Source organism: Pagrus pagrus, assembly GCF_965226575.1.
Source record: "Pagrus pagrus genome assembly, chromosome: 13".
Taxonomy (NCBI): Eukaryota; Metazoa; Chordata; class Actinopteri; order Spariformes; family Sparidae; genus Pagrus; species Pagrus pagrus.
The window spans coordinates 19,604,888-19,665,835 of NC_140197.1; the positions used below are offsets into that span (position 1 = coordinate 19,604,888).

Sequence of the window (60,948 nt, forward strand, 5' to 3'; positions counted from 1 at the left end):
CTTTTCAGAGGCAGATATTGTACTGACTATTTATTTGACAGATTGAGTTGAATAATACCAAAATAATAATCAACCAATAAACAATGACGTCACATTAAAGATTCAGATAAAACTTTATTGATCCTAGAGGGGGAATTCACAAGCTACCCAGCAGATACACTTACAAAGTAGTTTAACCACCTTTACAGGCTTCAACATTAAAGTGATGCATCATGCACACATTAATAGATTTAATCCAGTAATATGACACATATATATTCTGCATAATGAGTACTTTTACCTTTGGTACTTCATATTTTGATGTTTAAACTTTTAAAGTTTTTTGCTTTAACATATCATTATGAAGTAAAGGTTGACAGCACAGTGTAATGAATATAGAATAACGAAACCATCTGCGCTTAAATATGGTGCCAGGTTGCCAGCTTGACACCATTTCTGTCTAATTTCGTATCTATATTATAGATTAAATTATTTTTTAAAACTCACATTTTGTTATTGGCATTGTTATCGTTGTTTGTGACTCAGAGGAAAACAGAAACTATCCAGTTGTCTTACCATAACCCTGACAACAATACCACTTGGAAATGTGAGGAGGTGGGAAAGTTGTCTGTTGCCACTTTAAGTAAAGATAGTAACCTTTAACCTTTGTACTTACTTAAACTGGCAACAGACAAGTTTTTGCTTTAACATATCATTATGAAGTAAATATTTATTGCACAATGTAATGGACATAACATAATGAAACCATCTGCATTTGGAAATGGTGCCGGGTTGGCAGCCTGGCACCATTTCTGTCTAAATTCATATCTATATTATAGAGTTAATGATTAAAGTATCGTAAGTACAAGATCTAAGTACATCTTCAGCCTCTGTGCACAAGTACTGGCAACACATCATGTGACTATTGCTTTAATTCATGTTTCAGAGTTTTAAAGCAACAATGCAACTTTCATTTGACTTACATTTGTGCTAATGGATTTTATTCATCTGAAGCATAAAAAACATAAACACTGTATATAAAATCCCATATAAATATATTTACAGGAGCACGTCTCTTAAACCTAGCATTCAAGTCCACTCTATATTATAAAGTGTATTTTTCTGTTTGTTGAAGTTACAAACATGTTTGCTGTATCACCTCTCCAGTGACGTCAGGATTCATGTGGCGAATGTGTCCGTTCCTCTTGACTGATGGAAAGCGTGAACTGTGGGACCGACCGCCCTCAGCAGGACGTCTCCCCCCATCAAACTCCTCTGCGCTGAGCAGGGGCACGGGCACCCACTTCGTCACGTTGAACAGAGCGTAGTCCACCTTGTAGCGCTTCTTGCCCACTTTCAGCATGTCCTGGAAGCGCTGACCCCAGTGGATGTCTGCTGGAGAATATGAGGTTCGCGTCTGGTGGAGCATACCTGTGGAGTCACCGGTGTAGGTGAAGGACACCACCAGCTCAAAGTTGTCCTCCAGCAGGTCTTCAGGGCCCAGGCTGTAGAGGGGACTGCCGGGCTCCAGTTTGTGAATAATGGTGGCCGGTGTGGCGAGGACGATGTCTCGATTCTGGATGTCCAGATCCTGGTACAGCATCACAATGGACCCTAGTGGCTGTTTCACATAGCGGACTACCTGAGCCCTGGCGACACCCTCCAGGATGTGATTGCCTCTTAAGTCCCCGAGTCGCCATGACAGACACAGGACCCCATCTCGCAGGTTGACCACTGCACACTTGCTAAAACCCACCGTCTGAGCTCTCTTACGAGCAGACGCCATTTTAGCAATAACAATACCAATCACGATAGTGTCGAGGAGGCAGCTGAATATATCTTGAACTGTCACCACAATAATGGCCACTATACAGTTCTCAGTCATCCCCCTGAAGCCATAACCAATAGTTGCCTGGGTCTCCATCGAGAACATGAAGGCTCCAGTAAAGCCTCGCACGTTCTCCACGCAGGGACTGTTATCTGGATTGTCAGTGTCTCCATTTACATGTGCAATGAGCCAATAACAGAGTCCGAAAAAGAGCCAAGAGAGGATGTAAGAGAGGAAGAAGACGAGGAACATCACCCTCCAGCGGATCTCCACAAGAGTGGTGAAGATGTCCATCAGGTAGGGGCTCCAGTCCCCAGGAGGCTTCTGGAAAACCACAGGGAACCTGCCATCCTTCTGCATGTAGCGTAGTCGCTTAGGCTCATCTTGCCTGCCCAGTGTGTGGATCGTAGTGTAGTGGGTGTCAATGACGACCTGCTCGCTCCTTTCTGAGCTCATCATGACCTTCAGTCTCCTGGGAAGACAGACATGAGATGGACATTTTCAAAACAAAGTCATGGGTTCATTACATGTGACTAAAATGTAAAAGGTTCTCAGACTTGTTTGTCAAGCTTAATCCTTCATGTTTGAGCAAGCAGCCCAGGTCACCCAAAGCCTCAGGCAGTGCCCGGCTGAGGGAGCGAAAAATCTACTACAGGAGCACGAGTTTCCTACCGGTTGATTATTTACCAGGACTTCCATTACAGTCCGGACACTGTCAAAATGACTTACGGTAAAAGATCTCAATAATCACTTCAAGGTCTTTTATTGAACCAAGTGTAATCACGCAGAGGATTTTTTCATTTGGCTTGCTTTCTTGGGATTATTGGTTCAATTACAGTTTCTGATCATTTTTGGTAAGAATCAAAAACAGTTATGGGAACTATACAGACATCTGTGAATTCATTTCATACTTCAACACACAAAATTGAAGTTGCTCAAGTGAGAAGACAAAACAAAGTACGCAGTAACCGTGTTCATAATCAAGTAAATTACAAACAGCTGCACTCTTGCTTGTTTTAAGTGAATGATTCAGATGGCCAGGCCTGGGAACATCCATGAAATGATCAAAACTGTTAAAAGAAACTAAATACAAAAATAAATGGTCATACATCACCCTACATTGTGCAAGTGGAGAATTGTACTGTGTAACGCATATCAATTTTACTCATCCTAACAGAGTTTATGTGTCATGTGTAAGAATTAGCCACCTGTCGAGTTCCTCCTCAAAACAAACAGGGGCCAGCATATCACAAGTGTAACCGCCAACTGTAGCTGCCGTTAGCTAGTTAGCTCTGTTAGCCGTGCATCTAGTGGTCCAGACAAGGAGCACAGAGCACCAGGGGAGCGTTGTTGTTTACACGGCTAGCATGCTTGGACCGGGCTGGGGCTAGTTGGTTAGCATGCTAACTTCAGAAGTAAGAATACAATGATTTTGATGTCGTCAACCCTCAGTGACAAATAATTCAATGTCATAAAGTATATTTGGACTTTGACATATCCCATGTTTACTTTTCATTTCTCATACAAGCTTTATTGGCATGTATCAGACACACCTTATATTTCTGTCCTTCAAACACCTAATGCTCAGAAGTCTTCAGTGTTGACCTTGTTCAGGAATTGATCTCAGCCACGAGCATCCGACCAGATTAACAAAGGCTTCGGGTCAGGGACTCTATTTCCCACTGGGAAGAACCTCTTTTTAATCAGTTTGGCTTATCTTTGTTGTTTTGAGTTGAAGTCTGTGGCTTCCAGATGTGACCCAAAACAAGCGCAAACAGGGAGCCGCCAGCAGGAATTTGGCAACAGCTCTACACTTACTTAATATGGAGAAATTATAATAATAATAAAAGATTATTTGGTACTTTGTGTCTTACTTTGTGGCCTCAGAAGCTGTCGCCCCAAAAATGTAAAAAATGAAAGAAAAAAACAGGCTTTATTGTCATGTAATTGTTCATTAAATCAAAATGTGTCTCGGGTAATTAAGCCAAACCTCGACCTCAGTGCCGTTATTCATCTTTTTATCCTCATGAGGGTAAATTATTACCCTCCGATCACCTCTACCAGCTCTCACCCTCCAAATGTTTCCTCGGATGTCAAACTTTAACCAAACCACCTCCTTTCAGTAACACATAAAATGCAACAACGTCTGGCCTTTTTTTTAATCTCTTTTTAATACTATCTGTAATCTGACAGTTGTCACTGATAAAAGGGACACTATCAAGTTAAGTGTGAGAACATAATGCTGAGTAGACCCACAAACTGATCAATAATTGAAGCCATGTCCTTCCTTGCAAGACTTATCTAGAGTTTTACTGCTTAATGAGACGCCTGGGATCACGTAGCTAATGTTAATCTCAGTCTGCGATGATAAGCCCTAATTTTACACCTCCGGTTGTTTTATCATGTTGCCAAACAATTGTCGGTAACTTTGAGATTTCTTGGTTACAGTGCAGTCGTTACAACACTGTTCCTGGCATTCAGATAAACAAACAATTATACTCAGACTGAAAGATTGTAAAATTATGCACCGTCATGCTCGAGACCTTTAGAAGAAAACCCACATCCTAGTTAGTTTTGTGTTTCATGAAAGGCTCAGATTTCTTTTTGCATCGGCGCAGCACTGTTGCATGGCATGTGGCGAGCAGGTTACCAAGTCAACATGCATTTGTAAGTAGGTGAATATTTGACTCATAAACAGCAGCGTGTCACAGTTTTCAGACAGCTGCAGCCTGATTTCCACACAGAGTCCATGGACAAGGACAAGAAGGTTACAGGACAATAATCAGGTAGGAAAAAGGTCAGCGGGGCCGACCTGCCCACCCTGCAGCAGGGTCACAGACGAGCGGGGGAAATTACCAAGATTAGAGTGTATGTTAAGGTTCAGTGCCTCCAAGATTATTCTGTCCATGTGTATCAGCTTAACCTGTATGTTTGTTAATCTCTACTTTCTTACATTAAGTATGTCCCTTATTTTATTTATGTTTAATCCATATTAGTTATAATCTGATCTTTGTGGGAGTCTCTACAATGACTAACCATCAGGGACAGAGGTAAATAAATAGATATATGCTGTGGCTGGATGGAGAAAACAGGTTTTGATCTGTTATTATCATGATTAAATTAATAGTTTGGACCCCAACGTGTGTTATTGTACTGCTCTCACGGGAGCTCGGCCTCCTCTTTATGTAAATCCAGCTCCGTGCATATTTACCTTTGTCTTTCTTTTGTTGAGTCCATCTGCATGACTATGTGACTACACTGAAAGCTGCTGTCACGGCAGTCTGTGCTACGTGAGACAGCAATAGGCCGGAGTCAGATTTCTAAATTAAATGTCATGAATCCTGAACAATCGCCTTGTGTTTCCGTGCACATCTCTACTTATATATATATTCCATGAACAATTTAGATATTTATTTCCTTATAGGTGCGTCTGTGCTGGCATTTCTTTTTTAAAATTTCAAACAATGCGGTTGATGTGCTACAATATGTTGATTTTACCCCATATTTAACATTAATTCAATGCAAAATACTGTAAAAACATAGAAAACTTGTGATGTTCATGTTTCTTCAATTCATGTCAATAGTTAGAAATCACTATTGCATTTGTTTGTCACTTAGTTAATTTATGATGTTTAAAGGGTTTTTTGTTAATGAGGTAATAATACAAACTCAGAATTATTTTTTTTTCCATAATTGAATGAACAAGTTGTTCTCAGAGGAAAATAAGGTCCCCAGAACACTGTTTGAAGCTAGAAAGGTGGCAGGGTCCGCCACATATAAACAAAGTAAAACAGTATAAACTGTGTTGTCCTTAAGGTCAGTTTATTCAATCATGAAAGAGGGTTTGTTTATTTAGTTTGTTTGGGCATAAAAAATCAGTCAATACATTTTAATAAAAAAGTCATTATTACAACTTGTCCCCTTCTCTGCGTATTCCTGTGCACCGTGTACCCATTTAGCTGCATTTGTAATTATTAACTAATTATTAATAACTTCAAACTACTCACAAGAAGTCTAGTTAAATCTTTAACGCTTTATTCTCACCGCTACATTTCTGCACGTTCATGTAGAAACACAAAGCCAAACTAAATTTCTCTCCAGCAAAGAAAGTTGAGAACTTTTAATGTGTCACAATTCCTATTTACGACATTAAATGAGTCTAGGATACCTACAGCACACATAGGACATTTCAATATTCACTTACTTGTGTGGTAGAAGTGAGAGAGAGTTTCTCAGGTGTCACATGAGCCCATCAGTTGTGCCGAGCATTAAACGATGTGTTGCCACAGTGGCAGTCACCTGTGAGTTTCGTTGGCTGCAGAGTGCTGGGGGCCGGCCCGGTCCTGAGGCAAAGTCCCACTTTGTTCTGATATCACAGCAATCACTTCCCTCTAAAATCGTATTGGTCAATCTGGAAGAATTTATGACCTATGGAATATTTCAAAGCTTCCTCCAGACAAAAACACCAAATGTTTTCCGTTCATCTGTTTGTTTCTGGATGGTGAGCTCGTCGTGATTGTGCAGCTTGAATAGCCACAAAATGACAACAGCAGAGGAATATTGGTGATTCATAGCAGGTCATTTCACAGCTGTGTAAATTTGAGTCATTTTCCTTCGGATTTCCGTGATTCATTAGACAGAAAGTTTAACCTTTGCTCCATCAGGTGGAGGATTTTCTTTGTCTCGCTCGTCCTCAATTTGGTTCTGATAAGACAAGAGAGATCACAGCTGAGCCGCCGGGACACACTGACTCTTAAACCACGTTTATTGCCGCCATAAGAGCATCCAAAGCTGTTGGAAATAGGTCGACAATGCCAAAACAACCTTGTTGTGTTTTTAAAAATAGAACCTGACCCGTCTGAAACCCTTCTGGTTCACGGCGTATTGGCTTTTTGAAGATGATGTGTGAAGACAGAGATAAGAGACATTCCTGTAAGAGATAACCCGGAGAGACAAGTTCATCTTTTCGTCATTTACAGGCAGCGAAGCCACAGATGGACAGAAAATAGTATTACTTCCTTTACATAATAATGTGAATGGACGGTACAGTAGATTGATTAACTTATTGATTTAAGTGTCCCGCTCCACGTGACGAAGAAAACATTCCAAGATGTCCACTTAACACAACAGACGTGAATATGCCTCAGCTGCCTTTTATCTTTTATTAGATACGAGCCAAATAAACCCGATGACACATATATCGTAGCTCATGAGTCAACAAAATGTAAATATGAGATAGATAATCATCAACTCTATAAAACAGAACAACTGTCAGGACACTGAAAGTAAAAACACCCGAGCTGTCAGCAGAAAAACAACATAATAAAACAGCAACACGTCTGTGTGTTCGAGTGTGACAGTGTGGGTGTGTGTTAAAGGTGCAAAGTGTTTTGTAGTATCATCTGTAACACTTTATGATACAATACAATGCCACTGTGCCTGCTAAATGTAGATACAGAGGGACAAAACAAGACAATGGGACAACAACAACAACAATTAGCCGTTTTAGAGGAAAGGAGAAATAAATTCTACTCTTAAAACACAAGCTTAATTCTCCGGCACCGAACCCTATAATTAATATTTATTTCTCCTTCTGTCCGAAGTGCCCAATTATTAGCCCCTCGTTTCCCTCAGCCATACTTTATTGGTCCTTGATTGAAATTACACCTTAAACAGGGGGCTGTGTTATAAAGCGTTACCATATCGTACTGATAAAACCACACACCTGTTTCCAGGTGAGGTGCCAAGAAGGGACGAAATTTTCCACTAATCCGAGTTGAGGGAGTTGTTATTCTGACAGATCATAGACAAAAAGGTGATAACCTCAGTGCTGACTGATAATGACCAGGCCAATCAGTTATGACACAAATACGGCAGATTTACGTAAGTTAAAGCACCTCTTTCTCAATTATCACATACCTGAGAAATATAAAGCAGATCATTTTAATCAAAGAGTATGAAGTGTTTACATATCGGAAAAGTAATAAGGGATTATTGAGTTGAGTTAGGTTCAACTTTGGTCACTTTTAATGACGTCCTTTATGTCCTTTTGGTGTTTGTGCAGGTTGGGAAGATATGAAGGCAATCTTTGTCAGTTGAGTTGAGCCTTGAGTTGTGGGTTTCAATGCTCGAGGAGCTTTCCCTCGTCAGGTCCTACTTTAAATTGTCAACCTTTGATAGGTTTGTTATGAATGTACCAGTGTTACAGTCATTTTTAAATCCCTTTTTCATAAGGCTCTTCATTTGGGAGTTCAGGGAGTTGAAAAAACATCTGTTTTAACACTTTGGAGTCCAGTTTGATTTGAACTGTCCTTATACCACATGCATGTTATTGTTTTTCTATACTACTATAAGTCTGACTTCTCATTTAGTCAATTAAAAAAATTATAAAGTTTCCAGGATCCCAAGATACAAAACACAAAATTACAGAGACTCCTGTAAAAATGTCTGAATATTTTGTGACAATCATTCAAAAATATATATAGAACAGATTAAAGTGGTAAAATAAGATTGTTTGACTATTTAAAAACACATAAATACATAAAGAATTTAATAACTAAACTATAATACCATCTATTTATATGTCACAAAAAATACGTTTTTAATGCTTTTTCATCAAAAGTCACTGGAAATATAAATAATTCAAAAACACGTATCATGGTCTGCATCATCAGCACTTGATAAATAAATAAAAACAGTTATGTAACTGTAAATAAAACATGCTCAGTTTTGAAATTCAAACTCAGAAATATCTCTTTTTTTCCATTACTGAATAAACAAGCTGTTCTCGGAGGAAAATAAAGTCACCAGAACACTGTTTGAAGCTTGAAAGGTGGCAGGGTCCGCCAAATATAAACAAAGTAAAACAGTCTTTCAAGGTCAGTTTGTTTACTCAGTTTATTCAGTCATGAAAACAAAGAGAGTTTGTTTATTTAGTTTGTTTAGGCATAAAAAAAACCTCTTCTAATTAAAATGTATTGCCCAAAACTACATACTGCACCTTTAATATATAAAAGTACATGTTGTGTCCGTGCAATTGAAGTTATATGAATATTCTCATAAGCGTTATGTAACATAATGAGCTTGAAAACCTGAAGTCGTGATCCAGCTGTCAAAACAAAATGTCTTTAAAGGCCATCCTGTGTGAAGACAAGCTTCCCCCTGACTGCATTGAAACCACTCGTCTCACGTCTTTGTCCTGCATCATGACTGGGCGACCCGACTCTTTCAGGTAAACTCGTGTCTCTGTTATTGTCTGCTTCAGCTCATGACAGCCACAGTGCCTTTTGTAATGCAGAGCAGCGTGGCCAGCTCTAATGACAAACAGCAGCTGGAGCCACCTGAGTCTGCTGGCAGGTAAACAGACAGTGGGAGTAATTCAGTGTTTACACAGGATCACTGAGGGACACGCTGAATACTTATGCAATTAATCACACAATGGTTATCCTGCACACTATTGTGGGTCAGTCATATTGTCTTGCCGTGTGCCTATGCGGTAAATATGTGGTTGAACGTCACAGACAGGCCTATTTAAGTGTCATGTCAGGCCGAAACCTGAAGAAAGGAGCAGAAACAGGGAAGCTAACAAACACATCTGTCAGTCACTCTGCAGTTATTAGTCATGCATGATGCTAATAGTCTCATTCCTGCAGTGAGGAAGTCAGAAATGATGAGATTTTTAACCAGCAGTCTGTGGAAATCTGTCCTCTTACTGAGTCTACTGACAGTAGGTAAGTGTAACTGAAAAAAGGAAGTATTTCTAAGAAATATTCAAAGCTCTGTCTCACATGTATCTCTGATTTCAGGATGTGGACATGCTGGTTCTGTCTGCACGAGTCGCAGATGTCTGGCTGAGATGTTGATCAAGAAAGAGTATTTATCTCAGCCACAGAATGGAAGCTGCCTCCTGCTGATCCGAGTGCCGTTCATGGAGTACCAAACTCTGTCAGTCGTAAGTATCGTCTAACCGAGGATTCATTCATTTTTTAAATACCAAATTAATATTGTTCCCTGTGTTGTTATCATTAACAGTGGTGCAAGAAGTATTCAGATTCTTTATTAAAGGAAAAAAGTAAAAATACTTCACTACAAGCAGAAGTCCTGCATTACTTAAGTTAGTTCTGCAGTAAAATGTTCCTCATCTGTGCTTTACTATTATATATATGATGTTTTTGGATGAATATTTATCCTTCTGTAGATAGTTACATTTAAACTACTTTTTATACTGTTGGGTAGTTTAATCTAGACTCTAAAAACTAAAATGCACTTCAAAATCTTTTTTTTTTGGTGAAACATTTTTACACTAAAAAATATTGAGTACATTTCAAAGTTGTGAAATGTTTTAAGTTTACTTGAATGACTTGAGTCAGCATGAGTACAAAAAAATTAAGTAGACTGGAAAAACTAAGTTTCATACCAGGGAAATATAAAATTAAGTCAATTCAATGATAACCTTGAGCTAAAACAGCAAATACAAGACATTATATAACATATAATATAATATATAATTATGTGCTACATTCACTAAATGTTTTATCTTAATTAATACTGTTACAGTTACTTTGTAGGAGCCCTCCTGCCCCAATCAAACATACACACAGAAGCTACCGTGACAATAATTAACAAGAAAAAGTGTCAGTGAACTCTTGTCATGGTGTCTTGTCACTTGGTTAGGGTGCTGTGAAAGTTCAAGCTGTCTCTAATTTCTCTGGTGGCTGTAGCAAAACCAAACAATCGCTTCAGTGATATTCATGAATCTTAAAATAGAATAGAAATGTGTGCGTGTACAGCAGTGCGTCGTATTCAATAGCTTTTTTCAGTGAGAATCAAATCAAATCAATTTTATTTATATATCACAATCACATTTCCTCATTGGGGCTTCAACTGGAACCATTGTAACGCTTCCAACTAATACAAGAGGGTTTTAAAACTGTCTATTCAGTCTAAGAAGAGGGAGATGTTTTTCAATCCATGAAGGAAAACTTGGTTCATCACTAATATCCAAATCGAGACAAAACAGCATTACAATGAAGTGCAGCGCTGAAGAGATGCCTGTAAATCTTCAGATGTCAGAAAACACGTTTGTTTGGCAAAGACCCCAACAAAAGTCTTGGATTGGATTTAAAAGTACTTTGCATCCTACCTCTTCTGGCAATATGTTCCACATTTAAATACAATTTTGCATTCTGTGAGAAGCTGGAAGCCGCTGCAGTGATACGAGTGTCGATATTCTGTCTAACTACATTTATCATCTTGTTTTAACAGGACACGAAGAATCTGCGCCTCATCAGTCGTCTGCAAGCCTCGCTCGTAAGCTCCGACATGTTTATAGACGGACAAAAAAGGAAACAAAGAGCGTCTGTTAATCTTATTCATTTTGATTTAAACCTACAGGAATGGACAGATGATGAGTTGGCGTGGGACCAATCAGTTTATGAATACGATCAAGTGGTCCTGCCGGTATCTAAAATCTGGACCCCAGAGCTTCATGTGACAAACGGGTCAGTCAGTTACACAAAAGAGCTTCCAACTGTTACCAACAACTCTCGACATCCATGTGACGCACCTGTCGTCTCTCTGCTGCAGGATCCTAACGACCATGAAGCACAGCTCCCACGATCTGCTGCTGTACAGTAACGGCACAGTGAGGCACACTGTGATCATAAATGCGGAGGTTAACTGTGAGGTCAACCTGTTCAACTATCCCTTCGCTGCTGACAGCTGTCCCGTCGCTATCCAAGCTTGGACCGCTGACGGTGAGCTCAGCGATTCACTAAACAAATATCATACAGCAAAATATCATCATTTTACACATCTGTTATCATTCTGAAGAAGATTTTGATTGATCTGCTTCAGTCATTAATGTTTAATCCAATTATTTAAAGGGTAGCTGCACCATTTTTTACACATTAAAGTGTGTTTACAGGTCTTGGGGAGTACTACTACATATGTGAAAACAGTAGTATGAAGCCTTTTGTGACTCCAGAGAGAGCTGCAAGTAATCTGATACATTGCCTCCAGTGATGTCGCTCTGTGGCTAAGGTGCATTGTGGGTAATGTAGTTGTCAGGTTTTGAAAAGCAGTCCACTAGTCGAGCATGGATGGACTCAAATTCTTAAAACAAATGATCAAATAGATACAGCAGAACCAGGGAAATTGCCTTTTATATTGCATTATGGGTAATGTAGGCTCTGGGTTTTTGGAAGAAGCATGCGTGGGATAAAAAAACGATGCTGCAGGATGTGGAGTGCTCCTCTAAAGACTTCTTCTGGATGTCTTTTAGGATGTGGTACAGAGCTGCTGTTGGGTGGTTTGAAAGTGGTTGATGGCACCCACGGAGACTGGAAAACCGAGGATGCGTTCTACGCGAGAATATTAAACAGAGATGACCGAAATTACATCATGGTAAGTTCAGGAACTTGTGAAATAGTAGTTTATACTTAATGATTCACTAAGTTCCTGCAAAAGTGGTGTTAAACTTTAAAGAGCAACAATTGACCTCTGTGATTGTGACATGTCTGATAGGGTCCTATAAACAATGAAAAAGCAGTTTCTATAAATCCATTAAATTCTGTGTCATACTCCTTCAGGTGGAGTTGCGTATCAAGTACCTCAACCCCTTCATAACGTTATTCCTGCCCAGTATTCTGATCATCTTGGCCGATGTGATCAGCTTCGCTCTGCCGCTGGGAGGCGGTGAACGCAACTGCTTTAAGGTCACTCTGGTGCTCAGCTTCACCATGTTCCTCATCATCCTCAACAATGAGCTTCCTGGAGACGGCCAGTGCAGCCCGATCATCCGTCAGTCAGACACAAACACACACATGCTACCTAATGAACAGCACGACAGTTTGAATCACTAACCGTCCGTCTGTCTGTGCTGCAGGAACCCACTTCTGTATTTCCCTGGTCTTCCTGGTGTTGAGCATGTTGGTGTCCTTGGCGCTGACAGGGTTGGCCACAGGAAGCATCAATTCCCTCTTCTGTACCAAACGGTCAGCTACCAAAAACACAGCCAACAAGGAGGAGAAAGCAGATGAAGGTGAGGAGAGCTGATGCTCACATGGTCTTGATTTTTTGATGAACAATTAACACTGTATGGCCTGCTCTGATTGCTGTTTTAACCCCAACAGAAGCCAAAGCGGACATTAGTGTTGTTCCGCTGGACGCCTCAGAGGAGCACAATCGAATGCTCAGAAAGGTCGTCAACTTCCTGGAAGCTCACGCTGCACAGCAGCTGAAAAGTGAGAGATATCAGAAGATCGCCAAAAGAATCGACAAGATATATTTCTGGTCGTATTTAATTTTTGGCAGCATATACTTTTTTGCCATGACTTATGTGATGGTGAACTATAAATGTTCAGTTAACCATTTTGATTTCTGGTACTAATATAACAGGTTAACTGTGTTTCTAAAGGAACAGTTCACCCAAAAATGAAAATTTTGTCATCTCACCAACATGCTGATGGAAAGTGGGGGGAAGTTTCTCAAGCTTCGCAAAAAAACAGCGTTGCAGCGTTCTCCTAAGCCACTAAAGTAGATGAGGACTTGTTTAAAAATGTTAAAAAAAAATGAACTGGCAAAACATACATAATATTTACACCCTTTTAAAAGCGTCAGCACTCGATGGCAATCATGACTGAATTTTCATTTTTGGGTGAACTTATTCTTCAAAGCTGCAATTTATTCACACACTATTGATAGTTTTAGTACATTTTTGAGTGTTTTAAACTAAAATTCTTACATATTGCATATTTAATATTTAATGCATGTGATTACTTCAATCAAGCTGCCCTCTTCTCAGTAAGATTACTAGTTTATGATACTTACATTCATTATATTTCAAATATTAGATGATTTTTAGCCTGCTTGCAGTTTGTTTCTCAGTATCTAATCAAATGTGTTTGCATATTTATAAACAAATAAAGGAACTTCATCTCTCACTCCTGATATTATTTTGAGTCACTGAGTCACATGATGGATAATAATGCATGTTATTTAAAGGCGCCTTTCAAAGCACTCAAGGTCACCACACATAGCAACAACGATACATCAAAAAAGAAAATCAGAAAACATTTTAGTGCAATTGTGAAAGGTAGGTAAATAAATAATTAAATATGGATGTGGGATTACATAGTGCAATAGTAGAAAATAGGCAAGGGTGTGGTTGTATAATATATATGATATATAAATTATTCTGAAGGAATTTTAATCCATGGAAGAAGGTGTGATAGTAAACTGTGTCCACATAAACATAAATATATCAAATGCAAAGAAGAGACAAATGAAAAGTGTGCCTTTGTTGCCACCTAGTGGTTGAATCATTGACTGCAGACAGACTGGTGACCCTCACTCATCAGGTTTCTGCACAGCTACTTTGGGTTGGATAACCAGCAGCTTGAGTTGAACCCTGTTTAAGTCTCCCATTAAAACAAAGCTGCTTTAGGGCGGCTAATGAGAGATGAACACAACAATCTTCAGGGAACGTCTAGTGGAAATGTGACACTTTTAATTTTATGAAAACAAAATAACACCAAGTTCAATACAGAACGTTTAGAAAACATGATCACAGGATGTTTCCAGTGAGAAATGATGGTTTATTGCCGTCTTGCTGAAAAACACAACAATCTCACAGAGAAGTTTTGCGTAAATGAACCATTTTTGTATAAAATGACACCCGAGTACGACGCATGTCAAAGCACTTACACTTTAGAAACTTGCACCTCTCCCTACAATATCCTGCAATTATATTAGCCTATAATAAAATAAAGTTTGATTAAAAAACAACATAAATAAAGTAGTTTACTTTATTATCCCCAGTCCAGGTTTTAATAGCAGGCCCAATGAGGCAACATAGCTATCATTATATATTATTCCTCTATTATACCATTTCCCAAACAGTATATAGTGAATTCATTGGTGCTGGCTGCAAATTCAAGCTACATGTGAAACACATTTAATCTTTATATCAAAACTGCCTGAATAGAGGGCACGTCTTGATCCAGATCCCCTCAGGAATCAAACATTTTAACATTACCTTCTTTAACTCTTGGTTTCAGATAAATTAAAGCCTAGAAGGGACTGCGAAGCTTGTGGTAAACTCTTTACTAGTAAGGCTTGATTGTGATTTACGTTTCAGAATTAACTTTCAGCAGTAACTCTACCTGCAGCCGGCACCGCCACAACAATTGCATGAAATGGATCCCCAACAGCAACTATATTGTATTTTATTTGAATTATTGGAAAGTTTTAATCCGTGAGTCGACAAATTCAGTAGAAACAAATCATACAAAATCAGTTTTTACCAAAAACCTGAGTGAAAGCACAAGAAATCCCCCAGAAAAGCACCTGTCCGGCGCTGCACTCCACCACAATACAGACGGTCGTCACTCGTCTTCTTCAACTTCAAGGTCTCTCTGTATTCTTCATCGCCTTAAGTGAAAAAAGAATGAAACGATAAATCGGTTTGAGTAATTGAGTCAAAATGATCTAATTCCAGCTTCTTATGTGAATATTTTTGTCTTTCTTTGCTCCTCTATGACAGTAAACTTAAAATCTTTGCGTTGTGGGTGAAACAAAACAACTAATCAACTAACTTGAATGAAAATAATCTTTACTTGCAGCTTTACTTTTCACATACCTGTTTCAAAATCTGCACACCGAGGTAGTTCCTTGCCATGTCTCTCAGGTTGGACTGTCCACCCACTTTGCATCTAAGGTAACCGTACAGGTTGGCCCATTGTAAGACCAAGCCCATGATTACTACAGCCTGTGGGGCAAAAATCACAAACAGGAATGCGCCAACAATTAGCAGCTAATGACTCAGCAATTACATTGACATTAACTTCCAAAACACGGAACTGACCAGCCATTTAATCTTGAGAGAGAAGATGGCACTAAACACAAAAATGACCCAGAATATCGGGCACACGACGAGTCCCAGCCAGAAGATCCGTGACTCTGCCCCAGATGTCATGTTCAGACTGTTTGTCTGTGAAGAAACGCAAACAAGATTTAATTTCACACTGTTCAATAAAACACAGAGATAGTCCTTGGAAATTCATGCCTGATGTGTCCTGATGTGCTGTATGATATCTCTAAGAGAGGACAATGCAGCTGTTCTATGTTACACTGCCTTCAATTCTCCAAAAAGGTCATGCAGCTACATTACACAGTAAAAGGGCTCAGCTATGGAACAATGGCACTTAAAATCGCTGCAAGGTGTGCTCAGTCAGTGAAATTTTAGATGCACCATCTTTTCTGGACGTGTTACTGTGATCTCCATTACTTTCTAGAGAGTTGGGGTCACATTTAATTGGAAAAACGAAACATGATGAGGCTGTCAAACTTAGAAAGGATGAATAACTTGAGAGGAGCCCTGGGCACATACCATTCTAGGATGCACCTGAGGAGCTTTTGCTTACCCTCTTTGACTCAAACACCCAGTGGCTCTTTCCATCTTCATCCACTTGATTCCACCACCGAAGGCCTACCAACAACCTGCCGGACACATTCTGAGGGGAAAAAATGTGAATGAAAGCCTGGTACTTTGATTTGATACTATTATAAACAAGGGACACATTGCACACCCGTCCGAATATTCACAAAACAATAAACAAAAACACATCACAGATTCAATCCAACAAGCGACATGGACATGCACAGACAAGAGATATTGAAAAAAATATAATAAAACAAACAAAAGTACCTCACGTTCTCTTCTAACAGCTTCTATAATTTGAGGATTTGATGCTTTTCTTCATCATAATTGATTAAAAAACTTTTTTGGACAAAACAAGCAGAAATAGGAACTTTCCACTTTTTATAAACTAAACAATTCAATGATTTACTGAGAAAATAACAAACAAGCTTTGATGTATAAAACTGAAGCATGGTTAAACATAACCTGATCTGCTCACCTTGACAGTCCAGAAGTCACATGACAGCAGGAGGATGATGGTGACCATGCAGGCAATGAAGCGACTGCTGAAGATATCACAGAATAAGTACACCAAGATGGCGCTTGATCGGAAGAAGAGGTGGAAGAATGAGGCCAGCGGATGTCTGAAACACAGATTGTTGTTTTAGTCTTTAGTTAAAAACAGAGCATTGGGTAAAAATATAGGAAAGCTTACACAGGAACAGTGGTGGAGGAAGAACTCAAGTCCTATCCGTCATTAGATTATTATTATTGCTGGTGCATCAATTTAAAAGCAGGATTTTTCTGTTGTAGTGTGAAGATGAAAATCTTCTTCTGATTAAAATGTGTTCCCCAAAACTACATAGTGCACCTTTAATTTACTGTTATTCAACTAGCCTAACAGATTAATCGATTTAATGGTTCAGCTTTTCTTGTTTTGAGAGGCTAATTTCTTAATTTGTTGCTTAAGGTGTTAGATTATTAGTGAATAGATAATAATACATAGTGTATGAAAAGGAAAACCTCAAGTAAAGTCCACATTGTACTTAAATAAACTACAGTACTTGAGTATATGTACTTAGATACACCCCACCACTGCTTTGGAGACTTTATTACAACCACAAACGCAGCACATCGTACCTTATATTTAATTTACTTCGCCTGATGTGATCGTCGTCTTCACCAAAAAGAGGAGCGTCCTCTGAGTCCTGAAAAACATGAAGCACATTAGCATGTTAAAGCTAAAGCAAATATCTGTTTCCACGACTTACTGTGAGTTTAAATCAATGTTAAAGTCTAAAAAACGACTCAGACGAGTTACACTATATTCAAAACCGAAAAACTATTTATAAATATGCACAAAATACAACATTTAGGGTCGTTTACCTGTCTCTGCATCCTGACACCTGGCGATGTACTTCCTGGTGACGTGGTTGTAAACAGAACCGTGTGCTGAGGACCCCGCGGAGGTGTGTCTTTGATTGTGCCTGAGTCAAAGGTAAGCCTAAAAATAGATAACAAACTATGTCGCATGTGCTTGTTATAATGTGGATAAATGCTTTTATATCAAGCTTGTAAGCTCTTCGACAGATTTGGGAAAGCATTTAGCTATTTAGTGCGTTTAATTAATTGACTCTTTGTTTGGGTTTTGCCTGACCAAGTCCACAGAATGACAATAAGGGCTACAAATAAGCTAACAATTTAATTGTAAGTTAAGCTACTGATTCTTTACCGGATGAATAAATTAGATTAAGTTAATTAATATGCTCTAAATGTCAAACAATAGTGGAAAAAAGCCCCTTCATAATTATCCAGAGGCAACACTGGAGAAAGTAAAACAGCTAAAGTGAGAGGCTGTAACGTTAGCCTAGCTAAAATGTGTTTGCTATTTTTACTAGAAAATATCGTAGCCAGTGTATTGATTATCAAGACGTTTTCTGTCTGGTGACCAATCAATCAATCAATCAATCAATCAATCAATCAATCAATCAATCAATCAAGTTATTGTTTGAGCTCTAATAATCAATGTTTTGGGTTTTTTTTGTCCACCCAAGCTAGCATCTGTAACGTAAATGCTAGCTAGATGTAGCTGCTCTCAGACTTATTCATTCTTTAGTTTTTTCAACTGCTACAACTGTGTCTACTACAAATAACAATAGTATTAATAATAATAAATGCTGACACAATGAATCATTCTCTTTACTCAGCGTATTGCCTTTATTTTGTGTGTACAGAGCATGAAAAAAATTAGCTTCACAATTGATTTTTTTTGCTTATGAAAATAACATTTTGAAATACATTTATATCACATATATAATGAGAGATGAGAGGATTTTTTATTGAATTTTTGTCATTATCTACTTCATAGAACCATCATCAAATATAAACTACAGTTTATACAAAACAGCTTTATAATGTTCAAACAGTTGACTGTACACATTGTATGCTCCTGCAAGCATTATGAGGTCAGAAAAACCTCAAACAGACTGGCGACTGAGTGCATGCGGTAAAAGATGCCAAAAGGAAGTCCAATATTCACAACAGCAGCCCACAAGTTGAACTGGTAGAATTCGGTTTCAGCGTCGTGGTCAAACTGGGGTCTGGCTCCGAACGCCGGCATGATCCAGAGCTGTCGACCAAAGAAATGAGAGAAGAGTTTGAGTATTTGGTGAGTTTGAAAAAAGTGAATTTGAGAGAGTGAGGGAGACTGGTACTCACTATGATGTTGCCCAGCAGCAGGAACGCACAGACTTCCTTAAGCACCCGTCTCTTCCACGTCAGTTTGGGTCTGTGCTCATCCGTGTGGCTGTGCAGGCTGTATGCTGTGAGCACTGGGACGGGCTTTTTGTCCATATCTGATCCCTCGAGGCCCAGCTCTTTGCCTGGCTGCAGCACATACGGATTTGCCATCACAGTCTCCACCGGGTGCACCTCGTGGAAGGGCTCCCGGTGTAACCCTTCGATGATGAAAAAGTTCTGCAGGCCGAGTTGGATCACCATCAGAATAGCTGCGGTCAGGTTGAGCCTGTTCAGGTGGCCTTTGGCTCCAGTTCCAACCATGGCTACGATGCTGAAATAGCTGATGATGAACTGCCCCAGTGAAGCTCCCACCAGCAGCCCCACGTCCAGGCTGCGTGTGGGGTTTTTATCTGATACGTGCTCCCTGTGGTCCACTTTGTAGACAACGCAGCCGGCCACAGTGGACGCAGACATCAGCGTCAGGATCACTATATTCATGACAAAGTGGATCATCACTGCGTTGTCTTTATGGTCATCATCGCTATCGTCTTTTTGCATCTCCATCTCATAGACGATGAAGGTTGCCAGACCTGCCACCACTAAGAGGACTCCTGCCACCGGGCCGAGGATTATATCCTTCAGGCTGAATTTGATGTGGTGGTGGCCGTGTTCTTCTAGTACTCTACCGACATTTTTCCACAAGACGTAGGCCATGGCCGAGGCGAAGAGACTGTACTCGATGTTGAAGGGGTACAAGTAGTAGTAGGCCTCTTTGAACATGCTACATGAAGTGTGGCTGCACTTGCACTTATCGTCTCCATAACCGGCTGTAAGACACGACAAGGAGCAGGTTGAGAAATCTCATATTGTGGAGTTTTATCAATCACTTTATCTATTTTGATTGCTCCAATTACCTTTATTGATGTACGCGCTTCGTCCATGGATTTTACTGACGTTGCTTGGATATTCAGGATATTCAGGGTATTCAGGATATTCAGAATGTTCAGGAACTTCTGTTTGGTGAACGGACTCCTCAGTGACGGCAGTCATCCACACAACTAGATTTGTGGCGAGGGTGAGCATCAGCCCACAGCTGAATAAAAAGACAAGAGGGCAGCAACAGGAATTGATGAGCAGAGACAAAAATAGTGTCAGAGAGCTGAACATAACTAACCTGATGTCAGATATTAGCGTCGTATTTATAATCGGTGAGAGCAACATGTCAAATCTGTACCAGCTAAGTAATAACAGTACTGCTCTTCATTTAATTTGGTTTTCAGTTAGTTAAAGAAAAGTTTTAAAAAATAAAATTAAAATAAAGGTTGAAAAAGGTGAGTGTCTCACTGGGTCAGGAGCAATCCTGAACATTTCGACTCTGAAGAGTACTTAAAGGACTGATGAAGACCCTTCAGAGACAAAACGTGCAGGCTTATCCATGAGTTGATGAGGGATTTATGTTTTTTTAATGCTTTATCTTTATTGATTTTCCATTACTGAGAAAGTAAGTCGACACAAAAGAAAAAACCCTCTTGAAAAGGTCTGGATTGCCCTTTCTCCTTAAAACCGATAAATCTCTGTTTAGTGGCTCCTTCTCTTATCTTGTAATTTGATATGTAAACACCATCTATTTCCCCCGACATTGTTCCTCTTGAGATCTTATCCTAACCTGTTCCATATTATATATTTCTGGCAAGTTAAAGGTGCAGTATGTAGTTTTGGTGAAGACATTTTAATCAGGAGAGAAAGCGATTTATTAGAATCTGTTCATCACCTACCGTGTAATGTTCCTCTGCAGCTGCACGCAGTCCTTGGAGTGGACCCAGAAAAAATACGTCTGCAGATTGATTGCACAATTTGATTAGTGTTTTTGCAACATAAAAACTCGAGTGTGATTTCTAATTTCTTTGTAATTTTAGCATTTTCTTTGCATTTTTACCTGCACAATTATGAAGACAACTTGGATCACAGGGAATGCGACTTTAACAGCAGAGTCACAGTGAAGGTATCCCACGTAGCTGGCTATCTTGAAAATGTCCATGATTATACTGAGGAGTCCAAACAGCACAAGTCCTCCTGAAGGAGCAAGAACATGTAGATGTTAAAGAGGAGGGAAAGTTATAAAATTATTCAAAATCGCTCTTTAAATAAAAAGGGAAATTAACATCTTTTTACCTCGGAGCCATACAGGTCCAGCATGGGCGTCCTTGTAAACAACAGCAGTTTCGTGTTTGGCCGTGTAGAAGACGTAATAAATCATCCAGGCGGTGGTGAGGATGAGGAGGATGATGAGGAATATCTGCAGGTCAGGGGTGCTGATGTTCACATTGTTGTAGGCAGTGCCGCTGGCCAAGGCGCAGCCCAGGATCAAAATGTTGACGCAGATGATCCCGGACAGCATCCATCCCCAGTTCCGACCTCGCTCCCTCACGACCTCTCCAGAAGAGTCGTCAGATTCGCATGAGCCCTCCGCTCCACCCGCCGCATTGATGTTGTTGGACAGGTGGGCTTGTTCCGTCTCCAATTCTTTGGCTGTCATGCTGCATGGTTGACAGGGACCACCGTCGGTCAAACAGTTACATAGATGACCAATGTTCAAACACATCTTCTCTCTCTGTTCACTACTGCATCTGGTTACAGGTTTACCAGCTACGCCCTCTCACAGGCTGCCTTTAAAGACAGATCCCGCCCAGGTGAAACCTTTCCACAGGAACAAAATCAGCATAATTGTCACCCTGTCAGTGCTACACAAAGGAGCGCCTTCGAATTAACACGTGGGATTTCATTTCCTAGTTTTGGCATGTAAATATGCTGTACTGAGTGAAAAACTAAAAAGTTGTTTACATGGATTAGCTGTATCCCTCCATATCAGATAAAATCAAGATTAACATCAGGAGAGGGGAAACAAATATGTGTTGTCGAAGAACTAAATCATTGAATAACAGGAGAGACGCTGGCTGAAAAGTTCAGAGAAGGTTTCAGGAGCCTACCTGATGCTGTGTGATCCTGAGAGGCAGCCTGAGCCGCCATGGCTTTTATATGCTGTCAGAAACGCGGTGGTTTACTGTGAGTCATAAATGTCAATAATCTGTTATGAACAACACCATATTATGACCAAACACAGCGTGTTTTGCACAAAATAATCACGTAAAGGTTAAAAGATGTTTCCAGGAAAAACTTTTTTCTCACGAATCACAAAATACAAGAAACCGGTTCTTTTTGTGATCAGCAGCAATTTTTTTGATATTACACAATACATTTTCAACCCCCTGCCAAAATTTTAACAGCATGTGCAAAATACATGTTATGCAAAGGGAGGGCAAACCTGCATGCAACTTGACTTATCAAACCATTTGACCATGATTGTTTTGCATTTATGAACTTTAGAGGCTTTATGTTGTCTTTTTTTGCTGCACCTGCAGCTACGCCTCACAGTCTTTAAAGAGGCGTAGCATTTGGTAGTCACCTATCTTTTTAACTTTCGAGCTCGAAGGGAATACTTTCAGTGTGTTAATGCTATTCATGGCTCACTGAAGAGATGCGTGCCTATCTCTGGAAAGCCCCCGAGGTGCAATACATGAATAGCCTGTCCACTATCTGTGCCTTTTGTTATGGAAGTTTCAATTGGTAGTCGGTCTCTGCTGCAGCCAGGCTCGCTTTAGATTTAACTTATAGCCTTTTTATGAGGGTGCAGCAAAGTGCATGACACTCATGAAGTCCGTCTTTGTTTGCACTGCTCTTTCTTAATACATGCTCCTACCATTAATGGGAAATGTCAAGGAACAATGGTTCGTTCTAATGAGCGCGGAAAAACAATGACACCAGAGTTACTCTCATTCTTCCTTATGCGTCAATCACAGTGAGACATCTCCAGTAAGGCTGCTCCCGTTCTCAGATATCTGAAGTCGTTATTTCCTGCTTAGACGAGTTTTTACAACTTCGATGAACTGGATGGTTTGGTGATGAGTGAGTTTGAAAGAAAACAGGATGATTTTAGGAATGTGTTCAGGTTTGATCAGGGTTGTAAAAAGTTCCCAAAAGTCAAACTTGAGTAAAAGTTAAGATAACCTGTCATGTTAAAATATAATTTTGGTCAAGTAAGATGATAAATGAACTTAAGTAAGTACAGTAAAGTAACTTATATATGTATTTATATATGTCTTTAGCTCTGATGAAGCATTTAACCTGCAAAGTAATTAGTAACTAAAGTAATCAAATAAATGTAGGGGAGTAAAAGTACAAGATTTACCTCCAAAATGCAGTAGAAGTATAAAGTAGCAGAAAATGGAACTACTAAGTACAAGTACACCTTCACTAAGCACAGTACTTAAGTAATTGTACTTAGTTACATACCCTCACGGCAAATATACACATAAGAAGGAAGGTGAGAATCTTATTTTAGTGCCTGCAGCCATAAAGATCATGAGCGCGGTTAATAAATCTCACTCAGTTTCAGTAGCTCGAGCTAAAGCAGGCTAATACATCAGTCCTGCAATAGATCACGACGTCATGAAGTGTGAGTCTTGTGTTGATTCAGTTTTATGAGGATTTATTGCAGGAGAGTTGAATTAGCAGTGGTGGAATGTCAATATGTACATTTACTCATGTACTGCACTTAAGTACACATTCAAGGTACTTCTTCACACCTTCATCTCACAGATAAAGAGGGTACTTTATATTTCATGACACTGGTCTGACAGCTCGATCAGTACTCTTCAGGTCACACCCTTCCTTTCCAGTGAAGACCATGAATCGATCGAAGGATGACGTCTTCCTTTACGGGTTAAGAAAATCCTATTGTTTAACAGCGACAGTACAAACATCTGACAGAGTATTACATAATAAGATACAGCAGTAAAATAAACTTTAATGCAACTGTTATATTAATATTCAAACACTGATATGGAGCATTTCACTGCACAATGAGGTCTTCTACTTTTCATACTTAATGAACATTTTGCTGATATCAGTTACTTTTATAACAGTAAGGTTTTAAATGCAGGATTTTAAACTTGTAGTGAAGTATTTTACTGTGGTAGTAGTACTTTTATGCAGTGATGGAATGTAACTAAGTACATTCACTCAAGTACTTTACTTAAGTGTGATTTCTAGGTAGGTATACTGCCACTCCACTACATTTTTGAGGCTCATGGTGTACTATCCTTGAAGATTACTTACTGGATTAGAGCCAAAGTAGTGCGTTTTCATATTTATTTATGTTATTGGCTCCAGAAAAAGATGAATATTGAGGGCAAGCCTATAATTTTAACCCATAGTATACAGTTTATACATACAGTATGTGTAAATATGTGTACTTTTGATATTTCATTTAATTTTAGATACTGTGAAGGCTTTTGCTCAAGTATTACTCATATGGGTGACTGAGTTTCAGAGTCGTTAGGGCCTTTGTGTGGGGTGTTGGAGCTAGGTGAGCCCAGGTGTGAATGGTTGTTAAGTGTTTCAGGAGGGAACTCAGTACTGCATTGTAGGTGGGCGATAAGTAATGTCTCGGCCACCTCCTCTGTTAAAAGATGGTCATTCCAGTTTGACATAGATGGATTCCTTTACCTCTCTTTCAAACCATCTGGCCAAGATGTTTACATTGTTGTCCTCAAAGGATTGATTTCCCTCCTTCAGGTGTAAGTGGACAGCAGAGTGTTGACCTGAGGAGTTGGCCCTCCTGTGTTGTGCCATTCGTTTAAGGAGAGGTTGTTTTGTCTCCCCAGTGTACAAATCTGTGGCTGAAAATAAACTACATGACTCTATTTCCGCCTGGGTGTTGTGTCCTAAGGGTGGACAGGTTCCTGCCTCAGGGTGTTGCTGGGTTTGAAGTGAACCGGGATATTTATTGAGGGTCCTCCTGAGTTTCTCAGATATTCCTGCGACATAAGGAATGACCATATTGTTATGTTTGTCCGTCCCCTCCTCTCTGGATCTTTTTAGAGGTAGCCGCAGGTTTAAAGTGCAGCTCCCCTGATGTGCTTTCTAAGGATAATGTCTTTTTTAAGCCAGTATTAGGAGCCCAGGTGGAGTCAAATCCACACACTTCATATGTTATATGAATAAAAACATCATTAAAAGTTCCCACTTGATGAGTTTGTTACATCAATTACAGCCTCAGTGTCTACTATGGGGGGTCATCCGTCGTGTCCCCGGGCTGTGCTGCAGCCTCTCGGCCACAGGGAGCACTGTTCCCGGTCTCCCTGGAGACCAGCGACGCGCTCAGCCCCGGAGCTCCTCCGCCGATCAGGAGCGCGCGGCTGGTGAGGGCACGGCGGCACAACGCGGCACTTCAGCCGCTTGGTCCTGCTCCCGTTAGGTGACGACGATGATGCTGCTGGTGCTGCTGCTGCTGGTGGTGTTATCGACAGGGAATGGAGTCGAGCAGGGCGGATTAACCGTGCACCATGAATGACAGGTACCACAAGGCGGCCCGGGACGGCTACCTGGACCTGCTGAAGGAGGCGACACGGAAGGATCTGAACGCGCCGGATGAGGATGGCATGACGCCGACGTTATGGGCTGCCTACCACGGCAACCTGGAGGCTCTGCGGCTCATCGTGGCGAGGGGGTGGGTATATGCAATACTGTAGAGACAGACATACAGTTCACTCACATGTCAGTCAGGGGTGAGGAAACTATTTCCCCATTTTTCATCCTTCCTCCAATCATTTCCAATGTCAGACAAGGCAGAGGAAGGCAAATAATCAACATATTGTCAAAGGAATAATAATATTTCCATATTTGAACAACTTGATGTCATGTTCTTTGCAACTGAACCACACAAAGTCAACTAAAGTAACAAAACACCACTAACAAAGTAGGTCAGCTTTAATAGAGGAGCAGTAGGCTACTTGAGTTTAACAAACCCAGCAGACAGGACCGGCCACCACCAACACAGTGACATCAGGACTTACTACAAGCTAAGATGAACAACTTTAACCAAATAATTACCATAAACTGGCAACTGTCTAGTCAAAGTGAAAAATCCCCATGTCACTAAAACATTTCTGCTGAAAATGAGCCCAAATAAGTTTTTTTTAAAGGATGAGTTCACCCAAAAATGAAAATTCAGTCATATCTACTCATCTCGCAGATTGAAAGTCTTGTGAAACATTTCTGCAGCTTCAGAACAAAACAGCACTGCAGCATCCTCCTGAACAACTGAAGTAGATGGGGACTTGTTTGAAAACGTAAAAAAATAAATACAATCAGAAGGCTCCATACAGCCATGAGGATGAGAAGATAAAGACTTTAAAGGTGCAATATGTGAGAATTGCCAGCCTGTCAAATTTATAGCTGCCTTTAGTTAGTTAGCTTAGTTAGCTGTGCAGCTAGTGGGAGCTCGGCACCATGGGAGTGTTAGTGTTTACACAGCTAGCTTGGGAGCTTTGAACAGGGATAGGGCTAGTTGGTTAGCATACTAATATCTCAGCAAAATAATACATATGATCATGTCTAGACTGTTTATTCACATTCTGTTGATAATTTTAGTTTATTATTTACTTTTTTAAACCAACATTCTTACATACAGCCCCTTTGAAGACAGGGTTTTTATTTGATCTAACTTTATGATCATCATCTGCAAGTTACAGACCATGATTATTACCAATATATCACAGCAGGAGATAGTTGCCGTGTCATTTAGGCACTGTTGGAGATTAGCTGATCACAGAGGCCCCTCTCCTGAATGTACATGTACATGGCTAGAGTCATATAGATAGAGTTGGTCTATAAAAAGAGACAAGTACATAAAGTATAACTCATTCTTACATCACAAACTGTTATGTAAAAGGGAGCATTTCATAACTTTATTGTGATGGACTCTTATGGAGAGGCACTGTCGTCTGGCGTTACGTAATTACCTATTTCACTCTGTAATCACAAGAAAAGTAGAAATATCAAATAGGTTACACACATTTAGCAGGCTGCATCGTGGTATAAATGCTGGCCTTGCTTCAGCAAAGTGAGCAAATGTGATTGGTATTCATGGTCAGCCCATTCCTCTTCTTTTCTGGCTGACCTGGTTCGCTTGTCAGCCAGAAGAAATGGGCTCATTATGAATCTGCTTAATTGAGTGAAGCTTGTTAGAGCAAGACAGCATCATTCATCAGCGTTTAGTTTATTGAATGCAGAACATCAGAATTGACCAAAAGTTATTTGACATTTATTTTGAAAGTTTTCTGAAAACACACCAAGCGAGGAAGGCCTCCATCCTTTAATACTAAATTCACTATTTCCCACAGAATAAATGTAAACACGGTTCTGGAGACATTCAGCCACCAAGAACACATCCCTTTATTGAAAGCAGGTTACATAAACTCCTGATTGACACGAGGCACTAAAATTAACAATAATAGCTGCCATAATGTTTCACGGAGGCACCGAACTCGTGAGACCCGGGGAGAGTGATGAAGAGAAGTTTAATACTGCTTGACAATTTCATGGGAAAGATGCAAGCACTGCTATATTTGGCAAGTATATTGCACCGGGCGGGCTGCAGTCACATCAAGCTGTCATAGGAAGTGAAGATGCAAACAGCCCCATAATGTGATAAAGAACAGGGGAGGCCCATCACCGCTGCGGTCAGCGTTTATTACGAGGACATAAATTACGACACATAAAGCCATCGTGTTGGATGTTCTGTCCCTACGAAAAGCATATTGTTTAATCTGAAGGCGATATTTCATCTAGAAGATAAAAATCGAGCACAGCTAATTGCTGTTTATCTTTTGACGTCAGTTTAGAGCGTTTTATGTTGCAGTAACAGCGTAATTCTTTTGTTTGATCGTTGTGATATTGTGGCTTCTTCGGCTGTTTGCTGTCCATCCTGCACGCTGAGATTTGAACTCAACAACCCCTGATCCTAAAGCTGCTTTTGCTTTTTCTGTTTTTCACTTGGCTGATAACTACTCTTATATTTAGTTTTTTTTTTGGATAAATAAAGAAGGCCCACTATCTCACCTCAGCAAAAGTTCTGCGGACATCAATGCACAGATTCACTGAAATCTTCAACTGGAATGAAGAAATATCCTCCATGTAAACATAGTCACTGTTACGCACGATCGTGGCCACTTTCATTCAGATTTCATTGTAGATTATAAAAACACATTTTATTTCAGCGGCCACATATTTAAACCCAATCCCGTCCAGACAAAAAGAGACAGGGGGCTCAAATCAGAGTGGGACTTTGCTAATCGCTGCCCAGGTTGGGTCTTACACACATTCCCTGTGAAAACCTCACAACGGGTACCATCAATAATACATCTGCACTTCGACAGCGGCTTCACCTCCATCGTATGAAATATTCAGCAGTCTGTACATGGCTACACTGGAGGACAGGGACGAGACACAAGACAGTGCAGGTAACATGTAAACTCTGTGGGTGTGAGTGACGCCAATCAGAGGAGTCCAAACTGAAAAATGAAAGCGTAAATTTAAAATTAAAATCGCGTCAGCAATATTAAGTTGCTGTGGCTGCAAACAAGCTTTATATATCGTGAATCAATACTTTTTTCTTTTTAATGTTTTTGATTATCTGTAAGATGCCTGACAGAATAGTAGTTTGAGCAAAATAAGAATAAACACAAAAACAAATTTGAGGCTTATGATGGGAAAGAGAAGTAAGGAACCTCCACACGCATCTGTCCTCCACAACCAGCTGTGATACTGTATGTTTTGACTTGATGAATACAGCGTGACATCACCGGCCATGCACAGTGTTGCTTTTTGAGCCACCTACTCGGCCTCCCCTGAAACTGGATACAGGTAGTGTAGCAGAGGTGCCGGCAAGCCTGTGGTCATATTACAAACCAGCAGCAACAGTGCAGCACACGTAGAGGTAACCCGGAGGTCGTGGACTGACAGCCAAGGGTAAATGTTGCTTATGTTGGTTATGGCTCCTGTAAAAGTAAATTCCTTTTGAAGTATAATTTTAAGCAAAACTTCCTATTTGAGCAATTGGTCAAAGCCTTATAAAATTTGGTGCCTACAGAAGATCTATGGTTGTTTTTCTGACAGAGCAATATGATGTTTAGACTGTAAATTATTAAATAAGGCCCCATTAACAACCCACGGATGACAGGTCAGTGCTGAAAACATAATAAAGAAATCACATGCTTACTCATGAGTGAGTCATCTAAACGGAAGACTGTGGAGGCAAACTGTATACATAACCTTTCAAACAGTCTGAGAAATAAATGAAAATATTTATGCAGTGAATCTAATACATATATCTTATGGCCCACAGAGGAAACCCTGACAAGTGTGACATATGGGGGAACACGCCGCTCCACCTGGCAGCTGCCAACGGTCACCACAACTGCCTTTTCTTCCTGGTGTCTTTCGGTGCCAACATGTGGTGTCTGGACAACGACTACCACACCCCGTTGGACATGGCCGCCACAAAGAATCACATGGATTGCGTCCGCTACCTGGATTCCGTCGCTACCAAGCAGACGGGCCTCAACGCCAAGCTGGTCAACAAGCTGAAGGACCGGGCGTTTCGTGATGCTGAGCGGCGGATCAAAGAGTGCGTGAAGATGCAGAAGAAACACCACAAACGCATGGAGCGGAAGTTTCATAAAGACACTTCGGAGGCTTCTGCGTCAGACGTCATGAGCTTTTCCAGTTACACCAGCAGCTCTCTTAGCCACAAGCTGCGAAGCTTAAATGCAGCCACCGTCAGTGTGCCATATTCTCAGGTCAGGATTGATTTGCGTTAATGCACAGTTACATACTTTAGCTTGCCAAGTACAAAGATACATAATTTTCTGCATTGATCGAGGTAGGAAACGAGACTAAACGTAACATGAATAAAACTTACACTACCCTGTCCATTAACATTCCTGAGTCACATAAATAGACTTTGATCAGCAAGAGTGGTTGTTTAACAAAAAAAGGCAACAACTCTGATGATCCCTCGCTGCTTACAACTTTAGTTTTGTCATGATTGATCGAGCCCTCATGGAAGAAATGACATACAGTGCGTTTACCTGCACAACTTATCAAGACTAAGCTAAATGCTAACATGGTCGCAGTGACATTGATAACAAGCTGATGTTTTAACAGGTCGTGATCAAGTGGTGGAGCGACCTCTATAGTGATGCTGCCATCACAAATATTTTACAGCACAGTGACGTGAACTGAAGCCAGTGTTAATCTATCTCAGAGCTTTTAAAATCAGTCACTAGAAATGTTTGGAAAATCTAAGCCTTTCATTGTGACTGTGTCTAAAAGCTGTATTATTCATGTTCTGTTAGGCTACTCTCCATGCCACAACCCGAGGGAAGACAAAGATTCAGAAGAAGCTGGAGAAGAGGAAACAAGGAGATGGGACCTTTAAGATCTATGAGGATGGGAGGAAGAGTGTGCGCTCCCTCTCTGGACTTCAGCTGGGCAATGATGTCATGTTTCTCAAACAGGGGACCTATGTCAACCCAAAGGACCGTGGCCGCCGAAACATCCGTGACATGTTCACCAGAGACAATTACGATGCCATTTCACGTGCCATGAGTGAACCGGACCTCCACGGGCCCGATGTGGACTATTCTGAGATCAGCACCGACTCAGGACATGATTCCCTGTTTAACCGACCCGGTCTGGGTACCATGGTCTTCAGGAGGAACTATGTGAGTGGGGGGATGTTTAACCTCGGTGGTCAGGATGAGGCCAGTGGGGACCGGTCGGGCAATAATGTGCGTTTACGCAGTCGGCTGCAGCAATACCCGAGTGTAGATGAAGACAGCATCGGCAGTGCACACAGCCTGCAGGAGAGGAACGTGGAGGAGCTGCCCTGGGACGAAGTCGAATTAGGGCTGGATGACGATGATGAGCCTGAGTCGAGCCCTCTGGAGGTCTTTCTCGCCACACAGAGCATGAGCGAGTTTTTCTCCATCTTCAAGAGGGAGAAGATCGACCTTGAAGCACTGTTGCTGTGCTCTGACCATGACCTTAAAAGTATCCACATCCCCCTAGGACCAAGGAAAAAGATCTTAGACGCCTGTAAGACACGGCTGGAGACCATAGAGGACCCGGACTGCATCGAGGACTCAGAACTGTGAGTGATGAGTTATAGTGCAGTAAGGTTAGGCGAGGCAAGTTTATGATTAGGGCTGGGCATTTCAAGCAAAAAAATGCTATTTGATAGTCACCATGAACATTCAGGCACAAGGCAATTGAAAGTGCTTTACAAGGGCTTAGAAATACATAAACATTTTTTGTTTATGTATTAAACAAATACAATTACAGTCCCTTACAGCATTTGTAAGGGACTGTAGTCATGTGCCGATGCTATTATGTAGAGTTGTGTGTCATCTACATACGTGATGTTTGAGTATTATAATGTTCCTTAATCTGAGCAAGGAGGAGCGTGTAGATGTTGAATAGAAGAGGCCCGAGAATAAAGTCTTGAGGAACTCCGGAGGAATCTTTGTTAACGCATCAAATTTAGGTAAAAACAAATAATATTACAAGCTATCTAATCGCAATAATGATCCACAATGTAATTGCAATCGTTTTTCTCAATTTTGAAATGCCTGATTTGAAATGGCCTATGAATTTTTATTAAAAGCAGTTCTTTGGCGCAAGCTCCTCATCCACTATGCTACTAGCATTAACTCATCTCGCACTGTGGATGCGTTCAAGATCGACCTCAAATCTAGTCTGAAATCGTCAGTTCGCCCACCCCTCCAGTGTAGTAAGGAAGTATTTGGACATATATCTTGTTAAGTCATCTTCAGTTAGAAACACAGTGTCTTCTCTTGTCTTCATTCTGTCCTGCAGATAATAAAAGTTGTTGTGGATCGGCCCTCCTGCTGTGTGCTCATCCAGCCTTAAAGGTCAGTGGAGCATTGCGGAGTGAATATGGACGGGGAGGACTTAATGATTTTCCTCTCCTCGTACCTCAATGGTAACAAAGCAGAAAGGACATTGTCAAGATGAATATGTCAAGCAAAAAGATACGAGTGTCAGATAAATTCATAACAGGATTCCTTTTACGGTGTCTTGTTAGCCTCAGGAGGATTGTTGAAAATATCTCTGGAGTCCGCTGCACTGCATGTTTAACAAACTGAGAGACGGTTGTCAGAGTGCAGTCAGACGCTGTGTCATTGCCTGCCGTGTGGCGTAGTTAACAGAGAGCTGATTGTGGGGTCTGTGTCCCCTGAACATGTTTGCCCCTGTGGGGTAAATCCTACCACCTCATGTGCCTGCATTGCTTGTGCCTGTGCATTTGCTTAAAAGTGTCTTTTATCATAAACACCTTTGACATTAACTTCATTCTAACTTTATTATTAACTGTTTTAAGTGCAGTCTGTTCACTCAACTGTTTCCTTACTCATATTTCAACTCTGTGCATGTTTACATACAGCAAGCCATGTCAGTCCAAGTGGGGCTCACTGGCAATGCAGGCCAATTGTTCATTGAGATTACTACTGTAGTGTTGTAAACTATTTAAAACACAGTATCTTTAGATGATTTTATAATATATATACACAATATAACATGCTGTTGTTCTATATCTTGCCTGTTTTGTCCATATACTGAGATTTATTAACCTTATATGACTCAGTCTGACGTTACGATAGTCTTCCAACTGTTTGTATCTTCAGTAGTTTTAAAAAAAACATAATGTACATCTGCACAGGAGCTTACTTTGATGTTTACCATCACAATTCTGAACATTTTAGGTGGATTTTAAATAAAAAATACTAATGTTTTCAATGCTTTTAATTACTTTACTGATGTATCCTCTACTTACTGAACTCTACTTGCTTTGTTTTATCAGCAGAGTTACTCACATTGAGTTCACTGTATGCCTTTGATATGACATGAGGTCATGTCCTCTGTCATGTTTTTCGAGTTGATTACATGCAGAGAGGTTTAAAAGACCCACGAACAATTAGTCTTAAAGATGAACTAAACAATATTTATTAATTATCTACATATCTAACACATTAAAAACATCAGTTGCAACATTACAATTAACAAGTGCTAAATAAGTGGTTGATAAAGCATTTCATTGTTTAACGGTGAAATAACTATTACCTAAAGTTTAATTAACTTAACTCGTATTTACGATGGTTGTTATAACGTGTTTCTGGACAGTTAATTATAGAATAAAGTTATTTTAGAAGTTTAAATTTTCTGTCTTGTTGGTAGCTAGTGAAAACTTTAAATATGTGGAGTCTACTGGGAGAGTTTGACCTCTTTTTTTTATTGACCCCCAGAATAAAGTAAAATTTAAATACTGACTCCTTAATGAGCCAAACATGTAAATTAATGAAGTCACTACTATTAGTGTAACTGATATGGACTGTTTGTATGTAGTCCTGTTTTATTGTACAGTTCCTACAGATCAGCGATCATCCTGTCTCACTCATTACCTATTTACACGGACGTCATTCCTGCCGAGACTTTGTGTCCATGTTTGTGTGAGAGACACACGCAGAGCGGAAAATACTTGTTTTGCCATCTTCAGCCATTGTGATAATCCTCACGTGCTGTCATTTTTCTTTCCTCTGTACTGCTTGACATGAAATCAGGAAGCATACTGCGGATAAATGCCGTTGTCTGGAAGCTGCATGCCTCTTACATAACGTTGTTATCAGGAGGAAACACTGTCAGACTCCCACATTGGTCCTTTAGCAGCAGTAAAGTATCCTCATGCTTTTCTAATGATACTTTACTGATGTTTTTAATGAGTTATTTGCCTTCTTGGTGACAGAACTCAGACAATGTTTTCTTCTAACTGTTACTTTTGAAAAAAAAATGAGTGACTTTGCCAGAGAATGTAAAATCCCACCCAGTCATTCACTTGGACAGAGTGAAAGCGAGGATGTTCATTGTCCTCCCTGCCCCTCGTCATTTCCTCCCCTCTGCTGTGTAATCTGATGTATCTTGAGCTTGGTGTTTGGATATAGAGCAAAGAGTACAACAGAGGAGGGGTGAAAAATGAGAATTCTTCAGCCGGCTGAGCACAAAATACCTTAGGCGTGGTTCTTTAATTCTTTCCTTATGCATTCAGAGGATCACAGGGAAGGCAGGAAAAGCAGCCGTAAGTGAATCAGGGATAAGGTAACCAGAAGAACGCTCTCAAACATGGCAACTCTGAGCACTAACAACGAGGAGGATATAAAGGAAAGTCAATCTAACTCAGACGTAAAGGAGGAACAGGGGGATCCTTCCACAGAGACGTCTGACTCGCTGCTCCCTCAAGATGTTTTATGTGACTCGTGCATGGACAGCCCCAGCAAGGCCCTGAAATCCTGCCTGACCTGCCTGGTTTCTTACTGCGAGGCACATCTCAGACCCCACTTGGAGAACGCCAAATTTCAAAACCACCGCCTGGTCGATCCCCTCCACGACATCGACTGTCGGACCTGTGAGGTCCATCAACTTCCTGTCGAGCGCTTCTGCCTGATGGACGGCTGCTGTGTGTGTGTGGACTGTGAGAAACAGGAGCACGAAGGGCACACGGCTGCATCTGTGGGGGAGGCTCGAGCACAGATCGAGGTCTTAACAACACAACACAATACAGTTGTTTCAACACAGAGCATTTCATGTTGAGAAATGATTTTTCTGTTTTGGCTTTTGGCTCTACATTTTTCAAGTTTATTATAAAAGGGACAGCTCAACCCAAAATCCAAATTGCATATTTTTTCTTCTTACATATAGTCTTAATCATCCAGATTGTTTTGAGTCTCCGCAGAGACATGGATGCGGGAACTAGGGGTGCTGAGGGGGCTGCAGCACCATAAACGAAGCTATAACATATGCCGAATTTACAAGAAGGCCTAAATATTTTAGTGTTTGTCAGAAATAGTGCTTCACTAAGTTTATGAAGTTTCTCCTGACTCAACAACTCACAAAACTGAGCAATTTTATAAGGGAGTCTGGGGAATTTCTCCCACTCTTCATCTCCTTGCTGTTGTTGACTGTAGTTGATGTGACTGCTTTGACCTATAACATGTTGCATCTGCAGGAAACTGCTCACAACGAGATCTGTTGATTAACATGAGTAACCAAGTCATGATTTCTGGAAAGACACGTTTTTGATGAGTTTTTTAAATGTAATGTTTTGGCACTTTGAGCACCACAAGCCGAATGCCATCTAGTTCCATTATACTGTGTCGCCAAAACTTTGCAACTCACACCAAAATAATCTAGACGGATAAGTAGCACTACTTGTAAGAGGAATGATATGTATTCTTGATTTTGGGGGTCGAGCTGTTCCTATAATTGTTTCACACTATTTCGATATTATCATCTCAAAAGAGCAAATGGTTGTTTGTAGGCTGAGCTGCAGAAGAAGCAAGAAGAGATCAGTCAGAGTGCAGCAGCAGCTGAGAAAGCTATTGGAAAGCTGCAGAGCAACAGTGACTTAATTAAGGTATGTTTCACTTTTATACATCAGTTTACTGAACAATGGTTTAAACATTTCACTGATTTCACTTCTCTTTCTTCTCCGGCCCTTCAGTCTTCAGTGCGGGAGGTTTGTGTTATAGTCGAGCAGCAGTTCACCAGGCTGCAGACAGCTGTAGAGGAGGCCAGGAAAGGGGCGGCGGAGTTGCTGCAAGGGGAGCAGACACGGGCCCTCAGCCAGGCGGAGGGCATCCAGGCACATGTGGAGCAGAGGCAAACAGAGCTGATGAAGAATTTGGCTCAAATGAACAAACTGTACAGGAACAAGTCTGATGTTGACTTCCTGCAGGTAAGAAAAAAAAAATATACATATATATATGTATATATAAGAAATAACCAGACAGGTGACCCAGAAGGTGTTAACCCTTTTCCTGCAGAAATCTCAGACGATCTGGGATTAGGACAGGATGTTCTCTGAGACAAAGAGTTTATTTTGGACGCCGGTGTGTTGACAGTGCACACAGAGCAGGCATCAAGGCAATTTCTTTGACAAAAGTTCTGGATCAGAGAAAAGGGGTCGCGTGTTATTTAACAGCTTGCGTGTTACTGTCCAGGAGTACTGCGAGTGGAAGAAAGGAGTGGCAGATGTTTGTGTGCCTACTGTGTACCTGAACCGCATGGACCATCTTAACTCATATGTCCAAGTAGTGACTGACGCCACAGAAGAGCTGTGTGACCTGATCCTCTCGTCCTACAGGGAGAAACTGAACTTGATTTGGAAAAATGGTGGGTGTATATCATTTCAGATGCTTCACCTTAAATGTTCTGGTTCCATGAAAATACAATTCACAATATTTTGGCTTTGTTTTTGTACCTGTCGTCCATCTTTATACAGTCAGTGTGGTGAACAGTGTAAAGCAACATCATTATGTTAGCATGTTAGCACCGCTGTCTTTTAGCCTTGTTATTCAATCTTTATTTGCTCTCTTTTATATTCAGTATATTGTAGAAATCTTAATGTGTCACTAAAATACAAAATAATCTCTCTGTAAAATGATTAACCAGGTACTAAATCCCCGATGCCAGACGCTCAACCTTCATGTCTGCCTGATCCTGAGACGCGAGAGGACTTTCTGAAACGTAAATACGCTTTTCACTATGTTATGTTCGGTGTGTTTGTATCTGTTTATTCAGCGCACAGATTATTCAAAAATCATATTCCCCTTGTATTACAGACAAAAGGAGTTTGACCTTTGACCCTGACACCACCCATCACTTCCTCCGTGTGAGGGAGGACAACAGGAAGCTGATCAACACCAGCCCCTGGCAGCACAGCTACCCAGCCCACCCTGCTCGCTTCGAATACTGGCGCCAGGCGATGACTTCGGACAGCCTGTACCAGGGGAGGCATTACGTTGAAGCAGAGCTGAACGGGGAGGGCGCACATGTCGGGGTCACCTACAAGAGCATCGATCGCAAGGGAGAGCCGAGCACCAGCTGCATCACTGGGAACGACTTCTCCTGGTGCGTGGGGAGGAACAGCCGAGGCTTCTTCTCCTGGCACGCCGGTGTGGAGACGCCCCTGGAAGTCAGCGATATCCAAAGAGTCGGCCTGTATGTCGACTTTCACCGAGGCTGTGTGTGTTTCTACGACGTGACTGGTGATATGAGGCTGCTCCACAAGTATTCAGCTGATTTTATGGAGCCTTTATATGTCACAGCCTGGCTGTCAAAGAAAGACAATACGGTGTGTCTGGTTGATGCAAAATGAATGTTTTGCTAACAAATTATCATCTGTGTGTTATGAATGTGTATTGAGATACATGTGGAAGATTTTTTTTTAAATTTACTGCCATCTAGTGGCGGCTGTATGTGAGAAACCTGTGCAGTAGTAGGTGTGTTAGGAATTTACTGCCACTTTATTGCAACTTTACTGCTTTTGTAATGTGATATGAATGAGGGGAAAGTACACAAACATCTGCCAACGTTTCATTTATTTATTATACAAGTCCATTTATGTAAGTTTATTGACAGTGCTGGATCATTATAAAGCCATAAGAGGACGCATTGTTCATGAAGGGGCTGTAAAATCATCAGTTTAATGCAAAAGTACTTCTGAAATCATTAAAACTTAGAGTTTGTCACTTCAGGCATTGAATTCTGTCTCATTCTCGTCATAAACTGGATTCACAAAGTACACACCACTCTGAGTCAGAGAGATTGAAGTATTTGCTTCAGTCCCGTTCGAACCAAGAATATCGGGCAGCACGTTGGGCCCGTCGAACATTGGGTTATCAAAGCCGTGGTCGAGAGTCCCGCCGAGCTCTCCAACACCGCTGTTTCTCTTCAAGCTTCTCAGAGACGGCAGTGATGGCAGTGATGGCATCGACGGCAGTGATGGCAGTGATGGCATTCGAACAACCCCCTTATGAATCAGGAAGACTGTGACGACAACGAGTGTGATCATAATCAAAACTCCAAACACGACCCCAACCACCGTTGCAGCTTTGGCTCCAGACTGATCGCTGCTGCTCCCAGAGGAGGCTTGAAATTCTTCCCCGGTGATCCCCAGGTTGGAGCCATGAGAGTTTGCGTCCCTACAGATGTCCCGAGCCAGACTCTCTGACAGTATTCCCTCCTCTCCATCCAGGATAACCACCTGGATCGCAGCTGAGCTACCAAAAGGGATGAACCCCATCAACCGCTGTGGCTTGTAGACTTTAGACATGCCCAGCTGAATGGATTTGTACTGCGGCAGGATGAGGAACAGGTGATGGATTCGTTGCCTGTAAGAGTTCAGGTTGAAGGCAGTGGCGGTGTGGAGGGTGACGATGGCTCCACAAACATCACAGCAGTGTCCTTCAGGGAGGAGAGGCTTCTTACACTTGGCAGAGGCACATGTTACAGAGCCACAGATCCGCTCATGGTTCACAGAGTTGCCACAGTCGCAGCCAGAAGGATCCTCACAGCCGGGGTGTCCGACTGTCACAGCAGAGGATCCGTGAAACTGCAGTCGGCCTGAGCGCGAGCCGAGATACTCAGAGAACTCAGATCTGCTCTCAAACGTCTTCCCTAACACAGACACCGATTTCACAGGAGTGCTTGACTCACTCGAGCTGGTGTCCACCCTGAAAGAGGAGCGGGCTTTGAACACCACATCATCATATCCACAAGGGACGCTCTCCTCGTGGACCGAGAATAAGAAGTTTCCACGCTGCAGGTCATCCAGAGTTGCAGCCGCCTGCCACAGAGCCGGATTAAACCACTCAAGAGACTCTGGATCTTTGAACTGGGTTGTGATACCCGCTCCGCAGCCGGGATCCTGTCCGCTCACGACATAAAAACCAGCTCCTGAATTCAGGAGGAACTCTCCATCAACCGGAAGCCTCATCTCCTGCACAGCATGCGTGGTCTCCACAAACACAGACACTTTTCTCAGTGGTGGAAACTGCACTATGTCGTTGCCACATGGAACAGCTCCTTTGTCCCAGTTGGTCTGATTCTCATAGTTGGTGTCGGGAATCCACTGCTTGTACAGGGCGTTCGCTGCCCCGACAAGAGAGAAGAGAAGAAGCACGTCTGGTGTTCTCAGCATCCTGAATATTTATGGCACACTGAGCGAACATTAGGTGAACTTTGTTTCCAACCTTGTGACTAACAAGTGCGCTCAGCAAAACTGATGAGCTATGAACCATTTCGGCCTGCTCGAGCAGGTGACCTGTAAAAGATTGACATTTTCTGCAGAGACAACAAGTTTTATCATTTCATTTTACGTTTTTCACAAGGTATTTTATGTCTTTTTTTTTTTCTCCATCTACTTCAGTTGTTTAGGTGAATGCTGCAACGCTGTCTTGCTGTGAAGCTCCAGAAATATGTGGACTTTCCATCAAGAATGGGCTTGAGTAGATAATGACTGACTTTCTATTTTTGGGTGAACTCATCCTTTAAGTTTGTTCATGAGCGTTGTAGATACTCTGATGACAGGCAAACAGGAAAAAAACGTTAAATGATAAAACTTTGACGTTTCAGACGTCTGTAAATCAATCAGTCAAACTTTACTTACATAGCACCTTTCAAACAAATCAAATAAATTCAGAGAGATTTACAGGTGACTGAACAAACAAAACAAAAACGGGTTAAAGACTAATGCACACCAATTGTAATAAGATAAATAGTTAAAAAAAAAAAAGATAATAATAAAAGCTAAAGAATAAAAGATTTTAAAAAAGCTAAATAAAATAATGATAACAGTAAAATGTAAATAAAAGAATATAGGATTATGATAAAAAACGAAATAAATTATGAACATTAAAACCATAAAACATTAAACATGAAATTATTAAAGTCACTACATGAAAGCCAGACTGACTGTAGGTTTTTATTTGCATTTAAAAGTATCAATATTTCCAGCTCCTCTCAGATCGGCTGTTCCAACCACTTGAGTAAAGGAAGAAAAAATAATAACCACCCTTGACTTATTAACATCAATATGAAATCCAGTTACAGATATAAAACTGAATTAAATATGAAATGTAACAACTCTAAAATGTCGAGAGAAATGTAAAGACAATGAGCTGGAATACACCCTGAACTTAAATAGTTTGCTTTTACTGCTTTTGTCTCTGCCTCTCTTCATATGTAGGTCATTCAGCCTATTGGATGTCATGATTGTGTCAAGTCATCACGGAGCAACGTTTGACTCAAAACTCTGACGCAAAACTCTCCAAATAAAGGCAGTAATCATTATTCTAGGAACTGGCACACAACTTTAAGTATGTATATGTATATATCCATAACAAATAACACACATGATAGACACACGCCCTCATTGAACCTGAGGCGGTCATGTCTCCGCTGCATGGTAGCAGAGAGAGGCCTCAGTATACGGTGTTTACACAGAACAACAATAAAACGCATGGTCACATGGGAGCTGACGCGGAGCTGTCCCTCACAAGTAATCAGCTGAAACTAATTAACACCTGTCTGTCTTTAATTACTACACCTTGTGCAGGGAGCAAGCTTTCCATGCAGTCCGCCCTGCACAGAGAGGAGAGCTGCTCTGTTCTCTGTTTTTCTGATTGAATTTCATCTTTAACATGATTTAGACAGACTCGGGTGTCCCAGGGGCCATTTTCCTGTCGTTCCGTCTCCTTCTGCTCGGTGGGACATCATGAAAACTGTGGCGCAAAAGATATTTCAGCCCCGCAACAAACGTTTGTCCCGGTAAGACTGTGTTGATGCATTTTCACTGGCGAGAATGTGAGGGTCACTTTTTAAGTCAACTGTGCAGAGATCTTATTAAAGACTATGCAGGGGCGGTTCTAGGCTCAGTGGAGATCTGGGGCTTTGTCCTGAAATCTGAGTCCGGGGTCACAGTTAGATTGGGCATTACTGCTGTTTATTGCTGTCCTTTTTGTAGAAAAACGCCAAACGATGCCATGGAGGCTCATCCATCCAACATTGAGACGGCAGCACAGATGGACAACATCCAACATTTGCCCACCCCTCCCTGTGTGGTCAGAGACAGTTCCCACCACGTGGAGGCGGTCATGGAGCGGGCCCACCACGGCGGTGGATGGCTTCTATCTGGCATCATCTGCATCAACATCCTGATCCTGGGCTGCGCCCTGGTCAGCGGCAGCGCCTTCAACAGCGTGGCCATCACTGCTGTGCACAGGCAGATCTTCCTCATCATCCTCCTCCTCCTCACGATGCTGTGGATGCTGTTTTACGCAGCCGTCACCGCTCGAAAGGATCAGGCGGTCTTGTTCAAAGACAGCCATGCAGGGCCCGTGTGGCTCCGAGGTGAGAACCGTGACTTTCTGGGTTTTAGAGGAGTCACTTTAAGGTTTAATCACCTCGTGTTTATATTTCAGCTGGACTTTTGCTGTTCGGGCTTCTCAGTCTCATCATGGACATCTCCAAGATTGCCACCTACGTGGGCTACCTTCACTGTGATTCTGCTGTTAAAGTCGCCTTCCCTGTCGTGCAGGCTGTATTTTTGCTCGTCCAGGTTACATTTTAAGCACATCGCACTTTTTGCATTGCACGATGCAGTCTTATCTGCACTCTAGATGAGTTTGGAAAACTTAACCAAACCTTTCCTGTTTTTAGACGTACTTCCTGTGGATTCATGCAAAGGACTGTGTGCAGATACACACAAATTTTACAAGGTGAATTTGTCATTTTACTCACTAGATGATGCATCTTTAATCTTGCAGGACACTCATGTTGTCACTCTTCCAGGTGTGGGCTCACTCTGATGCTTTCAACGAACCTGGTGGTGTGGATGGCCGCCGTGACCGAGGAATCCATTCATCAAACGGACTTTCCTGAGCTAAAGGTCAACATCTCACACAGGATGTACAGAGGTAAAGTTTGTTCACTTCTGATCAGATGGATTCATGTATTTCTTAAAGGGGCAGTTAACCCCAAAATCAAAAACACATTTTTCCTCTTACCTGTACTGCTATGTATCCATCTAGATTGTGGGGGGAGGACTGTACTTTTTTTTTTTTTTTTCTCCCATTCCAGCCCAGTACATCGGTAAGAAGTGTCAATGCAGCCACTCGGCATGCGACACCTTCAAAGAGGCCGTCTACTACCTGTACCCCTTCAACATAGAATACAGCCTCTTTGCTTCAGCCATGGCCTACGTCATGTGGAAAAACGTCGGTCGTCTCGTGGAGGATCACAGCCACCACAGCGTGAGGTTCCGTCCAAGGGACGTGTGTTTGGGACCTCTAACGGGAATCCTCCTGGTGGTGGCAGGACTCGTAACCTTCATACTGTACGAGGTGTACATTCTCAAAGAGGACGAGGAGCACAGAAACAAGGGCCTGCTGATTCATTTCATCGTGAATATAGTGATAGTGAGCATGATGTCCCTCTCCACTGCGATCGGCTGCGTCGTCTACAGGCTGGACCACAGGGAGCACGTATCGGAGAAGAACCCCACTCGCAGCCTGGACGTGGGGCTGCTGGTGGGAGCCTCGATGGGACAGTTCATCATCAGCTATTTCACCATCGTGGCCATGGTGGCAACTGGAGCCAGAGGGCACCTGAACGCCCTCAACCTGTCCTGGGCCGTGCTGACCGTGCTCCAGCTCGGCCTGCAGAACTACTTCATCATCGAGGGCCTCCATCGGGAGCCCTACCACGTGATGCGGGAAGCGGCTCTGCACACAAATGCTCACGTCCTCCCAGAACACACCGAGATGAGCGCCGTGACGGAAACCAATAAGTCCACCTACTTCCTGACTCCAAGTCTCGATGATGAGCTGAGTTGGAAGAGAAGAGTGTTGAAGGAAGTCTGTGCCTTTCTGCTGCTTGCTAACGTAATTGTAAGTTTAGTTATTTTCTTCACTTTAATAGCAACAAAACCGCTGCTCGATACATTTTCCTGTCGGAATGTAACCTGCTTATTCACTCCTCCTGTGTCGACAGCTGTGGATCATGCCTGCCTTCGGTGCTCGTCCCCAGTTTGATCATCCCATCGAGGTCAATTTCTACAAGTTCTCAATGTGGACCGCCATCGTCAACATTGGACTTCCTTTTGGCATCTTCTACCGCATGCACTGTGTCGCCAGTCTCTTCGAGGTGTACTTGATCTCTTAGATTTACTTATCCTTTGAGCATGAGGAGTAATTTTGTGTTTATTTTATTTATTAAATGTTTTAAATGAATCATGTTAATACAATTTTTAACTTGCAATAAAACATTTTATTTTCATAGCTGTTCTAACATTTAAATTCCTGTTTATTTGTGCTGCACATTACAGGCGATCATCAGAACATCAACAAGTTGAAGTTATATAATATGCTTGGTCGCCTTTAGTAAATGAATAGTCAGAGGTTTGAGATCTGTAACTAAAGCTGCGTTCTGGACGCCGCCAAATGTTAAGAAAAAATTATGTCTCCCCCCGCCAATGGGTGCTGCCATTATTGTGATGGCAGGCAACTGATTCTTAATGAAATCGGGGTGGATGGATTTGCCTCGAGTAGGAATTCCCAACTTTGAGTTGAGTTTTCTAGTAGGAAGTTGGACATTTTTAAGGTCTGTGTTCAGGTACCTACTTGTTCACAGGTTTAGTAAGGGTATGTATGAATAAATTAACTGTTTCCTTGTTAAATTCAAGTTTTTAGAGGCCTTAATGTGTAAAACTAAAGTATCACTCTGAAATGGCAGCAATGAGACAAGATGCTCACTAACATCCATAGCAGTATTTGTGTGACACAGATTTCTGGGGGAAAAGGTGTCACCTGGTTTTGTGGCAGTGTAAATGTTCCTTTTAAATTCAAAGCTTTAGCTGACTGAATGCTGGAGAGGGACACAGAGCCATCTAGTGATGATTGTTTTCATTGCTTTAAACAGAGTGGACATAGTAGAGACCTCACAGGGCATCTAAACTTACATTTAATGCTTTTTAAAAAAATACATTTTAAAGGGATAGTTGTCCGACAGATTTCTGGGGGGCGGAAAATCTTGTTCTTATTCAAGCACTGTTGCTAAGTATAAAGGCATGTAGTGTTTATGTGATCCAGAGCAGTTTTATTCAGCAATATGGTTATTAGTGATTTAAATCTACAATCGACAACAGGTCAGTGCAAGTAAAAAGACAGTATTTAGAGAGGTGGACTTTCAAGTCTGACTCATTTTGGCAAAAATAAATCAAAAGCTGGAGACATGAAATTAGAACAAAGTTGTTTGTGGCAATTCAAACCTCACAAATTTAAGACTTAAATGACTTTCAAGGCCTAATATTTCTCAAATGAGATTTAAGATCTGCAGGTCGCTTGTTATAATAGCTGTGCAGTAAATAATAGTGATTCATTTAAAAGTGGAGCAAAGTGTTCAGTAAGGTGACAGACACAGGATTCACAGATGCATATCAATATATATTTTCAAGATAATTTAAGGAAAATACAATTTTCAACATCAAGCATTGTTAGCATAGCCAGCCAGATCGAAAACACACACCTGGCCGTATACATAAAAACATACAATCTGAAGTATCGTCTCCAAAATCCTGTCGAGTCACATTGTCACATAAACTACAACCATAATAACAGACAACTCAAAAAAGAGTGCAAGTTCACTTTAAAGCATTGCAAGTACGACGAATAACGTGAAACAACGATATTGTGCCCGTCCGAGATATGTCACACGCCTCTGTTAGAGGGCGCCATATCTCCTCTGAAAATCTCAACAATATCCCCTCACTTCAGGAAATGCCGCAGTCATCTCAGGTGCTTTGACTGACATTCTTGAGGTCAAAAGAAATGTACAAACACAGTTGTTTATGGACAATATTGATAATTCAGTCATCTCCCGCCTAAACCCACGGAGTATCTCTACCTCACTAGTCGGTGGTGTAAGCATTACGATGATGATCACAGAGGCAAGTCAAACACAGTGAGGCTTACTGGGAAACCAGCAGATACTGAAGGGAAGAGAGACCCTGGAGCTGAACAGTCCCATTTTTCCCCCCGTCTACATCCTCTGGATCTCAAAAAGGCGGACGTCGGTGTCATACCAGATAGGCGGGTCCACGTTGCTAAAAAGCAAGAACAAAATGTTAAGTCTTGAGTCAGTGTGGAAAAAGACGACTGTTCACAACTCTCAGCTCTTGTGGCTGACTCACCGCAAATAGACGACACCCCACATGTAGGTGCGAAACCACATGGCAGTGCCGGCGTTGGCCTGATACTTTCTGATGAGGATGGGGTGAGGAACTGGCAGCAGGCCCACTAATGTGCCGTGCTGGAGAAACTTGAGGATCTCTGATTCATCTGTCAGACCCCTGCGGTGAAGACACGCGTGAAGACACTTTAAAAGTCCAACGTTATGGAAGTCCTGACAGCTCGTTTGAAGGCGCCGTTTCTGAACACAGGCTGTAAATATTTCTCCATGGACAGTATTTATATTGCACCTAGACATGCTTTTCGATCAAAAAAGACTTCTCACTTTCTACAATATGGGACCTGTGAAAAGGTAACAAACAGACGTGTTTACGTACTTGTCGATGCAGATCTTCTCCACCTGGGGAACAAGCACTTGTAGAAGTCGCATGATAGTCTGCAGGGGTAGTTTACACTTCCAGGAGAGGACCTGGGACAAGAAAGGTAAATCCACATCAGTTCCAAATTCTGCCAAATATCCGACATGTATCAAAAAAACTGAAGGTACCGACCCAGTCCGGTGTGGGAACCCAGAGCGATGTCGAAGATGCACTTGACAAACGCCTTCTTTCCATTTCTGCTTCAGTGTAGAAAACATCCTGATAAAGAGAAGAAATATGTTTACTGACATGCATTTGCCTTCAAACACACATGTGCACTCAATCACACACACACACTTACTTCATTGTCTCGGCCTGAGTTTGACTCGGTGTCACTGGTCCCGGCGGCTGCACTTTGGTCTGTGTGGACTGTGTGTGGGGAGTCTGTCTTTGGAACTGACACCATGGTGCCGTCCTCTGATACCTGAGACTTCTCGGTTAGTTTATCTATGCCTGCAGGAAACCAGGAAATCAATCACTACTTGCAGCACAAGTCTAATGACGTTCTGTGTTTTTATTATCGTAAAAAAATCCCACTAAAACCCAGAATAAACTGATTCTCCTTCCTTATTTGTTTATCCAAAACCTGATACAGCTAAATCCAAAATAAAAAATCCAAAATAAAAGCAAAATATGTAAGTCAGAAAGTATTAAGAGGTAGATTAGATTGTTGGATTTGGTCCGTCTGAGATTTTCTACAAAATGACACATACTTACGGCTCTGAAGGTCAAACATTTCACAAAACACAACAACACAAGCATCCCAACTTTACTGTGTTGTCTTAAACGTTGTGTTTTCTCAAGTGTTTTTGTGTTTGGACCCTCACAGCCACCATACATACTTACATACATTTTCTACATACAAAGCACTTACTTACGGTGGCTCTGAAGGTCAAACATTTCACAAAACACATCAACACAAACAATAAGTGTTCACTGTGTTTTCTCAAGTGTTGTCAAGTTTTCTCAAGTGTTATTGTGTTTTCTGAAGTGTTGTTGTGTTTGGACCCTCAGGGCCACCATACATACATACTTCTACATTGTCTATATACAAAAATACACAATATTACCAGCCTCTTCCTTAAAAATAATTTTTCACAATTTTTTTTAAGAAACAGACCTTTTGGTAAACTTCACATCATATATTCGGACATTACTGATAAAACAAACATGTTGACTCTGAATCATTAAACAGTCAGTCCTCCTGGTCAATAACATTCAAGAGATAGTCAGAAAATGTTGAGAGCACGGTAAGTCAACCAATGAGCCAGATTAACATCCAATCAGATAACAGAGTCAGTACCTGGTATAGCGACCAGACTGGTCTTCAGTGTACCAGGCTCTGCTGGGACAGCGGGGTGAGAGCCCTCCATGGACACAGTCTCCTGGGAGCTGGTGCGGGAAATGACATCTGGGGACTTCCTCTTCCTCTGCAAAGCCTTCTGGATGGAAGCAGAATCAGAGGGCATGTTGGCCAACTGGTGGAAAACGTTACGTTTGCGGATGATGGCGTACACCAGGTTGCAGTTCCCTGGAGGAGAGAGGAAGAGGGACAGATTTACTAAATGAGCAGATGCATGAGTAAGTTCCTTCTGCCACCTTGATCTTGATAAACGAACCAAAAAAAAAAGGGAAAGCTTTTAAAAATCCACGCATGCAAAGAATTCTGTTACGGGTCGGATTTCCCTCACCGTCAAACTGGTACTGGATAATATTGTTGAAAGCCTCGAGAAGGAAGAATACGAGGTGGTGGTTCTGTGCTGCGGAGAACAGGAACCAGCTGGTGGAGAAGGCCTCCAGCAGGTGGAGCAGTTTATTGGCTGCCACCATGGACAGGCTCTTCAAGTAGGGAGACACTGCAGAAGAGGAAGAAATAATAAGAGGATGATTGTGTAATTAAATCAGGAAAACTACGACAGGTGTTTTTATTTGATTCGGTTACTAATGAGCTGTCTTAAACTTTAAAATAGCTGCAAATAAAACAGACAGATGGCAACTCACCGTTTACAACAATAGTGAGAAGGCAGTCGAACAGAGGCTGGAGACGCTGGTGGCCTGTGGTGATAATCTTGTGAAATACCTACAAAACAAACACAGTGACAGCTGTGAACATAAACCGTGTTACAGGGAGAGACGCTACAGGAGAACAAGGTACGCGTCTAACTCATAGATATCACCGTGAAACTTCCCCGGTCGATAAAGACAAGTATCTTTAGTTTTCTGAAATGAGACGCTATCTAATTAAATATGTGCTTATTTGCAGAAAAGACATCTAAACATTGGATAAAGCCAAGCTCAAAATTCTGGTCTCATTTTGTTCTCATAGTAGAGTTAAAGGTTTTTTTTTTTTTTTTTATGCATATAATGTTCTTTTATTCATGTTTTTATTACATCATTTAAGTTTTAAAACCCTATTCTGGTCTTAGTCGGAAAGCCATCTCCCTCCTTTAACCATACTTTAGTTCACGGGACCACATTGCTCCCCATCCTTGCCTCTCTTCACTGGTTGCCTGTCACTTTAAGAATCAATTTTAAGACACTGATCCCCGATGAGCCTGTGTGTAACCTTATATCCTCGGCTGTGTCCCTCCTGTCGATTCCTGAGTCGCCTCTCGTCACAAAAGGGGACCGGGCTTTTGCAATAACGGCTCCTCGCTAATGGAACTGTGAACTCCATGAGGATCTCAGGCGAGCAACTTCAGTGTCCTCTTTAAAATCTCGTCTGTTTTACTCCGTCTCAGTTTGTTTGTTTGTTTGTTTGTTGGTTTGTGATCAGTATTACACAAAAATTACTGAGCACATTTCCACGTAACTTGGTTGGAGGATGGATCTCAGCCCAGAATAGACCCCATTAACTTTTTGTGTGGATCTGGATAAAGGGACAGGGCAAGGATTTTTTTTTTTCTCAATTCTTAACATTGCAAAACAGGTCTTTTTTTCAATGTATTGTTAATTTCTCAGAGAATAATGCATGGATCTTTTAGGTGGCTGGTATCTATGAGTGAGTACAGAAGGGAACTGTTGGGCCTTGGTGGAGATAATTAAACTAAAATAACCTCCTTTATATGTATTTTAGGGTCTCTCCTTCATAAAGAAGACAATTAAGCTAAAGGACACCTGATGAAGTGACATCTCACCACTATAAGCAGGTCAGCATGAGTCCCTGTGAACACTGGGATGTCCATAGGCACATGGACGGTGTAAGGCTTATTCAAGCGCACGCCGAAGTTTCTCTCCCCGCTCAGCAGCAGCAAAATGAACACGCCGATGTGCATGAGTCCGACACGGGCTGCAGAGGATAAAACACGTCACAAATGAATAAACCTTCATGCTTGAAGCTTGCTGGTTGCGAGGATAACCCCGAGACGGGACTCACATTGGTCAGCCCTGGCATCGTTCAGGTAGTAGAGTATAGGAACCAGAATATCCAGCACATCGCTGCTCTTCAGGACAAAAAACAGGAATTTCTGTGGTGGGAACACAGAGGGGATGCTGGTGAATAAGAGAGCACAGAGTCTTAATGCAAAAAACTTCATTATGGTTCTTTGGTCCAACCTTATTGAAGTCACAAAGCTTCCAGAACAGCACCAGCAGCTCCTGGTGGAACTGGATCTTCTTGGTGGAGTTGGGCAGGTAGGTCTGTGTCAGAGGGTTGGTCAGCAGACGGGCCAGGCCCTTCAGTACAAAGTCAAAGTCCTGCCAATGGAGAGACATAAATTGAGCTTTGGACAAATTTGGAAGAAGAAGAAGAAGAAGAAGAAGAAGAAGAAGAAGAAGATCTTTCCGTATTTGACAGAAATGTTTTCATCATACCTCCTCTCTGTGAATCCTTGACAGATAGTTCACAAACAGGTTTTCGGGGCCTGTAGACTGATCACAGATACAGACATTTATTTGAATGATACTAAACAAACGCCCTACAGTCATCACACCGATTTCTTTTTGGCAGTCTTGGTGTCGTACCTCCTGTTCCTCCATGCTGGACGGGGAGGCGGGGCGGTGGGAAACCCCTCCGTCATGCTCCAGAGTCACAATGAGGATCTGCACAGCCTGCTCCACCAGCTGCTCCCGGTAGTCTGAGAAGAGCAGGTGGTTGTACGGGATGCCGTAGCCGACCGGATCGTAGGCGCACACCACATTCAGCAGAGAGGTGAACAGAGGCAAAGCGTGTCTGGGGACAAAGACATGTAGACCTGGTTAGCTTTGTGAGGTTTCATGACTGCTTCCATCCTACCTACAGAACTACCTCCACCAAAAAAGTATGGGAAGTTATTGTCTTCCCCGTCCCTGAAGTCTGTACTGAACTTGGAAAAGGACATAAAGTACATTTCTCCCTCTGCCTGAGTCTTTGGGGCTGGTCTCACTGGTTGCATTTCAAGTGATTCTCAATGAAATATAAGAAAAAACTTTGGCATTTTTCACCCGTGTTCGTTTGTTTGTTGGTTTGTCAGCAGGATTACACAAAATCTACCGATTGGATTTCCATGAAACTTGGATGGAGGATGAGTCTCAGCCCAGAATCGACCCCATTAACTTCTTGTGTGGATCCAGATAAAGGGACAGATCCAAGAATTGTTCTTTAGTATTGCAGGATAGACTGTTTTGTGACATTTCTCAAAAAAAAAAAAAAAATCAGAAGGATTTAGGTGGTTTATATCAATTTCATGCAGATCCGAATAAAAATCCGGATGATTTAAATAAAGGCTTGATTCACATTAAAGGAGACTTTTGGGCCTTTGGAGGTATGTGCTCTTTTAGTTTGACATATTTTTATCTAGATAGAAGGAACATGTCTCTCAAACACCCACTTCAAGGCTAGAGGACTTATTTTAAGCATATCAAGACAAAAACATTGAATTTCAAGCACTGGTCAGTGAGATATTTGAGATAATCTCATATTCAGCTTCAAATCTTGTCTGACTTGTTTTGAAGGTACATTCTCGCAACAAAATATCTAATTTTAAAGTTTCACTGAAAGTAGTTCATTTATTTTGTCACCTTCCACTGATAACAATGGTGCATCAGATGGTTTACATCCCACTCAGTTATGAAACGGACAAAACTATCTTCTCTTCACTCAGACATCTACGCTGGGATTTCAGCTTTCATTTCATTTCATCTGTTTATTTGCATTATTAGCTTCTTGCAACTTGTGGTCAACTTAAGTCATTGGACGTCCCAACATTTGCCCATTACCTATTTTCTGTGGAGCAGAAGAACGTCACCCATGGGTTGAGGACACTGTTGTCCGATGACGGAGGCAGGTACATGGCCTCCGAGAAGCAGGTCAGCAACAACCTGAGCAGCTCCGTCCTAAAGAGCACAGAGAGAAAAACGTCAGTCACATGTAATAATGAGTTTTTTGATACAGATGTCGCCGGCCGACTCACCTGTTCAGGTCATGGATGTAGTTGAGAGGCGGGGACTGTGCAAAGCCCACCCCTGCCTCCCAGATGTATTCACAGCTGTCTATAGACTGCATGCTCTCCACCGAGTCCTGGACGTGGTCACAAATCAAATAATTCAAAGTCAACGTGCAGGATTAGCAATTCTCTGAATATTTGTTTCATGACATTTAGGCGTGGGACGATATGAAAATTTCACGTCTTCATTCCAAAGTGTGTTTTTTCATAATCAGCAATAAAATCTTTGATCATCTCATCCCTGATGACATTGCAAATACAGTTTTTCCAATAAATGATGATTGAATATATATGCACCTTGTTGTCTTTACTGCTGCTGCAACTTTTGCACATTTTATTGTTCACACTGTTTTTATACATTTTTGCCGTTATACCTTTTTATTGCTATTTATATTTTGTTTGACACTTATTGCTTTTTATACAAATGATTTTCTCTACCTGTCTGTTTTTACTGTGTTTTTAAAGTGTTCCTGAGCTCATGTAGTGATATATCTTATATAATCACATTCACATTCTGTTTTATGTTTTACACAGTGTCCTAACTTATCTGGGATCAGGGTAGTAGTTAGGGAATATAGGAAGATTTAAAAACTACTTGGTTAAGAAGAGAAAGATATAACAGCCACAGCACATAAATGATTGTTAATCTTGTTATTATTTGTATTGTAATTGAGGATAAGCGACTGAAATCTATCGAGTTTATGGAAGATTGCCTTCGTGGTTAAATGTCAACAGTTGTTGAGAAATGGGATGTGCACTCCTGTCACTTTACTCACACGCTTCTTCCTGCTTTGCCACAATCAGTAAACATAGTTTGTCTTTAGAAAGAAGCGACCTACGAGATCACTGCGACATGATAAGTTGCAGCATTCCTTTCTTTTCAGAGAAACTTGATTGACAAGTTTGTTGGGCAACTTCAGACCAGGAAGGAGGAAACGGTGCTCAAAAAAAAACACGTTTGACATTTAAGATAATCAACATAGATCATCACATGTCGAATGTGGTAACGTGCAGTTATTTATTGCGCTGGTTGGTGATGAAATGACAAGCTCAGCACTCACGGGGCCTCTCTTGTGGCTGTGCACAGTGAAGTCAGGGCAGAAGAGCAGGTCGGCGATGGCCAGCAGCAGCGACTCGGCCAGCGGTCGAGCTCCGTCGTCATCGTCGAGCTCATCCGTCTGGAAAGGACGGACACACGCATGAGACCAGATGCAGAGGATGAATGTAATTCTCTACCTTTCACTGACAGAACTTGGAAGATGGCTCCGTACAGATGAAATTACCTTGCAGAATTACATTTCCTGCTCTACAAGGAAAGAAGAAGATGCGTCTTCCTACAAGTGGAATGAGGAAACCAGTTTCACTGAGAAAAGGACATGTGCTCCTGAAGAGAAAGCTTCCATTGAGCTGAGAACTGATGAAAACATCATGTTCACGTAGCTGACAGATCATATCTTGAGTTGTAAACAACATTTTGTATCAATGGGACATTGTCAGACAAAAACTGATAAAGGGACAGTTCACACGAAAATCAAAAATACACTTAGCGCGAGCGTTTTCCTGATATCTGAACTTTGTGTTTTGGCTAATTCAGATGGATAGCTCTACAAGTAAGAGCAAAAACTGTCCGTTTAAGAACGATTAGCGGACATTTCTTTATTGTTTTTGCAGGTAGGTTTTCCTTCCCCGTGCCCACTCACCCCAGCCCGGCCGGCACCGGGCACCGTTGACCAGAAGAATCCTCTCCAGTCCTGGTCCTCGAAGATGTAGGGGAGGATGCGGCTCAGGATGCGAGTGCAGTTCAGGATCACCTGCTTCTCCCTCTCTGTGGGGCAACCAGACTCTGCGCCCTGCACCAGCTTCTCCACGGCCTGAGGACGCAGGACACATGAGACACACTGAGAATGCACTTTAGGGCCCAATGTTGGGGCTGTCGGTGAGCGTCTGTGGCCCCGGTTGTTTTGGTGTGTCACGCATCGTTAACACTCGATGACCCACGTCTGTAGCTTTTTGGCCAATTGAGCATGTTGAATCAGCAGCAGAGCCCGTCGGTGAGAGACATCGCTCTGATTGGCTAACAGAATCAGTGCGCGGGAAGAGAAATGGAAAAAGAAAGAGAGAGTAACCATAATTTCACCCGCTACTGCAAATGTTCACCTCCACCTCTTCACCAGCGCCATTTGCAGACTTTTATCAGACTTAATCTCGATCAGAAGTGGCTGTGTTAGAGAGAGTGGCGTCACAAAAGTAGTTGTATGGAGAGTTATTTCCTCTCAAGCTGAAGTCTTTGTGGTGTGTTCAAGTGCAGCTTTTTGACCGAGACACAGGCGACGTGAGGAGACGTGACAGTGAGCCTTTTGTGTCCGGGCCCTTACAGGGAAGTAGGAGACATCTTGTGTCCAGCAGTTAAACTTGTGAAATGAGGAATGAGGAATTTTTAATGAGGGAGAAGGAATGGTGGCCATTTTAAAGGTTTTCATGCAGAAATTATACTTTTTTTTCTCACTTTCTTTTAAGAAAAAATGTATAATTTCTACAGTTTCCTTTATTTGATGGGGCTTCTCTTTACAGTGAGCTCGTCTTTATTGCTCGTATTTCTCTATTCCTGCGCCATCAACTGGACACTGATGACTTTATTTCTGGCGGACGAAGATGAAACAGCTTCACCAGCAAACTGCAGCGTCTCATAAATTATTTTTGAAGTCCGTGCACACTGGGAAGTACACTAGATACCTCCAGTTGGCTTCATTTGAAAATGAAAGTATCTGGCCTGTGTGAGACGGGGACATGTTGGCTTTTTTTGGGGCCTTCAACAAAGATTCACTTTAAAAAATGATTCATCATCAGCCTGCATCTAAAATAGGTAACAAACTCTCTTTGCTTCAAGGGCTCTCGTCTCCTCCTCTTTATTTAATTAGGCTAAGTACCCCAGTACGTCCCAGTATGTCTGTTTTGTTTCTGATAGGCGGCTTCAAACGGAAGCTGGCACCGAGAGACGGGAAGCGAAGGGAAAGGAAGGAGAGTTGACTCACTTATTCCCACATCTGAGAGCATAAGGCAGCACCGTGCTGACAGACCGTGCTGGGCTCCGACAAACAAAAAAATCCTGCAGTGTTTCAAAACAACATTATTCCACCGAGCAGCATCAAAGCGAGGGGGTCTCGAGTTTGCATTAACAGTGCGTGTACCTTGTAGCAGAGGGTTGCTAAATTGGAGGGGGACTCCTCTCGAACGGCTCTTATCTCTGCAGCTGGCACCAGAGCGAAAACATCCTGGACTGTGGTGGTGGTGTCTGCCCAGAACTGGTCCCAGAAGGCATCGTCCGTGGCTTCCACTGGCTGCGAAGGACATGTTTACATTTCAGTTTTCTATACATCTGAGCCAAATGCAGCATTTTCTGTGAGTGGGGTTTGTGAAGTACAATACTCTGATTCATCCTGCAGGTCATTAAAATATCATGTTGCCTGTTTCATCATAAGGCACAGCCTACTCAGACTGCACAGCTCAGCCCAGGCCTGCCTAATGGCTGTGTAAACACAACCTCTATCCTAACAACAGAGAGGAGGGAGCTGATCTCAGCACAGTCCACCTGCCGCAACAGCAAACGTGCTCATTGTCACACTTACGTCATCATTTTTTTTTTTTTTTGGAGGGGGGGGGGATTTAACTACGCCATCGTCAAAATCTAAACATGTCAATCCAGGATACAGATCATTTAATCCAACAGCGTGACACATGTGATGAACATGGAGGACGGTGCGTGCGGCTCTACGTCCAAAAACATGTCGATTATGCGATATTTAAAAAAAAAATGTGGATTCAAATCATGCAACATGTTTGTTTTTTTGCGACCACATCATCATCATCGTCATCATCCTCTCCTCTCCTCGGTGATGCTCCGAGGCGCTCACCCGCACACAGTCTCCTTATAATTAAATGCTTTATGAAGCTGCACGGAGGCGCATATACCTGTGTTTTGGTTGTCAGCTGAATCACCGCTTTCCTGAAGTTCAGCTTGGAGTCGGTGCTGCCCATCGCGATTATTTCCCTTTAGAATAACAGGAGCGCTGCTGCTGCTGCGGCTGCTGCTACTGTGGATCCCTGTTAATCTCCCCTCCGTCCTCCGCTTGAGTCATTGGCGGAGGCGTTTTTTTCCACTATTGGCTGGCTGGACCTGCTACAGGGTGTAACTTCCGGGTTGTGAAGATGTCAAGCATTTAAGACAGATTGGATGTTTTGTTTCCAGCATTTCCAGCTGTTTTTACACAAAGCAATGGATTTAATTTATGTATTTAAGCTGGGAATCGGTCTATACTCTCGAAGCCATGGTGCTTTCAAGGACAAATGTTCTGCATTTACGGTCTGTTGTATTGTAGATGTGTTTCTTATTAAAAGACACAGCTCGGTGTTTTCAATCCCAGCAGCAATAATAACATCCAGCCTGTGTCAAACAGCAGTTCTGTTGTAAACAGCGACATCTTTTGGGGAAATTAACAATCAGCCAATAATTGTTTGTTTTTTTTGTTTTGTTTCTGATCAAGATAAATTACAGTTTTCAAGAAGAAACTAAATAATTAGCGTGGCATTTCGCTTAATTCAATAAATCATTAAGTTAATTAACAGCTTTCGATGCGGTGTTATTTTATGCTGCCTTTAAGTGCAGCTCGTAAACTCTCACTTCCATTCCGCGATAACGTGTTACCCACGAGATTGGTTACGTGAAGAGCAACACGATGATTACTTTTATCATCACTTCAGCTCCCATCATTACTGCCATCGTGGCTACCGCCCTCACCACATTTTACATATCTGATACTACGGAAAGCTGTACTCAGATTATCTAACTGTCATTGTATAAGGATATTTTCCGACAGCCCTTAAAAGCATCATTACTGGTTTTTGCGCAGCCGCAGTAGCATGTAAACACAACTGCCGCGATAGGCTGTGGGTTTCTTGTGACTGCTTTAGTTAGCTAGGTTGAGCTAAAAGAGGTGTAATTTCACCCCAGCTCTTACCCTGAGATTGTTAGACTGTTATCCAAGAAACTCGGCGATTTATCAGCGATGTGTGCCGTGGTCAGCTAATTTCGAGCAGCAGCTAAAAAAGGGGTTAGCTAGCAGTGACGTTAGCTGCCTTGACAACAAACCTAGCTAGCTTAACGCTAGCTCGTTAACGCCCGATCTTTATGTGATTTAACAGCTAATTCCGTCAAGTTTCTGTGTAGATAATCAGATAATCCTTTAAGAGTTGCCAAAATGGCTTATAGTATCACACCAATGTTTAACACAATTAGCTAGTCAGACGAGGCTAGTTCGCTAACTCAGGTGTTAGGCCATCATCGACTGTGAGGGAACAAGCTAACATACGTTGTCCTCCAGCCTGGTCCGAGCAAATACAAAGGAAACTCATCGAGACTGATTTAGTGTCATCATATGTTGACTGAAAACAGGTGAGCAACATCTCCGATACTTACGTAACGCTAAGTGATCAAATATCGCTTGAAACAAATGGAGTAACGTCACTGTGGCCTTTATTGGCCACTGGCAGCAGCCATATATAAACTACGTGATCATTATTGGTGTTTACACATGCAGCAGTTGGACCTGGATGTGCATTAAGGATAAACAGGTGATGAGTGTTTTAAATGTGCTTATGTTCAAACAGGAAGCGGCAGCGCAGTGGTGGTGATGAGGAGAGCGGCCACCTGGTGCCACAAGCCAAAAGACAGAGCAGAGGTCACCCTCTGTCTCCTCAGCCAGGGAGGGATGCCTGGGACTCTGAGGTACAGGAACCAAGGAAATGATATCGTTGTACTGAAGACAGCTGGACATATCTTTGTGTGACACTAACCTTTCAGTTGCAGCGTTTTTTGTTAGATAGTTCGGATAAAACTACAAAATATTGTTTTAGTAGTTGTAGTCCATTTCCTGTTCATCCACAGTTTTTACAAATGACCAACAAGAAGTCACGCAACCTCTTTTTGTGCGTCATGTGCTTGGCCGATTATCGGGTCGATAGTCAACATTTTTCCAATAATCGGTATCGGTTATTTTTCTGTCAGATTGCCGATAAATTAAACTAATTTAAAAATGTGCTACTTTGGCTCTGATGCAGCATCCTCTCACACAATGTCCCGCCCACAACTCTCTATTCTCTCTATCTCTCTCTATTTTACTCTATTAAGTAAAAGTAGTGGAGAGGATGTATGAAGTAGCCGACAAGTACTCAAGTAAAGTACCTCTAACTTGTACTCAAGAGCAGTACTTGAGTAAATTGTACTTAGGTTAATTCCAACACTGGTTGTTCCAGATTTTGACACAAAGACAAAACAATTTTCACTGCAAATGAACAATTGATTTCTAATTGTTGGTCTCGGCCCTGAAAAAGCCATATCGGTCAGCCTCTAATCAAGACTGCAACTGGATTTCAGATGTCACGAATTGTGACGGTCTAGAATAACAGCGCCTTGCAGCTTAATATTGCCCCGTCTGTTTAAACTACTTTACAGTGATACGTCCCCATGGTCACCAACTAATCTTACCTATTATGGAGGTCTAGATTTTGAATCAATGTAAACATTAGTGCTAAATCCTGCGGTAAGTCTGCTCCGCTTTCTCACCGCAAAACGAACTGCACCAGAGTTTGATTCCAAGCTTTCACACCAGCATGAACGAGATGGGCGAACGTGCCTGATTTCTTTTGAGCAGCAGGTCAGGCGTTAAAGCGCCCTTATGCCTTGGTCACGCTACACAATTTTCTGCTTTGTAATCGGGATTCATCGTGGTTTGCGCACTACATGACCGTTCTGCGACACAATACAAGATCACACAGGCGAGACGTGACGTGAGAATGAAGCGGTCCAAGCAATCCAAGTTGTTTTCATGCTGGTTTGACAAACAGAAGACTATGAGTGAGAGGATGGATTAGGATGCGCAACAAGTTGGTGAACTCTGTTAGCTCCTGGATTGCGTCGTTGACTGGAAATCAGGGCTAAAGGTGTGAATTTAGCTTTAGCTTGATGAGGGTCTGATGAGGCCTCTGTGAGTTCTAGTTTTTAGTCTCTGAATTTTTTATCCATGTTATTGTGGATTGTGATGTTTGTATCCAGCTGGCAGATCACTGATGTTGACTTCTGTATTTCAGTCATCCAACAGCGAGAGCAGCAGCAGCATCAGTAGTCCAGAACATGCCGCTGGGAGCTGCACCAGTCAGTGTGTCGTGGGCCCCTGCAGTCCCCTCAGCGTCAGCGAGGCCTCAGAACCGGCCGGCGTTATAAACCCGGTGACCTACCTGCAGATCAACCGCATCCTGAAGCAAGCCCACTTCCAGAGCCTGCAGAGCCGAAGCCACCTCAGAGACACATGACCACACGACGTGTCTCTCTGCCAGCCGCCAGAGGACCGAGTCCCTGAGGCACATCAGAGCATCACACGCTGATTCACTTCACTCAGCTCTTCCCGCCCATCTCCAGTTACTGTGATATCTCGCAGCTCTACATATCTGTGGATGGAGACCAGCTCCTGGTCAGGTATCTGGAGGGGGTTCATCATTCAAATAAATCAAAATGATAATCATTTTAGCAATAATAACTGTGCGATCAGTGTCAACATTTTATTGTGATCCACTTGAGCTCTGACCAGCGTGGTTTACATGCTGCTCTCACAGCCTTATTGTGACAGTTTGATGATGATATGATGATGATGAAGATGAATCCCTGTGTTTTGTTTTAAATGTTGTATGAAACCAGTGCTACTGTAGCTGCAGAAATGGCACCAAACACAATTTTTAGGCCGGTCAGTGTGACTCGTTTAGTCTCATAGTAGGGTACTCTGGTTGTATAATGCTGAATCTGATGTCTGTGTGAGTACATGGACCAGTCTCAGGGAGGATTTGCACTTGTCTCGGACTGCTCATTTGCTTTCATATTCAGACAGGGACTCCTTTACAGGGACATGTAGGAGCCATAGGTGTTAACTTGGCCAAGGAGGTTATTTTTTCTGTTAGTTAATAGAGTTTTCAATAGATTTCATTTAGCTGTAGTGGAGAGTCAGAACATGGATTTGGGTTTTTTTTTGTGCAGATCACAAATTTTCAAGGATTTCAGAACACGTCATTTTCCATTAATTACTGCACTTACTTTGTTAAAAAGTTAACATTTGAGAAACAAAGCTGATAATTACAATATAGTACATCCTCTGTACTGTTGCTTTCTAGCTATCTGGACAAGATTTTTTTTTTTTGTGATCGCTAAATTGATTTGTCTTCGAATGACCATTATCAGTAATAACACTGTAGACTCAGACATGGAAATATTCATCTATAATCAGCAGCGTGGCCAAATGTCACCGACATCAGAGTTAAACATCATTGTTATTAAAAACTAGGGCTGCTCAAAATGCTCATAAAAATCAAATCACGATTAAAGGAGCACTACGTAGTTTTGGAGAACTCAGAATTTGAATATTTACAATATGAATGAGGCAATAATTCAAACTCATAACTGAATAAACAAGCTGTTCTCAGAGGAAAATAAGGTCCCAGAACACTGTTTGAAGCTAGAAATGTGGCAGGGTCCGCCACATATAAACAAAGTAAAACAGCATGAAACTGTGTTGTCCTTCAAGGTCAGTTTGTTTATTCAGTCATGAAAACAAAGAGTTTGTTTATTTAGTTTATAGCATAACAAATCAATCAATGCAGATCTATCTCTTCCCCAGAACTACATATTGCACCTTTAATTTGACATATGTTGTGATTGCGGTATGATTCAAGATTAGTGAGAATGATCATTTTTGATCACAATTTAAATTTGTTACAAGCAGAACTATTAAAATCATGATGACGTGACAAAAAGACATCCGGAGAAGGAGATTTGTAGGTGAGGACATCTCTGCAGCACGACATCATGATGCTGTTTTGTCACATCTTACCTTGTTATTTCGATTATATTTGACTTAACAGTGCAGCTGTAATACGAGCTGATGCAGCTAAAACCAAAGGAAGCATCCACGCTATACCACTATAGAGCGATGGTGCACCTGTGGTTGTCAGCAGTCAACAATATAAAGACTTTGTATAAAAAAAACAACATTAAGAATTATAGATGATTACATCCGACATGTCTCTTCAAGTAATTCTGAGGATCGATCCAAATTGATTCATCTCAAACTCGATCACGGGACAACAAAGCTAACTATGTCGAGATCATGAGAAAATCCTTCATGATCATGGAAATATATAGTCAGCTTCTGGTGACCACAAGGAGAAAACAAACAACAGTTGCTCCCGTGGACTCAACCTTCCATACTCTTAGACTCTCTCTTTTCTCTTATTGTATGGAGGGCCTTGATGCAGCGTTTGAGCATGTAGGAAAACGTAGTTGTTTCCAGAGCGGGGGGTTACAGTAGGAACAAAAAGACATTCCACTGGCTTTGTTTGCAGTATCACTGGAGCCACCTGCAGACGAGCCTCTCTTGCCGTGCACTACCATTCGATGGTTGCTGTGTGTGTGTGTGTGTCTGTGCACTGAACATCCAGGTACAAGCACTGACCGTTACGGCTGTGCGTCTCTCCTTTTCTTCTTAGCGCGGGGTCGGTTTCATTGCCTCATCCCCGGGAGGAAGCTCAGCTGTTTAGTTTCTTTTTTTCTTGAAATCATTTTGAAGATGTGGTTTATTTTTTTTCTCTCAATGATATCTATTTTTTTGTATTTAGTAATGTACATGACATTAACCTGACATTGACGTTCTTTTTCTTGTAAATACCCCTTCATTTCCAAAATAAAGATTAATGTTTTTGAACAAAGACGTTCTTCACTCACTTCAATGAAATCTAGCCGAGCAAGTTAAATCTAGTTTGTCACGTGAAATCAAATATTTAGATGTTTTTATGTTCAGCCACATGTCTCGACAGTGTCCGCAGCAAATTTTATGTTCAGCCTCTAACAGAAAAAAAATCTGTGGGACTTTTCCTTTAGATACTTAAAGCAACATTATGTAGAATCGTAAATACAAATCCCGGGTGTGTAACAAATTGCCAGACGTAATGTAGGTGCTAACCACAAACAAAACTCATTACATCACTGAAGCTACATGGTGCAGAAACAAGTGGCTGAGACACCATTCACTCTATTACAAGACAC

At 41.7% G+C, this 60,948-nt stretch overlaps 10 protein-coding genes across 12 annotated transcripts; 5 read left to right on the top strand and 5 right to left on the bottom strand.

Moving 5' to 3' along the window:
* Positions 1–1,114: 1,114 nt before the first annotated feature.
* Positions 1,115–2,263, bottom strand: LOC311268502 (inward rectifier potassium channel 16-like; the record flags this gene model as incomplete). The annotated part of the gene is made up of 1 exon (XM_084372181.1): positions 1,115–2,263. One exon carries the CDS (start codon positions 2,261–2,263, stop codon positions 1,115–1,117), a length of 1,149 nt encoding a protein of 382 aa, XP_084228307.1.
* Positions 2,264–9,488: 7,225 nt separating this feature from the next.
* LOC311267900 (ligand-gated cation channel ZACN-like) lies at positions 9,489–13,321 on the top strand. The gene is made up of 9 exons (XM_084371162.1): positions 9,489–9,537; positions 9,613–9,758; positions 11,072–11,116; positions 11,201–11,307; positions 11,393–11,562; positions 12,090–12,211; positions 12,397–12,607; positions 12,693–12,848; positions 12,940–13,321. The coding sequence occupies exons 2-9, from the start codon at positions 9,663–9,665 to the stop codon at positions 13,194–13,196; spliced, it is 1,164 nt and encodes a 387-aa protein (XP_084227288.1). The 5' UTR covers positions 9,489–9,537; positions 9,613–9,662; the 3' UTR covers positions 13,197–13,321.
* Positions 13,322–14,298: 977 nt separating this feature from the next.
* Positions 14,299–17,687, bottom strand: LOC311267901 (Golgi apparatus membrane protein TVP23 homolog B). Its single transcript, XM_084371163.1, has 7 exons — positions 17,613–17,687; positions 17,367–17,434; positions 16,726–16,870; positions 16,231–16,320; positions 15,672–15,797; positions 15,447–15,575; positions 14,299–15,238 (listed from the first exon to the last, which is right to left on the bottom strand). The coding sequence occupies exons 1-7, from the start codon at positions 17,622–17,624 to the stop codon at positions 15,212–15,214; spliced, it is 597 nt and encodes a 198-aa protein (XP_084227289.1). The 5' UTR covers positions 17,625–17,687; the 3' UTR covers positions 14,299–15,211.
* A 997-nt stretch (positions 17,688–18,684) lies between these two features.
* On the bottom strand, positions 18,685–21,567 carry LOC311267403 (proton channel OTOP2-like; the record flags this gene model as incomplete). Its single annotated transcript, XM_084370462.1, has 6 exons — positions 18,685–18,855; positions 18,945–19,792; positions 19,880–20,058; positions 20,741–20,799; positions 20,902–21,038; positions 21,138–21,567. 6 exons carry the CDS (start codon positions 21,565–21,567, stop codon positions 18,685–18,687), a joined length of 1,824 nt encoding a protein of 607 aa, XP_084226588.1.
* A 3,524-nt stretch (positions 21,568–25,091) lies between these two features.
* On the top strand, positions 25,092–32,680 carry ush1ga (Usher syndrome 1Ga (autosomal recessive)). Its single transcript, XM_084371069.1, has 4 exons — positions 25,092–25,533; positions 29,212–29,665; positions 30,224–31,020; positions 31,746–32,680. The coding sequence occupies exons 1-4, from the start codon at positions 25,370–25,372 to the stop codon at positions 31,747–31,749; spliced, it is 1,419 nt and encodes a 472-aa protein (XP_084227195.1). The 5' UTR covers positions 25,092–25,369; the 3' UTR covers positions 31,750–32,680.
* Positions 32,681–33,873: 1,193 nt separating this feature from the next.
* Positions 33,874–37,407, top strand: LOC311267976 (tripartite motif-containing protein 16-like). The gene is made up of 6 exons (XM_084371251.1): positions 33,874–34,475; positions 35,257–35,352; positions 35,440–35,673; positions 35,939–36,110; positions 36,390–36,464; positions 36,560–37,407. The coding sequence occupies exons 1-6, from the start codon at positions 34,062–34,064 to the stop codon at positions 37,093–37,095; spliced, it is 1,527 nt and encodes a 508-aa protein (XP_084227377.1). The 5' UTR covers positions 33,874–34,061; the 3' UTR covers positions 37,096–37,407.
* A 63-nt stretch (positions 37,408–37,470) lies between these two features.
* On the bottom strand, positions 37,471–38,922 carry amn (amnion associated transmembrane protein; the record flags this gene model as incomplete). Its single annotated transcript, XM_084370487.1, has 1 exon — positions 37,471–38,922. Exon 1 carries the CDS (start codon positions 38,917–38,919, stop codon positions 37,471–37,473), a length of 1,449 nt encoding a protein of 482 aa, XP_084226613.1. The 5' UTR covers positions 38,920–38,922.
* A 1,404-nt stretch (positions 38,923–40,326) lies between these two features.
* Positions 40,327–43,057, top strand: LOC311268140 (proton channel OTOP2-like). Of its 2 annotated transcripts, XM_084371586.1 has the most exons (7): positions 40,327–40,547; positions 40,744–41,129; positions 41,201–41,337; positions 41,439–41,497; positions 41,571–41,695; positions 41,859–42,667; positions 42,771–43,057. In XM_084371586.1, exons 1-7 carry the CDS (start codon positions 40,495–40,497, stop codon positions 42,939–42,941), a joined length of 1,740 nt encoding a protein of 579 aa, XP_084227712.1. In that variant the 5' UTR covers positions 40,327–40,494; the 3' UTR covers positions 42,942–43,057. The 2 variants fall into 2 exon arrangements, with proteins under 2 accessions (XP_084227712.1, XP_084227713.1); XM_084371587.1 differs by lacking the exons at positions 41,201–41,337; positions 41,439–41,497 and having other exon boundaries at positions 41,546–41,695.
* A 1,143-nt stretch (positions 43,058–44,200) lies between these two features.
* hid1a (HID1 domain containing a) lies at positions 44,201–55,144 on the bottom strand. 2 transcript variants are annotated; one of them, XM_084371585.1, is made up of 19 exons: positions 54,777–55,141; positions 53,996–54,145; positions 52,508–52,678; positions 51,869–51,985; positions 50,775–50,881; positions 50,581–50,697; positions 49,348–49,555; positions 49,198–49,254; positions 48,940–49,080; positions 48,761–48,851; positions 48,522–48,673; positions 47,386–47,464; positions 47,076–47,240; positions 46,688–46,915; positions 45,686–45,837; positions 45,517–45,603; positions 45,343–45,434; positions 44,968–45,126; positions 44,201–44,880 (listed from the first exon to the last, which is right to left on the bottom strand). In XM_084371585.1, exons 1-19 carry the CDS (start codon positions 54,840–54,842, stop codon positions 44,817–44,819), a joined length of 2,403 nt encoding a protein of 800 aa, XP_084227711.1. In that variant the 5' UTR covers positions 54,843–55,141; the 3' UTR covers positions 44,201–44,816. The 2 variants fall into 2 exon arrangements, with proteins under 2 accessions (XP_084227711.1, XP_084227710.1); XM_084371584.1 differs by having other exon boundaries at positions 49,198–49,555; positions 54,777–55,144.
* Positions 55,145–55,714: 570 nt separating this feature from the next.
* Positions 55,715–60,611, top strand: LOC311268141 (protein VCF1). Its single transcript, XM_084371588.1, has 3 exons — positions 55,715–56,256; positions 56,472–56,589; positions 57,951–60,611. The coding sequence occupies exons 1-3, from the start codon at positions 56,240–56,242 to the stop codon at positions 58,170–58,172; spliced, it is 357 nt and encodes a 118-aa protein (XP_084227714.1). The 5' UTR covers positions 55,715–56,239; the 3' UTR covers positions 58,173–60,611.
* The last annotated feature ends 337 nt before the right edge of the window (positions 60,612–60,948 follow it).

Bases quoted from the DNA above. Each gene is read 5' to 3' on its own strand.
- LOC311267976 (XM_084371251.1), top strand. From the start codon at position 34,062: ATGGCAACTCTGAGCACTAACAACGAGGAGGATATAAAGGAAAGTCAA. The intron at 35,353-35,439 runs GTATGTTTCACT...CCGGCCCTTCAG, and splicing joins GCAACAGTGACTTAATTAAG to TCTTCAGTGCGGGAGGTTTG. The intron at 36,465-36,559 runs GTAAATACGCTT...CTTGTATTACAG, and splicing joins GCGAGAGGACTTTCTGAAAC to ACAAAAGGAGTTTGACCTTT.
- LOC311267900 (XM_084371162.1), top strand. From the start codon at position 9,663: ATGTTGATCAAGAAAGAGTATTTATCTCAGCCACAGAATGGAAGCTGC. The intron at 11,308-11,392 runs GTCAGTCAGTTA...TCTCTGCTGCAG, and splicing joins GAGCTTCATGTGACAAACGG to GATCCTAACGACCATGAAGC. The intron at 11,563-12,089 runs GTGAGCTCAGCG...GATGTCTTTTAG, and splicing joins CCAAGCTTGGACCGCTGACG to GATGTGGTACAGAGCTGCTG.
- LOC311267901 (XM_084371163.1), bottom strand. The intron at 16,871-17,366 runs GTACGATGTGCT...TCTGTGTTTCAG, and splicing joins CGAAGTAAATTAAATATAAG to ACATCCGCTGGCCTCATTCT. The intron at 15,798-16,230 runs GTAAGCAAAAGC...GTTTCTTCACAG, and splicing joins GGGTGTTTGAGTCAAAGAGG to ACAAACAGTCTGAACATGAC.
- LOC311268140 (XM_084371586.1), top strand. From the start codon at position 40,495: ATGAAAACTGTGGCGCAAAAGATATTTCAGCCCCGCAACAAACGTTTG. The intron at 41,130-41,200 runs GTGAGAACCGTG...TTTATATTTCAG, and splicing joins AGGGCCCGTGTGGCTCCGAG to CTGGACTTTTGCTGTTCGGG. The intron at 41,498-41,570 runs GTGAATTTGTCA...TCACTCTTCCAG, and splicing joins ATACACACAAATTTTACAAG to GTGTGGGCTCACTCTGATGC.
- LOC311268141 (XM_084371588.1), top strand. The intron at 56,590-57,950 runs GTACAGGAACCA...TCTGTATTTCAG, and splicing joins GGGATGCCTGGGACTCTGAG to TCATCCAACAGCGAGAGCAG.
- hid1a (XM_084371584.1), bottom strand. From the start codon at position 54,842: ATGGGCAGCACCGACTCCAAGCTGAACTTCAGGAAAGCGGTGATTCAG. The intron at 54,146-54,776 runs GTATATGCGCCT...TGTCCTTCGCAG, and splicing joins AGCTGACAACCAAAACACAG to CCAGTGGAAGCCACGGACGA. The intron at 45,127-45,342 runs GTACGTAAACAC...TCTTCACCGCAG, and splicing joins GAGAAGATCTGCATCGACAA to GGGTCTGACAGATGAATCAG.
- ush1ga (XM_084371069.1), top strand. From the start codon at position 25,370: ATGAATGACAGGTACCACAAGGCGGCCCGGGACGGCTACCTGGACCTG. The intron at 25,534-29,211 runs GTGGGTATATGC...TATGGCCCACAG, and splicing joins CGGCTCATCGTGGCGAGGGG to AGGAAACCCTGACAAGTGTG. The intron at 29,666-30,223 runs GTCAGGATTGAT...ATGTTCTGTTAG, and splicing joins TCAGTGTGCCATATTCTCAG to GCTACTCTCCATGCCACAAC.